Here is a 72,089-nt window from a genome sequence, read left to right as displayed (position 1 = left end):
ATATAGACTAGCATTTAATCCGCACAATGCGCAGGGAACATTTACACATTTAAAATACCATCAAATTGACATAACAATACAATAAAATACAACAATTAATATGTTTATTAAAGGCTTTGTTTTAATAATGCCAATCAATTCAAAAAACAAAAATTACAATTTTGCGATGTAGAATTAGGTTCAATAACAATGTCAGAAGTCCAAAATTCCCCATAGCAGAAAATAAAGTCTAAGAACTTATTAACCAAAAAAAAATCTAGTGAGCAAAGCCATATTCTAGCTAGCCCTAATGTACTATAAATGCCAGCTCTGTTTCACTTGGATGAATTGAGTCATCATCAGCCACCTGTAAAAACTATAGCACATATGTAGAACCCCCTCAAATGTAGTCCATCTTGAACATGCCAACTACAAAGGAATACACAATAGGAACAGAATGGATTCTTTGGTGTGCTAAATGGGTGATTGTTGTCCAACTGGAGGCAATAGCATAATGAAGACCTATTTAAATGTAACCTTTGAAATAATAGAAACTAATACAACCTTTTGAGCTCCATGTAAGGAGAACATATTCAATAATAATATAAGGTAAAATTCCAATGTATAAATACAAAGAAACAATATTTTAATTTCTATTGGTAGAAAGTAAGTGATTGACAAGAGAAAGTATAGCTGATATAAAAAAGAACTTTGATGTACTTATAAGTACGCATCGAGTAGTTTGGATATTTTCTGTTTTCTTAACTTTTTACATCAGACTATCAGAGAATAGAGGTAAAATTTCTTCTTTTCACCAAGTATAGATCCTTCACTTTAGATAAACCATTAATTCTACTTTAATTACTTATCAAAAAGAACTTCGAAAGAAAAACACTTCCATTTTTGCACAAACAACATTAAAAAAATATTTCTTAGGTGGTACAAACTACTTTCTATTCTTCTCAAATAGCACTTGAATTTACATATCCAAAAATTGGGTTTTTATTAAATAAGGACAATTTGAAGATCCTCTAGAAGCTCCCAACTACTAAAAATATCTTTCTGTGTTGGTTAATTGTGCATTATACCCCGGTTTTTTGCACTATTTTATTGTTGATGAACTGATAGAATTCATCCAAAAGCAAACTAAATTTCAGTTATTGAAAACAACTGAAATAAAAAATTTATTCCATTCGAAATGAATCTGTTTGACTACTAAATGTATATTGAACAATATATAAGAAAACCTTGAATAAAAAAGAATTACATTAACTCACATTTAAAAAAACAAAGGTTGTTACACCTTTGTGATATAAAAGACACAAAAATCAACATCTTGAGTTATTCTTGTTACAGTACAATGTTATGGGAAAACAACGCACTTCAAAACACTAAACAAAGTGGCATAATCTTTAATGGGAGGTTGTAGGCATCAAGACCTATTATAAAAATATGAAGAATGGAAGTATTTGCCTATTTTAAAAATACTAAACATTGATATATGAAACAGCAAATGAGTTCCAATAACCATTACATATATCATGAATTCCATCCAACACATGATAGACATTATTAATTTAGCCAACTTTGAAAGCAAAACAATATATATATATATATATATATGTATGTATATATGAATAAAAATTCTGCTTTGATTTTAGTTTAATTTTTTAGTTTTGTTTTAGACCTACTATCATATAGTATATCTTCAATTTTGTATGCCTTCCAAAAAGAAAAAGAAGAACAATATTATTACATCAAAACCAAAATAATCAGATTGGCTAAAGAAACAATATATTTTTTTAAAATCTTATAGTTGAAGATAATAATTCTTTACTACAAATTGGCAGGACTGATACATACAAATATTTATGCATGTGCACATTTATATACCTTGTTGCCCCTTTTTTTAACTAAGCCAAAATTCCAATGAGATAAATGTGATAAAGCTTTAATCATCTCAAAACAGAATAAAAGTACTTACAGAGCATGCTCTTAAAAAAATTCCAAGGCATAGGTAGGAGCTTTCACTGTGAAAATTGATGGGAAAAACCTAACTGAATTATACTATGGTTTTACAATTCAGTTCAGTCCAGTCCAAAACAAAAACTAATTGAATCCAAATACTTCTAAAGAGATGATCATGATCATCAACATGAAAATTCCCTTTAAGAATCAAAGATGCACAATAGGATCCTTTAGTTATATATTTTGATTGAGCCATGTGAGTTTAAGCGTAAAGAGCACTACAATATTTAGACATACAAAACCTAAGAAATCACCCTATACAAAGCCAGTCAAAAGCATTGAAGTAAGTATCTTAATTCTAGTAAGTTTACTCTAAAAAGTTATTTATGTAAACCTACTATTGGTACACTTTCCATGTTGTTTTCATTTATATTCTGGCCCTTAAAAGTATAAGGGGGTGGCTGTGGTCTGGAGGTATTCCTTTAGCCATATTTCAAACATATTACCAAGAAAAAAAGAAAAGAAAAAAGGATCAAAGATATAGTAAATGGCATCATACAGCTATGGGCTACCCTTTGCTTTCTCTTTTGTAGGCATCTATTTTATGAGTCAATAGTGCAATAATCTTAATGGTATTAAAAGTCAGAGGATTCGTTTTGCAGGTATATATTTTCTAAACAACATAATACTAAGGAAATAAAATGCAAGTCTATAAGACATGTTTTCAAACATGTATCATTCTAAAAAACTCAGTCAACAGTCATGCAACATTGTTAACACAGTTAAGATAAATCTATTGTATATTAATGAGAAGCCCAACTATTAAAAAAATCTAAATTTCATAGCCTTTGAATTATAAGTCTAGAGTACCCTAAAAAAACGAATCCAAATATTCCAAGCAAAACCAAATCATTTCAAAGGTTGCAGAATGAAGAAGTAATTGAATTAAAAATCAGAGGAGAAAAAATGAAATTTTTTTTGAAGATTTTGGTAATCTAACAATCAAATAAAATAAACAATCTTTCTCCAAAAAAAAAAGATAAACAGTATACATAAACCGTATCATTTGAGATCTCAATGCATGTCACTATTTGAAGGCCAAAGAGGTATTCTGTATTAAGTGTGATTCAATAACATATAATTATTAACCACCAGAAAACTAATCTTCATGATCATGTGCATGGCAGTACACACTAAAAAATGGGATAAAAAATATTTTAAAATAAGATCAATACGTAAAGGTATTTAACAGAAGTAATAGTAAGTCCTAAACACAAATATAAAAAAGTACAGTGTGTCTCATATAAGAAAGGTGAAGTCCTTAAAAAGTAATAAAACCTGTGTTAGTGACAGATTGCCTACCTACTTTCTGCTCTATTCACAGATAGAAAAACCAATGATAGATAAATTGGGAGAAAAAGAAGCATCATGTATTGGAGGAAAAAAGAACGGGTCAAGCATGGAAAAAGAGTAAGAAAGAAAAAAAATCTGAAGAATATTAATAGATAAAATCTAAGTGCTAAAGCCTCAGAATTGTCTTTTCCAATGACCATAATATTCATAACTAATGCCCATTCCCTTATCATTTCACAGTTGCCACATTACAATGGAAATTTCAATGTCATACATCTAAATTCAATGTATATGCCAATCCGGATGCCCACCAAAAGCCAAACACAAACAGATAAACCAAAATATTGAATCAGAAATTTCAATGTCATACATATAAATTCAATGTATATGCCAATCCGAATGCCCACCAAAAGCCAAACACAAACAGAGAAGCCTAAATATTGAATCAAAAATCTAATATTGATTCAATCTGCTCTCTATGATGATTGATTTAATCTATCCAATATTGATTCACATTTAGCAAAGTAAACTAACAAACGTAATTGAAATTTGAGAAAAAAAAAAAAAAAAAAAAAAAAAAAAAAAAAACAAACAAACAAAAAACAAAACAAAACAAAACTTTAGAACTGGCTGCAATTCCTTTTACTATTATACTTTCAGATTTCACAATTTAAACCCATTAACCCAACATTAAAAATAAAAAAATAAGACCTAAAAAGTCTCTTTAAAAAAAATATCAACTAAAATCTACAAAGTAATAAACTTAGTGTAAAGAAAGTTATACTATCAGATTTCAAAATCCCACAATTTCACTCCCCCTTGCAATAAAAACAGAACAGGTAAGAGGCCATTATAACTCAGGTAGGATTTTCATATTTTGAGGGGTTTTCCCTAATTTTAACGAATAGAGAGGAAAGGGTTATGAATCCAAATTCCTAAATTGACAGCAAACCATAATCGAAGAGAATATTAGGAAAATTAATTGAGACTTTTACTTTGATTAAATTAGAGACTCTAGATTGTAGAAAGATTCCACTTTATTGTTGCAGAGGGAAGAAATTGAATGATTTAAATCCAAAAGAGAAGAATTCAAACAAACCCATTACCGTAAATATTTAATAGAAATAGCCACAATCATAATTCCAATTTCCTTAACCCTAATTTCTGGAACCAAAATCTGACTGCAATTGTATAAGTGGAAAACATATAGCAAAACTAATTTAACTTTAAATTTGTGGGAAAAAAAAAGTTAGAGAAAAAATAGAAACCCGTCGAAGGCATTGTTAATCAAAAAGTCGTAGGGAACTCTTTTTAGTCGGCTTCATCTTCCTTCTTCTTCTGCTTCTTTTTCTAAAAAAATCAAAAAGCAAAAATGTCGTTTTAGCGTAACTGGAAACAAAGAGGTTTTGAAAGGAACTGGGAAACTATGGGAAATATGTAGTTTATGTCTGATTTCTCAGATTTTTCTGCACCTAATTGGCTCCAGTCTCTCTTTGTTTATCAGAGTCTCTGTCAGTCGGTCAGTCTCTTTCAATTTAATGGTTTTTTTGTGTTAAACCGTGTGCATAGTAAATGGATAGAATTTAAAGCCCTCGATTGGTGCAACGTACGGTATTTTGAAACTTTTAACTGCACACGTGTCAAAATTTTATGTGGTCTTTTTTCCTAACGTGGAAGCACCTCCTAAAGGCTTCTGCTATTATATATAGTATTAGATTAGATTAGATGTTATTTATGGTTAAAACTTAAAAATGTTGTGAAACGAATTGAAGTAAACCGGAAGTTAAAATCTCAAAAGGCATAATGTTTTGTGTTTTTAAATGTAGACGTGGCGCTAGTTGTGTAGCCACATGGCACAATGAGGTAAGGTCAACAAAAAATCAAACATTTCAATTATTAGTTATTACTAGTCGCTAACCCGTGTGATGCACAGGAAAAGTATTGAGTACAATATATAATTTAATCTTGGTTTATTTTACTGCAACACCAAAATTGAATTTGTAAAATATAATCATGTAGCTAAAACATTTGCTAACAGCTATACGTTTCAGATATTTATTATTATTATTATTATGATTATTATTATTATATCAACTTAACAGTATTTAAAAATATGATACCAATATGCTTCAAGAAAATGTCCAACACTGAAAACAACTTCGAAAACAAACTCAACTAAACAGTTTGATGAATAAATATATTACAATCTATAATATAAGCTAAGAAATAAACTTTGAAACCAATATGAACAAAATCCATGTCAAAGAAAACCATACACAAAGAGAGGGGAGAAGGTCTTAAAGAAACTTACAGTAGTATATATCCAAAAAAGCCTAATTCTTGAATATACAGTACAGGTTTTAAACCTCTTTAACTCATACTCATTTTCTAATGTGGGATTTACCCACTGTTTTTTTTTTTTTTTTTTTTTTAGAATACTAAATAGTTTTAACACACACACACAGGGAGAGGAGGTCTTAAAGAATACGACTCACTAAAGTCATGAAAAACACAGGATTCATTATAAAAAAGAAGCATCTTTAGTCTTTATAGATTTTGCATAAGTACCAAGACACGATGACACATACTGACACACAAACCATTAAAGAAAGAATCAAAGAACATACACAACATGTACATATGATATGAAAGTAAAAATAAGAAAAACAAAAGATACATAAACATGGACAATTAAAGAAAAAAAATATAGAAAAAAAAGCTAAGAATAGAAATATAAGATAAAGATGGGTTACCCTTAAAAATAATAATCCATGAATATTCATTGAAATCTTCTAGACAATTTCAGATAATGAAAAAAATAAACCCAAAAGTTAAGATGTTAAAACTTTAAAATGGCCAAAAAAAATCAAAAAAAAAAATCAGAAGCTTCAAAGCTTCAAAAGAATTAAAATAATATATATATATATATATATATATATATATATAATTACGCAATAGAAAAATACAATAGAAAGAAGGGTTACTCCCAAAAGATAATTATAGCTTTTCTACTATTGAAATTGGCCAGACAATTAAATGTATTGCAAAAAATAAACTGAAAAATTCATATGTAAATCAAACAATTAGAAGATTTTGAGCCTATAATTTATTGAAACAAAACAAAAATTATGTGACTACACAATGGAAAAATATAATAAAATGATGAGTTAGCCTTTAAAAATAAATTTGTCTATAGGTGTTGAATTTTGAAATCTACCAGACAGTTTTAGATATTGCAAAAACTGAACAAAAAATGTTAAAACTTCTGAAAGGAAAAAAGAAAAAAAATTTGAAGAATCAACAAAAAAAAAAAAATGTCTACACAACATAGAAACATTAGAGAAATATGAGTTACCTTTTAAATGTTAAAATTCAAAATATTAAAACTTTTAAAAGGTCAAAAAAATTGAAGATTTAATTAAAAGATTGAGGCCTACCAATTAAATAATCAAAACAAACAATTGACAAACTTATAAGAAAAAGCAATAAAAATCCTAACCTTGATGCATTGACCGAAGAAGGAGAGGAGAAGTCCAATACATAAGTGGAATATGTGAATTGTGAAGCATGAGCCACCCTCAAAAAAAGGAAAAAAAAATCTTGAAGAAAAAGAAGTTTTAAGGAGAAAATTGTGTTGCGGCAAAAGAAGATAATAGCAGATCTGATCATAGAGTACTTTATGCACACAAGCATGTGAGAATTAACAAAGTGAGACTTTGTGTTAAGGAAAAAAAAAAAAAAAACTAAAATTCATAGAAAGGATAAAGAGAAAAAGAAGCGTTATTATAAGTTTGGCAGTTTCATTGGACCAAAGCAATTGGATTTTCTGGATCTTCATTAGAGATAGAGATTGGAGTGAGAGAGAAGGAAGGAGGCAATTGAAGCTTAATTCACCGTGTGTTTCTTTAGGTTTTTTTTAGAAACTTGGAGTTGGGTCTTAAAACTAAATGATAAGGAGAGAGATTTATCAAAATAATAATAATAATAAGGAGAGAGAGAGAGAGAGAGAGAGAGAGAGAGAGAGAGAGAGAGAAGTGTCCGTTTGTTAATTGGTAACTACCACCAAACCCAAGAGACAAAATATTGTGAAAATATCACTGAAACGTTTCTTTTATTCCGCCAAATAAAAAGACAAAATGTTTTGGTGTTGGATATACAAACAGGTGCCTATTGACCGAAAAGGTGCATATTGGCAGAAAACGTGTCTATTGAATGAAAATGTGTCTATTGAATGAAAAAGTGTCTATTGATTGAAAAGCTATCTATTGAATGAAAATGTGTTTATTGAACAAAAAGGTGCCTATTGAAAAATGAAAAGTCACAACTATTTAGTGTATTTAAATGTATACATGGCATTAATTTATGTAGCCACATGGCACAATGAATTGCGGTCAACAAAAAGTCAAATGTTTCGGCTATTAGTTGCAATGACTTTGAAGTTTTCATTCGGAAGTGATGCGGCTTATTTCACCATTAGCGAGTAACACAATCATTCTGATTCCGAAATCTAGAATGTGAACAATTGAGGGAGAAATACATTGAAATCGGAACATTCAAAGTAGAGTACTAACATCACAAATAAACAAAAGCAATATATTCATCCAAAGAGCAAATGATAAACCCTAGATCCGACAAAAACAAAAAAAAATCAAAGTAGATCTAAGCGATCTGGAATCTGACAGATTCGAAATTGGTACTTGGTTGAACTTGAGGGCATGCAGATGAGAATGTCAAACTAAAAAGCGAAGAGAAAAACTTAATTAAAATACCAAAATCGAAAACAATCCAAACAAAAAATCAAAACCTAATCATAATTAATAAACAAACTTAAATCGAAAATAAAAACTCACCGGTGAAAGAAATTAACGGACAGTTAAATGAAGAAATCTGATAGGAAAGTGAGAGACATCTTTTCATTCTTGATTACAAACTATGGAAATATTTCAATGGGCTTCTGTTTTTTCTTTTTCATCGGCAGGGAAAATCTTTTCTTTTGGCCGTTTGTGTTAACAAATGGAAAGAATGGATGATTGTGTGTTTTGGGTTTCAATTTTTAGAGTGTTCAGTTTTTGATCTCTCAATCTCTCTCACCTTCTTCGTTTTCTGCCTCTCTATTTCTCTGTCTCTCTTTTCTCTCGGTATCTCTTTCTCCTTTTTTTTGTTTTTTCTTCGTGTAGCAATGTTTCTTTTTTCTGTCTTAAGCGGTTAGTTTCCTTTTATACCAGGGCTTCAAACAGTGTTTTAACGGAGTGAAAAATTATAATTTATCGCTCTTAAATGGTGTTGTAGCGTTACCAAACAATGTAATATATCGCTTTTTTAAGTTATACGTGTCTGAATTTTAGATAGGTAGTTATCCTATTTGTCAGCACCTCCTTAATTGCAGGAAAAGGTTTCTACCATTATATATAGTATATAATAGGGATAATTACAGTAAACCCACCTGAGGTTTGGCCCGATTATACTTTACCTACCCGTGGTTTAAAACTTATCACTTTGCCCACCTGTACATCAATCCGTTACCCCCCCCGTTACCCACCTCACCCTCAGACGTTAGAAAAACACCCTTTTATGTCAAATTAGAACATTACACGGATCAAACAACATGAACTCACTCTCTTTTCCCCACGAGCCCTACAAACGCGAAAAATCCATTCTGCATCTGAGGTTTTGATTTTTCTGAAAGTGCTTTCGTGTGAGGGTGAGGTTCTGACTTTGGGTTGTCTTGAGTCATTGAATATTCGAAGATAGATCATCACCAGGTACGACATTTCTGCTTTATGGTTCTGAGCTGGGGTTTCAAGTTTTGATGATAGCGTTGATTCACAGGGAGTTGATAATCGATGTCTTCTTCGAGTGGAAATTACTCAGGTTCATGTGGGCATTTGTGTACATATGAGACTTGCGTGCTGAGAACAAGTCTGACAGTGGATAATTTTGGGAGAAGGTTTCTGGGTTGTAGCCGATATAAGGTAAGTATACTTTTTACTTAATCTAGCTGATTCACATGAGATTGGAATGTGATGTGTTCAATTCAATTTATGAACAGATTGGTCCCAAGTGCCCTTTCTTTAGATGGATTGATAATCCCACTTGTGTGTGTGGGAATGAAGCTGCCCATTTGGTGCAACAAAAGCTGGATTTACTGCGAAGTGAGCTGCAACTTGCATGTGAAAGGGAAAGAGAAGCTACCCAGGCAGCAGCAGAAGCTACCCAGGCAGCAGCAGAAGCTACCCAAATGGAAGAAATTGCTCAAGACAGGGCAGCAAAAGCCATTGAGAGGGAGAGAAAGTTTCGAGCTTCCTCTGTTCAAGCCAAGGAGATAGCAGTGAGAGCTTTAAAGTAAGAGAGAAAGTGCAGAATTGCACTAATTCTGTCATGGTTTTTTTTTGTTTTGGTTATGTTGTTTTCATGTTTTGGCTCAAGTGAAAATGTTGGAATGATGAGATTGAGTCTGCCTGATGGGTTGTAATATAAGCTGGTCCTCAATTGTATTGTAATAGAACTATGAAAGAATTTTTTGAGAATGAGAACTATGTAATATAAGCTTGAAGCCACTTAATAATATAAGCCTTTTTAAGATAAAGTATTATTTATGTTAGATGCTGTTGGTATTTTTGTTTAAAGTGAATTGGCTACTTGTGAGTTGTGAGCTGTTGGTGTTGGTGTTTTGTTGGATGTTGTGAGCTGTGTTGGTTTGTGCATAAAGTGCATTGTGTGAAGACAATTGTGTTGAAAGTGAATTTAAAGTGCATTGTGTGAAGACAATTGTGTTGAAAGTGAATTTAAAGTGCATGATAATCTGTCAACTTGCAAGAAAAGACAACAAATTCAACATATACACCCTGCACACATAAACAAACTCATATAATAATAACGCATATGACAAACTGCAATAATCAGAACAATAATTATGAACACCTGTCATTAAGTTGGGAAATTGTATACATATTTGAAGGTGGCATTGAATAGTCTTTCATCAACCACCAGTAAATATAAGGCATTTGGTACAACAACCAAAACAGTTGCAGCTGCCCAATGTTTACAAAACTTACAAAAATACAAAAAGTGTTTGAACAGCTATATCAAAAAGTGACTTGCCATTGTCTGCCCTGCCTAACCCTAACACTACATAAAACCCTAACACTACATAACCCTAATACATAGCAACAAAAGTGACTTGCCATTGTCTGCCCTGCCTAACCCTAACACTACATAAAACCCTAACACTACATAAAACCCTAACACTACATAACCCTAATACATAGCAACAAAAGTGTCTTGACTTAGTCTTCATTTACTGCCCCTACCCCTGCCCCTGCCTCTCACACCATAGCTGGCCTTTCCACCTCTTGTTCTACATTTCTGAGCTCTAGCTGCATCACCCCTTCCTCTCAAAGCAGCTCCTCTAGTAGCAGGTGGTCTTGTAGGCTACAAAGTACAAGAATTCACATGTTAGCTACCAGCATCACAGTTTTGTGAATAAAATATCAAACCTAACACTATAGTACCTGTGATGATTGTGGTCTACTGTCCCATGTTTCTGCAGAAGTGTGTGGTGTTGGCTGGCTTGAAGAGAACCAAGGAGCTCCTCTAACTGTGTACCTAAAGTCTGAAGAGTACCATTGACTTGGGTTTTGTGACCATGGAGCTTATGGCTGTGGAGCTGGAGCTTGTGGCTGTGACCCTGCTGCCTGGTTGGATGAGGCCATAGTGTAAGGCTGATGTGTTGGTGGGGGCTGAGTTTAGGATTGGGTCTGTGATGAAGATGGGGCTTGGGATCCTTGCCTCTGTGTAGAAGGCCTTCCACTTCCCTACAACCAAATATGAGCATGTTTTTACAGTATCAGTTATTGGAATTTTGCATTTGAATATAAAATTTTTGTAAAAACATACAGATTTCCCTTTCTGCAATCTCTGCCTCCTCTCCCATGCTGTCTCACCAGTGACATTGGCCTTGCATCCCCTTGCATTGTGCCCTTCCTGTTGACACCTTCCACACCTCACTGGCCTGTTTCCTCTAGACACCTTATAAGGGTTCGGCTCATCAGCATCTCTCTTCCTCTTCATGGGTGGCCTGCCTGGTGGCTTATAGACAGTAGGTGCAACAGGCTTGGGTTGGCCATTTGACATCCACTCAGACTGGCCAGGCATGGGAGGTATGGGTGTTTTGTATGTCTCCACATAAGCATCCTTGTAGTAGCATGGATGGGTGTAGTCTTCTGGTTTCTCACGATTCACAAAAATGGCTGCAACTCCATGCTTGCAAGGGATTCCTGTCAAGTCCCATACTCTACAACTACATGTCCTATTTACCAAGTCCACCACATGCCTTTCCCTCCCATTGTCAACCTCATACACAAACCTCCCAGAAGGAACTGCACTGAAACTCTTACACTCTAATTTTAACTGCTCCAACTTCTTTTGTATGCTTGGACACAAATTGCCATCATACTTTTCTATGCCAGTCTTCTTTATATATAGCCTGCTCATAAGCCTAACTCTGATCCACTCCAGCATTGATAAGATGGGCTTGTCTCTAGCCTTCACAATCTTAGAGTTAAAACTCTCACTTAGATTGTTTACCATACAATCTGTCAAAGCTCTTAAAGAAAAGTGGGATCTGGTCCACTGTGCAGGCTCTATATCAGCCAGGTACTGCCAAGCTTCTTCATTCAAACTCTTAAGATGGTCCATCCCTCTCTCAAATTCCCTGGCTGATGTTGTGCCAGCACACCTCCACAGTACACTCTTCAACTCCATGCCCTTGTGGTTAACCTTGAAGTTGTTGTATATGTGCTTCACACAATACCTGTGCTCCACAGTTGGGAATAGAGTCTCCATTGCAGGTAAAAGGCCCTGCAATCAAGTAAGCATTCAATGTTAGCAAGTAAGCATGTAAAAAGGTAAGCATGTAATGAAGTCATGAACATGAGCTAGATGATAATACCTTCTTCCTATCACTGATGAATACCAGATTGAGCTCATCTGGCCTGCCAATGTCATCAGCAAACTGCTCCAAGAACCAGGTCCAGCTATCCTTGTTCTCTTGCTCAACCACAGCCATTGCCACTGGGAATATATTGTCATTTCCATCCTTGGCAGTGGCAGACAATAATTGCCCACCAAACCTACCCTTCAAGTGGCAGCCATCCAGCCCAACAAAGGGTCTACAACCACCTAGAAAGCCAACCTTCTGAGCATTGTACCTAATGTACATCCTTTTAAACTTGGGCTCTGCATTCTCATTTTCCATCTCTGTTTGCAGAATCACCCTACTTCCTACATCTGTCCTTAATATCATTTCTGCATAATCTCTAAGTAGGCCATACTGAGCCTCTTCATCCCCAGTAATCAGCTCCCTAGCTACCTTCCTTGATCTATACACCTGACTAAGACTTAAATCAACTGAAATCTTCTGCATCACATGGTGCTTAATACCTAAGGCCTTCTAATTAGGATTCTTACAAAAATCCTCCAAATACCTCTTTGCCTTATAGGCTGATGTAACTTGCCCATTTTTAAATGATAGGGGGCAGGTACACTCTGGATAAAGTGTCTTGATCTCAAATGTGCACTCTCCAGTCACCATTGAGGCATAACACCTCAATCCACAATTGTTCTTACAATGTACAGAAATCTTCTTCTTCTCATTCAACTTCCACTTGACATCAATGTGATTTTGAATTACATACTCCCTCAAAGCCTTCCTAAACACCTGGAAGTTTGGGAACTTCATCCCTTTTGCCAACCTAACATTTTCCATATCAGTCCTCTCATTGAACTCCAAATTGCCAGGCCCCTGCTCATCATCAGAACTATCCACACTTGCCATATCATCCTCTAAAGCTGGTTCAGCCCACTCTTCATCTAAATCTATGTTTGGAGGAGGAACATTGCTTGGGCCAGGTGCATCTGTGTTTGGCTGAGGTGTATCAGTGTTTGGATGAGGTGTATCAGTGGTTGGAACAGTGTTAGGCTCATCTGGCACTGTGTGAGGTGGAGAAGACTCACCAAAAATGTCATCAGCAAAGTCTTCTCCTTCCAGGCCTTCATTCAACCAACCAAACTCCTCCTCCACACCATCACCCCCTGTAGCAGCTCCTACACCACCCCCTACACCAGCCCCTGCACCCCCTATAGTAGCCCCTACACCAGCTCCTACACCAACCCCTGCACCAACTCCTACACCAACCCCTGCACCAACCCCTGCACCATCAGGAACTTCAATTGCAAGTGGAGCATTACCACTCTCCACATACAGTATGATGGTATCTCTTGGCCCTCCCTCACTAGGGTTCCACAAGGGTTCCACATCTTGATCATCTTCTATGAGCCTTAAGTCTTGCTCCAAGTTGCCCCCATGACCTAAATAATGAACCCTCCACGGTTCATCAATCCCCAATTCCTCACATATACCTTTTATTTCAAAATAACCAAGCAAATCAGCATCCCTATACACTATTTCAATTTTCCCACCAAAGTACTCTAAACTAGGGTTCCACACAAAAGCACCCCCATAATGTACCTCCAATTTCACTTCAACATCCATCTGTAATAACAAATTACAAGTTGACACGTATACAATCAACAATTAAAGAATTGTAAACAACAAAAGAGGCAAAAGAGTAAACAATTGCATGTTTCAGTTTTGCTTTTGGGATGCAACGCACACAGAGGGACCACATTTTCTGCTTTTCTTTTGATTTTGATTCTGTTTTACTAAATAGCACATGCAAACACTAAAAATTTCAACCCAATAGAAACTTGGGTCCACTGTGAGACACAACGACCATGACAGACAAAGTGCCCACAGACAAAAATGCCCATAAACAAACACAAATCCAAAGAACAGGTGGTCACAATTTTCATAAATATCAACAAACACAACCAATATTCTCATTCCATTACATGTAAAATTGACCATTCATTCATTACTCACAAAAAAATAAAACAATTGCAAGCCCAAAGTAAAAACCCAAAGAGTGACTGATTTCTTACCAGGATTTTAGTCACTCGAACAACCCGTTGCTCGTTTAGGTTTTACACTTGCAGCAGTATGTCAACCTCAAATGCAGGATGGATTTTTCGCGTTTGTAGGGCTCGTGGGGAAAAGAGAGTGAGTTCGTGTTGTTTGATCCGTGTAATGTTCTAATTTGGCATAAAAGGGTGTTTTTCTAACGTCTGAGGGTGAGGTGGGTAACGGGGGGGTAACGGATTGATGTACAGGTGGGCAAAGTGATAAGTTTTAAACCACGGGTAGGTAAAGTGTAATCGAGCCAAACATCAGGTGGGTTTACTGTAATTATCCCTATATAATATGATATATGATATGATATGATTATATAGAGATATAGATAGAGATAGAGATATAGATATAGATAAAAATATAGATATATAAGAGTAGTTACATCACTTTCCAATATTATTTATATGAAATCTCAACTTTAGATGACTCCGTTATCTATATATATATATTTATTATTATATATATAAAAACTCCACAATTTTCCACATCAGCATTTTTTTTTTAATTTTTAAATCTGATTTTTTTTCTTTTTATTAAATATATATACTCTCCGTGTATGAATATATATGCTCTCCTTTTCAAAAAAGTTTTTTTTTTTTTTTTAATCTGATTTTTTTATATTAAGAGGGCGTTTGGGCTGGGCGTTTTGTGCGTCCGCGTTTCTTCAGTTCACGTTTTCTCTTTTTTTTTTTTTTTGCCCGCATTTGTTGACTTTTGGGAGACAAATTTTACTGTTATGAATAGTAAATTCACTGTTCATGCACTGTGCTAACATTGTTCACGTATTAAAAAAAATAAAAATGGGTCCCACAGTACTATTTACACATTTAAAAATTATTTTGCTACAGTGTTTTCAGTTTTCAGTTTTCAGTTTTCAGTTTCAGCAACAATAAGCTCAATCCAAACGGACCCCAAATATAAATTACTCTCAGTCTATGAATATATATATATATATATATATATACACTTTCCTTCTCAAAATTTTTTTTTCATTATCTGGGGTGACGAAGAAGATGACGAGCCTTTGGAGGACACGGCTACTTTGTCAACGTTGAGGCCTTGACCATCGACAACACCAAAACGCTCAGATCACTGCAGTACCATTAATCTCTCACATCACCAAGACTTGAATTTCTTTATTTGCTTGATCCTAATTAGGGTTTCGATCGACTCAATACCTTTGCTGCTACTTTTGGTTAAAATATAATAAAGTACTAATTTTGATTATAGTTTGAGATCCTAATTAGGGTTTTGAATCTTTATCATTGATATTACTTTTTGTTTTGATGCTTATACAATGTGGTAATAGATATAATGTTCTATAGTTTTAATTCCTATTATTATGTTACTTGGAACATGAATGCAGAAACACACATGTATAATTGAGTCTAATAGATATGTTTTGTTCAGTTTTCAATTTTGGGTTTTGATATATTAGGGGGTTAATTTGATGTAGGTTATTGTGAATGATACCTTGTATACATCGGCAAGTACTTTCGAGGACTTGAATCTGTCAAAAGAACTACTTAAAGGTTTATATATTGAGATGAAATTCCAGAAGCCAAGTAAAATTCAAGCTATTAGTTTGCCCATGATTTTGACTCCTCCCCATAAGGATTTGATTGCCCAGGCGCATAATGGTTTTTCTGTCAATTTAGGGATTTCAATTCCTAACCCCTTTTCCTCTCTATTCATTTTTGTTGAAGTCAGGAAAACACTCATAAAAAATCAAATTCTACAGGTTTTGTAAGAAAGTGGAGATAGTATTGAAGAGCCTCTCAACTGTCAAAATCTAACAACAATCCTACAGGTTTTGCTTTACCTTCAAGTTTTGCTTTATTTTGCTATCTAGGTTTTTTAGTACATCTGATTTAGCTTAGCTTAATCATTTGTTTGATTAAATAATTATTTGGGCACCTAAAACGTTAGCCTTCTTTGTCTCCACTCAGTCCCCTGTTTTTTTTTTTTTTTTCCAAACCTTCTACCTTTTCTGTACAAGTTCATGTATTTTTCATTTTGGTCTGTCTCTGATTGTAAAATTTAGGAAGAAATTTTATCTTCTCAGTTGGGTTGTAGCTGTTGTTTTGTTTTATAGTAGAATTGTTGTGAAACTCCAGCAATTATTCTTTTTAAGCTATTCTAGCAGATGAAACACATAAAATCTTAATTAAAGAGATATGTGATAAGTGATTGCAAAGGGAACAAATTAGCACAACTTATTTGTCAACATTAGATTTGTTGTTTTGTATATTTTTCTGCTCTATTGTTGGTGACACAAATTGGAGACATATGGCCATTAATGATTGATTCATAATGTGATTGTTTTGTGCAGATTTATTTTTTTGTGATTGTTTTGTGCATATTCAATTTCTGAGAAGAACATTAATCTAGGATCTGGCTACTTTTGTCAAGCAATAGGTGTCTGTTGGGTATTTGGAGTGCAGTTTAATTGTGGAATAACAAGATGTCCATATTTTGGAGGGTTTAATTTGAGAGATTATATAAGTTTACCGCATTATGCATGTTTATTGTGCATGATTTAATATTAGTAGGTTGTGTACTTTCGGTTTCTAAGGTTTTGCTCTCAAAATATATTTATGAATTCAGAGTTATAATGTTATGATCTATTTTAAAGTAGTGAAACTATCGATTTTCATATAAATGTTTTGTGGTCTTTGGTGAGCTTCATTGGATTAGTGATGTGAAATTTAGTTAATTAATACCCATTTGGTGTCAAAAGCATATAAGAAAGTGATTATTGGTATATGGATGCATTTACAGTTTCTTATGGCATTATTCATGATAAATCAAAAGGCATATATTACACCTTTATACAAAGTTTTTTTTGTGTGCAGTTGACCTTATACTTAAAGCTTCAGGTTCTGTCTTGAAACCCTGTATTTTTAGAATTGTGATCTTGGATTTAGAACAATTAGATTTTCCCCAGGAGGATCTTCACTTCGAATCAGATTGAATTGCATATTTGAGATTTGAACTTGAAGTTACAAAATTACGTGAAAACGTGAAAGAAAATATACGTGCAATGTGTGTGTGTGTATATATATACACACACAAATGTAATATTTAGTATAGTTACTTATTTTTTTTTAACTTACATTACTTATAAATGAATTACATGAAGCTGATTAATTTTTTTGGCAAATTACCAATTATTTTTAGCTCTTTTTTTAGTGTTACATTTTGCTATAGGCTTTTGTTTCTTCGAATTCCAAACCAATTGAGAAGGGAAATTAAGGTATCAGTAGAGAAAAAGTTTTATTTTAGGAGAGAGTTGAAAATTGGTAGTTTCATCATTGTCATGTAATAAAAAGTTCCAAGCTCATGATGCAAATTGCGCTTAAGTTCTTGAATGGTAGAGTATAACATGGGTTCCGAAATAGGTGCCTAGGATCAACTTAAGGATAGTGTGTGATAGGTTGGATAATTGATTGATTGGTGTTATTATTGCTTTCATATGCCTCTTATATCTTCGACTGAATTCATAGACAGCTTACCTTCTTCCATTAAGAATTTTCCAATTTTGTTATTACAACTTGAGCTATGCATTTTTTGCTTGCTTATAAAAAAGGATATAAGTGCAATTTATGAAAGTTAGAATAACAATTTGTTGTCATTTTTCTTTATTAAATGAAGATAGAAAAAAAATTTGTTATATATTTTTTAGATTTTCATAGATATGTGTTAGTATGTGAGTTTGTTTAATTTTATATTTCTGTCTAATTTATTGGTCTCTGTGATGTTTCTAGCAAGATAGTTTTCCTTTTTTGGTGATTTTTATTGGCTTTACTTACACTAAGTGCTGTTTGTATGCCTGTTAATCAAATAGTTCGATGAAAGCGATACATATAAGTGCAATTTATGAAAGTTAGAATAACAATTTCTTATCATTTTTTTTTATTAAATGAAGATAGAAGAAAATTTGTTATATATTTTTGAGTTTTTCATAGATACATGTTTGGAAATGAGTTTATATAATTTTATATTTCTGTCTAATTTATTGGCCTTTGTGATGTTTCCAGCAAGATGGTTTTCCTTTTTTGGTGATTTTTATTGGCTTTACTTACACTAAGTGATATTTATATTTTTGTTAGTCAAATAGTTCGATGAAAGCAATAGACAATTTAAGTAGAATTTCATAGTGGGTTTGTGTGATTGTGTCTGAAATTGTAATTTTAAGATAGATTTACTTGATTTTGATTGCTCAAATATATTTGTCCTAAAGCAAATGTATCACAACAATACTTTTCGGGTTATTGATATTGTTGGGTTCCTTAGAATAATGGTTAGAACTCTAAGCCATATGGTCGTGGTTGTAAGAAAATGTTTGCTCTTCTCTCTGCCCTCTACAACACTCTAATATGTAACATTGGTTACACATTTTTGGATTGAATATTAGCTTTAGAATGTTGATTATAATGATAGAATTTTGTATAACCTTATACACATTCTTATGCAGTGACCACATGACACTTCTTAAAGCTTTTGAAGGATAGAAGGATGCAAACTGTAATGAAAAGAATCCTATTACCTTGCAAATGACAGAGGATATGAGAATGCAATTTGTAGATCTATTTAGCATTGGCTTTGTAAACAAATTGATGAGTGCTAATGTAAGTTCTTTAAGATTTTCAAATTTTAAAGCATTTGATTTGTTGAAATCTTATAATTACTAAAAACTTTCTCGTGCATCGCACGGATTAACGACTAGTTAATTATATAACCTAATACTTGATTTTTTTTTTTTTTTTTTTTTTTTTTTTTTTTTTTTTTTTTTTTTTTTTGTGAAACAAAACATACATACACACAAAGGAGAAGAAAATCAATTCTAACACAAATGCTTAATACTTGATCTTTATTTATTTAAATTTTAAGTTTTAAAATATGCTTAAGCTTTTTTTTTTTCCTATTTTATTTAAGCATAATTTATTAGCCAATATAGACAAGTTCTTTTTCTTAAAAAAAAGTTGAGTTCCAAAATGAATTTAAATATGGTTTTAAAATTAAAACGGACCACAAAATTGGAAAAAAGATTCCGTTTTCAGTTTTTACCAATTGAACCGGTTGGTTTGATCCAATTTTTAGAACATATTCTTAAAAAAAAAAAAAAAAAAAAAAAAAAAAAAAAAAAAAAAAAAAAATTGCCCATTAATCACTTTAACAAAAAAGAAAAAAAGCCCATAAATTACCTTCCGAGGAAAAGCCGATAAACCCCTATCTCTAACAAAACTTTTCCCTCACATTCCCCAACCGTACCTCACTCTTTTGAACTGGCTGTGAGGTTCTCCATTCCCTTTTGTTTGGTTGCTTGGAAATTGGGGAAGATTAGCCACGAAAATTCACAAACAAAATTCTTCTTCTAATCAACTGAATGAAACATAGAAACTCTAATTTCAATTCTAAAAGCCCATTGAAAGGCCCTGCTTGGTTTAAAGTTTAAATCTTTCTCTCTCCTTTTCTCGTATAATGTTTGAATTTGAAAGCCAATCTGAAGTGTCGAAATCTTTTAGTTTCATGTTTTTGTTAAGTTTAGACATTCTTGCTTTAGTATCTGTCTTCAGCTTTTCATTATTGTTAGAAGCCAAGTTATTGGTAGAGAATTCAATAGAGAAATTTCAATGCTGGGGATGAAATTTAAAGTCTAGCCCTTTAATTCTTGCTTTGGTCATCGTGTTTATAGGAGCATTTTTAATGGGTTTATGGTGGAATCAGAATTTGGTTTTGTTATAAGGTGGATGGTAAGAATTTTTGGCAAGATAATGTTGTTGTTATAGAAGTTTGTAGCTGTTAGTGTATAGCTTAGACTAGTTTAGCCCATTGGGCTTAGCCCAGTATACTGTACTTGTAGTTTACTCCTTTTACTTGTACTGCACACATATCTAGCCTATATAAGGCTCTCTATTGTATATTATTTTACACACATCAATATACAGACTATTCAGTCTTTCTCATACTTTATATTCTTAACATGGTATCAGAGCCAATCCTCTGACTTTCTGGTTCCTGTGGACATCTTCCGGCGTTCTTCCGCTGCCCTCGCCTTCATCCAGTAGCCACTGTCAGAAGCGAGTCACCGCCGTCACGCCCACAGTCCCAGCAACTCTCGGATCTTGTTGTTCTGCTCATCCAACTGTCAAAGCAAAGGCATTGAGTGACAGAACAGACAATCCCGAGCAAAACCCAACCAAGAACGGCCAGAAAACACTTCACACGCGCCTCCACGCGCCGTCACTCTCACTCACGCGCCCCACGCGCCGCCACGACGTCCTCCACGCGCCACACGCGCTTACACGCGCCCCACGCGCTTACACGCGCCCCACGCTTTCGTTTCGCGAACTGCCACGTCAGCCCTAGTGTGACGTCACCCTGCCACGTCAGCACACGTCAGCCGTTGACTGGACCGACCGGACCGTTGACTTTGACTTGACCGTTGACTTTGACCGTTGACCGTTGACCAAGTCAAAATTTTTCAACAAGACCTGTCTTGCTCAGTTTTTCGCGTAGATTCTGATTTTGGGCTCCGTTTCTGCATTTGAGGTATCTAAATCTCACTTTTTGGTCATTTTCTTCATTATGGCTCAACAAAGTGAACGAGATATCATACGTCCTATCACCATCATGTTGGATGGTCCTACTAGCTATCATGCATGGTCTCAGAATATGACCGTCTTTCTCAAGGGTCGTAAACTGTGGAGATATGTGACTGGTTCAATTCCTAAGCCAGTACCAAACCCTAAGTCCAAAGCCACAGCTGCTGAAGAGTCTTCCAAGACTGCTGTTACAACAGATGATTATGAAGAACGTCTAGAAGAATGGGAGAGTATTCAGAGTAAGATCTTATCTTGGTTTATCAATACCTCTATTCCCTCCATTCATAATCTTCTTCCTCGTCTTGAAACTGCTGAGGCTGCTTGGAAATTTTTGGCCGATCGTTATAACTGCACTAATGATTCAAGCTTGGAGTTTCACATTGAATCAAAGCTTTATCAAATGCGCCAAGAGACAGGTCAGTCTATTTCTGATTTTTATTCTCAGACTTCTACTATGTGGGAACAACTCTCTGCTGCAGATCCTCCACTGGTGTGTTCTAAGGACATTGAGCTCTTTGTCAAATATCGGGATCGCCGTAGATTTATGCACTTCATGATGGGTTTACGTGAGGATTTTGAGCCTACTAGAGCTTCTCTACTTAGCCGGTCTCCTACTCCTTCTCTTGATGCTGCAGTAAAGGAGCTCATTTCTGAGGAGAATCGTCGGCCCACTTATCACATGACATCATCTGATCATGTCTTGGCTACACCCTCACCACAGCCTCCCATTGTTGCATTCACTGCTCCTCCGCGAATAAACTCCGGGCGTCCCACCTCTCAGTCTTCCAAAGGTGCTCACTGCAAGTTTTGCCGTGCCAAAGGCCATGACATCTCTGTTTGTCGTAAGCTACAGAAATTTGTGCAAGAGCAGAATAAAGCTTCTCTTCCTCAGGCAGCTGCTGTATGTCCTTCAGATCCATCGGTTCCTACAGGTCCATCTTTGGCTTCCTCACTTACTACGGCTGATATTGAGGCAGTTGTTCAACAGGTTTTATCCCGCACTTCCACTGCCCTTTCTGTCACCTCAGGTAAACAACCTTGGTTTTTTGATACTGCATGTTGTAACCATATGACTCCTGATGAATCCCAATTTTCTGATAAGGCACCCTTAGAACATCCAATCACCATTTACACTGCTGATGGAACTCCTATGCCTGTTAGTCATAAAGGAACAATCTCTTCTCCTTGTTTATCCCTTAGTGACACTTTTCATATTCCAAAGTTATCCCTCAATTTGCTTTCTGTTGGTCAACTTTGCGAATTAGGCGTAGATCTTCTATTTACTAATCATGGTGTGGATGTGCAGGATCCCCGGACGGGTCAAGTGCTTGGGACAGGCCGTAAGGTTGGTCGCATGTTTGAGGTTCATGACTTGAAGATTCCTTCACAAGTTGTTTCTGCAGCTGCTACCACTGCCACCTCCTCACCTGATCTATGGCATGCTCGTCTTGGTCATCCATCCTTATCTCGTCTTCAATTGTTAGCTTCTCAAGGTCATTTAGGTTCAGTTCAGTTTTCAAAATTTGATTGTACTTCCTGTCATTTTGGCAAACAAACAAAATTGCCATTTAATAAAAGTGACTCCTTTTCTTCTGCCCCTTTTGATCTTATACATTCTGATATTTGGGGTCCTGCACCTGTTCCCACTGAAGGGGGATCTAAATATTTTGTCATATTTGTGGATGATTTTTCTCGGTATACTTGGATTTATCTGCTTCACCATAGGTCTGAACTTGTGTCTATTTACCAAACATTTCATAAAATGATTGAAACACAGTTCAATCGCACCGTTAAAGTCTTTCGATCAGATAATGCTCAAGAATATAATGATAAATCTTTCCTATCCTTTTTAGACAGACATGGTACTCTTCCTCAGCGGTCTTGTCCTTACACCTCTCAACAAAATGGTCGTGCAGAACGAAAACATCGTCACATTCTTGATGTTGTCCGCACCCTTCTCATTTCTGCCTCTCTTCCTGAGCGATTTTGGGGTGAGGCCGCACTCACTGCTGTGCACACTATTAATCGTATTCCTTCACCAACTACACACAACAAATCACCATTTGAGCTTCTCTATGGTCAAACTCCTGACTACTCCTCTCTTCGGGTTTTTGGTTGTGCTTGCTTTGTCTCTCTTCCTCCTCATGAACGAACAAAGCTCCAACCTCGTACTCGTCTCTGTTGTTTCCTTGGTTATGGTGTGTCTCAAAAAGGGTTTCGCTGCTATGATCCCATTTCTCATCGCCTTCGTGTCTCCCGTCATGTTGAGTTTTGGGAACATCGTCCTTTCACGAGTCTTCAGCAGTTTCCTACATCTTCTTCCTCAGAGTCTCCCATTTTTACTGATCTTTTCCTCCCTCTCTATCCTGAACTTGTGGAGGATTCTTCAGCATCGACTGCCTCTCCAGACGACTCATCTCCGGTTCTGTCTCCGGCATATGACCCGCCTGTCTTGGATCCTGTGGCACCACCCTCTCCTGAGTCTCCTATTGGTCCTGAACTTCGTCGTTCCACTCGGGTAAGCATTCCTCCCCCTTATCTCACTGATTATCATTGCTCTTTTGCTCTTGCCACTCTCTATGAACCTCACACCTATCGTGAGGCTCATACTGACCCTCTTTGGCAGCAAGCTATGAATGAAGAACTAGATGCCCTTCATAAGAATCACACGTGGGATATGGTTGATTTGCCTCCTGGTCAGTCTGTAGTAGGTTGTAGGTGGGTTTACAAGATCAAGACCAAGGCTGATGGATCTGTTGAACGATACAAGGCTCGCCTAGTTGCCAAGGGCTTTACTCAGGAGTATGGTATTGACTATGAGGAAACATTTGCTCCTGTTGCTCGTCTTACATCTGTTAGATGTCTCATTGCTGTGGCTGCTGTTCGCCGTTGGCCTCTTTATCAAATGGATGTGAAGAATGCTTTCCTCAATGGAGACCTCCATGAAGAAGTGTACATGCAACCACCCCCTGGCTATCCACACTCAGGCAATCAAGTTTGCCGCCTTCGCCGTGCTCTTTATGGCCTCAAGCAAGCTCCTCGAGCTTGGTTTGAAAAGTTTAGCTCAGTTGTTGCTCAGCAGGGTTTCACTTCGAGTCCTCATGACACTGCTCTCTTTGTTCGAAGATCCTCTGCTGGTATCACTCTTATTCTTCTTTATGTTGATGATATGATTATTACTGGAGATGATTCTGCAGGTATCCGCTCTCTTCAGAACTACCTTAGTCAGCATTTTGAGATGAAAGATCTGGGCACTCTCAGCTATTTTCTTGGGCTTGAGGTTACCTCATTCTCTGATGGATACTATCTTTCCCAGGCTAAATATGCTTCTGATCTTCTCTCCAAAGCCGGTGTCACTGATAACAAGACTGTTTCCACTCCTTTGGAATACAATGCAAAGCTCACACCCTTGGACGGTGAACCTATATCCGATGCTACTCGCTATCGTCAGTTGGTTGGCAGTTTGATCTATCTCATTGTTACTCGTCCAGATATTTCACATGCTGTGGGAATGGTTAGTAAGTTCATGGATGCACCTCGTTCTGTCCACTATGCTGCTGTTCTTCGGATTCTCCGATATGTCAAAGGCACACTTTATCATGGTCTGCATTACTCCTCTCGGTCTTCTCTCGAGCTTCATGCTTATTACGATGCTGACTGGGTAGGTGATCCGACTGATCGATGCTCTATCACAGGTTTTTGTTTCCTGTTAGGTACCTCTCTGGTCTCGTGGCGTAGCAAGAAGCAGGATGTGGTTTCCCGTTCTAGTACTGAGGCTGAGTATCGTGCCCTTGCCGACACCACTTGTGAGCTTGTTTGGCTTCGCTGGCTCTTGGCTGACATGGATGCTCCACAGCCCACTGCCACTCCTCTTTATTGTGACAATCGTAGTGCTATCTACATTGCTCATAATGATGTCTTCCATGAACGCACTAAGCATATTGAGATCGACTGCCACATCACTCGCCAGCATCTTAAGAAAGGAAATCTCCAGTTATTCTCCATCTCCTCTGCTGACCAACCTGCTGATATCTTTACCAAGACTCACCCGCCTGGTCGTCTTCGAGATCTTATATCCAAACTCCAGTTGGCTTCCTCCTTGCCACCTCGAGTTTGAGGGGGGATGTTAGTGTATAGCTTAGACTAGTTTAGCCCATTGGGCTTAGCCCAGTATACTGTACTTGTAGTTTACTCCTTTTACTTATACTGCACACATATCTAGCCTATATAAGGCTCTCTATTGTATATTATTTTACACACATCAATATATAGACTATTCAGTCTTTCTCACACTTTATATTCTTAACAGTAGCTTTATTTTTTGGGGGCTATTTAATTTTGTTCCAGTTTTAAGCATGATATTGTAGCATAGAGAAACTACATTTTTTTGACATTGATATTGCCAAAAAATGAAGCTAAGCTTCATACGTGGATGTTTTCCTTCTAATTTGTCTTTATTAAACCCTCTATAAGTACGAATCTTCTTCGACCCGTTTGCTTTTCTTCAATGTCATCCCCACCCACTTCTTTGAAGCCTCAAATTCCTCTCTTTCTAAGACCACCACTGCACTCAGCTTCTGTTTCTGACATCCGAAAATGGCATGATTGGGCCAAAAACCTTGCTTCTTCAGTTGGGACAACCTTTCTAGACTCCGACAATGGTCCAGACTCGGACCTATTGTGCAGGGAGATTAAGATTGTGCAGGGAGATTAAGTGGCTCATGGAAGACGCAATTGAGGATCACATTGTGTTTTCCCAAATGGGTATTGAAAACAATCAAACAAATGTAAGATTAAGGATGGGCATAAGAAGAGCTTTACAATCTGTGGAAGCAGAGGATTGAAGAGAGGAGGCCTTTTCAGTATCTAGTTGGGTGTGAGCATTGGAGGGACTTGGTGTTGAGTGTCCAAGATGGGGTTTTGATTCCGAGACCTGAGACCGAACTCATTGTTGAATTGGTGGCTGATGTCGTTTCAAATAATGAAGGATTAAAAGAGGGATTGTGGGCAGATTTAGGAACTGGAAGTTGGGCACTTGCTATTGAAATTGGGAGGATTTTCGGGAGTTGTGGGAGGGTCATTGCAACCGATTTAAGCCCTGTCGCACTGTCTGTGGCAGCTTTTAATGTGCAGAAGTATGGTCTGCAGGTTAGTGAATTTATCATTGTAATATAATGGTTCCAATTCTAATAATTTCACATGAAAACTCACTAACAAGGATAGTGTTCATCCCACAATCCATATATTGGACCATGTTACATGTTCAAATGAAATGCAGGAAGTTTTTAATTTGCTTCTAGTGAATCATTTATTCAACATAGAAAGTGAAAGATAGTCTCCAACTTTTTATTTTTATAGATAAGATAGTCTCCAATTTTAGATCATCTATTTATTCAACATACGAGTAGATCTTTTTATAATAGAATGGCTAAATTTTACTTTAGCCAGCAACTTACTGCAACTCTCCTTTTTCCAGGCTTGGGATCGGCTGTGATTAAAATACATGTGGCTGACTTTGACTAGTCTGTTGAGTTTATATAGCTGACCCCATAATTTTGGGCCTAAGGTCTGATTGTTGTTGTTATTCAACATACAGGTCCTCCATTTTTGCTTGTAACTGTACTGCTACTATAGCTAATGAAACTTACTGAAAGATTATGTTTAATAAAGTGGCCAAAGCCTTTACAGTAATCTTGATTCCCCTTCTAACCAAACCCTAACCACTTATATGCCTCCTATAATAAACCGTAGCCCCAATTATCATGGCTGTAGACTCTAGTAATTGTGTCCTGTGTTCTTGTGGTATTATAGGGTTCAATATCAGGAATGCAGGCGAAATCTTTGTTGGTTACTTAATAGGTTTTCTTTAAATTAAATTTACTAACGTGCACAACTCTCCTAATTATCTATAATCTTCAGTTGCATTAACAGGTCATCATCTAAGGATCCTAACACAAATGCACTTTAATGGCTAAACACAGTCATTGTCCTGGCAAGGAATTTCAAAAAAATCTTGTAGGTGCTCTGTAATAATTTTAATTACCAGACACCTTTTGGATAGTTTCTTTTAAGAGATCAATGTCAAATTATTCGGACTTTAAAAAAAAAAGGGGAATAATTTTCCTTTAGTAGTTATCAAATTCGCTTTTCTTTTTCTTCCTTTTCTCCATTTCTTAGAAGGCATTCAGATGTTATAAATGAAAGTTCAAAGAATACTAAATTATTTTTCATTGTGGGGGACGGGGTAAAGCTGTGATGCTTATTTTTAAATCAACACTATAAATAGTAAACTGGATATGCAATGAATGCTGAGATCAAAATGTCCTCTAATGTAGCTCAAAGTTCCAAATAACACCCTGCAGCTCTAAGTGCTCTAAAATTAAGAGGCACGAGAAGAAGAAAAGGCTGAAAAGAGCTTTGGTCACATTTTTCTTCTTCTTTGGGATTGGTGGCACATTGATGCAATAATTTGCTCTTGGTTTGACAGCAATTAGAATGATTGGGAGGCTTTTGGAAATTTAAGCAACATTAGGGGATTGATTGCTCAGTTTTAAACTTTAGTGGGACAATGCAACTCAGATGATATGGTAAATATTTGTAATTAACCTTTTATTTTACTATGAGAAATTGAAGCGTATTAATTTTTTAGGTTTCTTACTTTTCACTCTCATCTTTTTCCCCTCTTCCTTCCAGCAAAATAGAATATCTCTAATTTCTTTTCTTTTTTCTTCTGCCCTTTATTACAAACCACTCAGGATGTAATTGAATTAAGGTAAGGATCATGGTTCAAACCATTGAAGGATGTGGAGGGAAAACTTGCAGGTATTGTCAGTAATCAACCGTACATACCGAGTGACAATATCCCTAGGCCACAAGCTGAGGTTGGTAGACATGAACCAAGAGTTGCATTAGATGGTGGTAAAAATGGCATGGATGATCTTCTCCATCTTTGCAATGGGGCTGCTTTGATGTTAAGACCTGGTGGATTTTTCATTTTTGAGGTATGGATCTTTTAATACCTAGAAGCCAGAGTTCAAAATTTTAAATGATCATACTACCAATTTTATATTATTTTTCAACATTTTCTCAATGATAATGTTAAAGAAATATTTGAAATTGCAATATCTGCAAGGTTTTTTTATCGTCAACGTGTTAAAATAAAAAAACTTAAAATGGATTTTACTTTGAGATTAGATTTGTAAATTACAAAAGGTTGAGCCTTGGTGCGATGACAAGTGCCTTCCACCAAAAGCAACAGGTTGCGGGTTCGGGTCTAGGAATCAGCCCCTCCTAACAAATTTGGGGGTAAGGCTACCTTTCATGACCTCTTTTAGACCCCACAAAAGCGGGAGTTATGTGCATTGGGTACGACCTTTTTTTGGATTTGTAAATTATAAATGTTAAATTCTAGTGCATGGATTAGCCTCAGAAGGGATTTCAAGAATCCCCATGGAACCTGAGCACATCAATTCATATTATCAAAGTCCCAAGAATGGACTCCATCATTAACTGTTGCTGTAGAAATTGTACTTGTGAGAAAATGGGTGTTTTTACACACGGATTGTACATGCATTACTGTGGGTAAAGGAATGAGATGGGAGCCTGATGCAGCTATTGTTGAATGCATACCAACAAATAAGTTCAACAAAGAAATGAAGCACTTGGGTGATTTAGGAATGGTCAAATTTGATCCATAAGCATTGGAAGCTTTTCGAATGGGAAACCCCCTCCCAACCTTGGTTGTTGAGACTAAAACCCTATGATACATGTCAAGAATTGGCAGACCTGATTGTAGGCTGTCATGCTAGGTGGTCACCAAAGATGATAAGACAAAAAAGTACCTGGGTTAGGTACTAACTTGGTTCTCTGCAAATGATACTGTCAATGTATATATGACTTGTTGGTGAAAAGGCAAAGAACTTGACGGGAGACTAGGAAAGAAACAGAACTTGAGATGTTGATATGGGGATAATGAGAAGTTTAATGGGTCTGGAATCAGGATTGTTGGATGTGCTATTAGGATTCTTATATAGCTAATGTTGTTCTAAAAATACTATTAACAGTAGTGTTGTTTTAGTGACTTTAATATCTAGTTTGGATGAGTTCTGCTGTTCTGGAACCTGACACCTTTGCCTTGAACCCATCCCCAAACTTAATTAGGTTGTGTCTTTATAGATCATATTGGAGTCCTTAATTGGGTCAAAATGGTTCAGAAACCATGTTTATCTGGGTAATTGCTACCTGTTCACATACCTCAATCTACCTGCGTTTTGAGCTCATTAAACATAGTTTATTTTTTGCCCCTACTTTGGATTTCTTTCTTTGTTAAGTAATGTCAATTTAGTGAAAACAAAAGGCGAATACAGATAGTATACAATAAAAAATAAAAAATAAAAAAACACCAATGAAAAATGTACACAAAGAGGAGAGAAAGATACATGCAAGGATAGTCTTATCAAAACTAAATACCTCTGACTTGGGCTCTACTTGGTATGCCTCTACGAATCTTAGAACCAACAAAAGTGCTTTTTGTCAATTGTAGTTCCTTAATGACTTCCTCCATACTTATTCTTTCTATTGGGGACTCCAATGAACATAAGATTCCGATGTTAAGGATTGAGAGTAAGCACTTTTGCATATCAGCATCAATATGCCTAGAGTCCTCAATGTTTATAGTTTCTTCTACTTCAATCTCATTGTCATTGTCATCTTCTTCCTCCATTGTTGCATTTGCTGCTTCAATTTCTTCTGTCTCTCTTGTCAAAAGCATTAGATCAACAACTTGAAAGAGTTGTTTTGGTAATGCCATCTTCACAAAGTTATGGAGATTGAGACCATCTTTAAACATATCATCAATGGGCCTCCTTCCTGTGAACATTTCCAACACCAGGATTCCATAGCTATATACATCCCCCTTAGTTGATGCCTCACCACCAATGCCATACTCTACAACTCATGGAATGAAAGAAATTAACCAAATCTCTATCTATAATGAAAAACTGGATTTAAGGTCTACAGAATGCAAAGTCAAGAAAATTAAATGAATCTATAGTTAAAAATTACTAGTTTATAATCACTTGCATATGAACAAGTACAATAAAAAACAATCACAATCACACACACATATATTAGTAACGGATTGTACACATACATAGTATAATGTAAAACGCTAATAAATTTGAATTAAGTACTTATGTATTTTGAGATTTAGATGAATGGATTTGTTTGTAAGTGTAACGAGTACTAAATTAGACTATAATTAAATGGACACTCAACTTGAAATTGTAGTGCATTTAAAATCTAAAAAGACTTAGCATCAAATTATAATGCAACTAGAAGGACGTACACCTGGCATAATATTATAGGATAATTGAAAAGACGCTTCCTACAAAATTGGAGTTTTATCAGAATCTAATTTGGATTCTTGATAACTTTTTCTCTGCTTCTCCTTTAATATAATATGTATGATACGACATATGTTATTAATTTTGAAATGGAAGAACGGGGATCACAACTTTATCTAGAGAGGCCAAATTACATTTTTCCCCCTCTTGCTAATTCATTTTGATTAAGAAAATATGTGTACAAAAAAGATATGAATTCTAGCCAGTCAAAGGATTGCAAATTGAAAAGTCTATCAGGATATCAAATTTGGCATTTCACAAAGTATAAATCATATTTGAACATTATTTTTGCATTAAAATTTCTAATTCCATATTTTAAATTAAATTATGTGCTTGTTTGTGTCCACACGAATATGTGTTCTGCCTTCTAAAAGAAAAATAAATACTAAGCTAGAGTTACCCAGAAAAAAAAAAAAAAAAAAAAAAAAAAAAAAAAAAACCTCTAACCTAGAGTTTATGTCAATATGCTTATGTGTGTACTCACTCAAATATGTTGAAGATATGAAACAAGCACCATGGTCACGTGCAAACCTCAACAAATACAATTTAGGCTTAAAGTATTTATCTAAACTCCAAGACATTTCCGTAGGCATTGTATCTCCATTGTACGCAGTCATTGACAGAGTCGCCGGTAGTCTTGCAATAGTATCTCCGCACTTCTCAGTACCATGCAAGGCTGAGCTTGTTTTTTTTATCAAAGAGACACTTGTTTCTAGCATTCCATATGGACCAGGAAACCATAGCCCATACCTCTAGTTCCTTTGTCGAGAGCACAGCCATTAATTCTTACACCAGAATGTAGATGTCTTCCGCCTCTGAGCTATGCTTCTGTAGTTTGCCTGCCACCAGCGCCCACACATTCCTAGCCATAGGACAACTCTAGAGTGCATGGGCCACTGTCTCATTTTGTTTCTGACATATTTCACAAACTGGGTCCAATGGCACCTTTCTACGACAGAGATTTGTGCGGGTAGGGAGTATATCAGAGCATGCCCGCCAAACAAAGTTCCGTACCTTAAGGGGTATGTGCAGCTGCCATATACGATTCCACATCCTCCTAACATCCTGAGTTGATGAATGCTCCCCTTGTTCCTGTTGTTGTTGGCGGATTGTGACTTGGTACGCCGTTTTAACCGAGAAAATGCCTTTCTTATTTTCCTTCCAGAGTAGTTCATCCTTGGTGTGCGTGTCCCTAAGATCGATCCGTTGAATGTCCTCCACAGTAGATTGCATGAAATTCGTATGAAGGACATGTGTGTGCCACTGCTTCGTGCATAAGTCAAAGAGGTCACTCACCCTCAAACTCATATTTGCATTGGGTTGGAATTTAGGGGGGTGAGGTAGCCATCTGTGGTCCTCCAGTTTGATACTCTTCCCATCCCCCACCTTCCAAACCATGGTTGCTTTAATCAAATCCCTGGCTTCTAGCAAACTGCGCCATACATATGATGGGTTGGAGCCCAAACCAACTTCCACGAAGGAGCACGTAGGAAAATAGCGGGCCTTGTATACTTTGAAAAATAAGGAATGGCCTCCTTGGATCAAACGCCATGCTTGTTTGGCTAGCATAGCAAGATTGAAGGCATGAATATCTCTAAACCTCATCCAACCTCTATCTTTCGGGTTGCACAATTTACTCCATTTTATCCAATGAACTTTTTTCTCATCTCGAGTTTGGCCCCACCAATATTTTTCTAATATCGAGTTAATGTCATCACAAATCCTTTTAAGGATTTACCATAGAGTAAGTTGGGATAGCTTGTGCCACTGTCTTGATGAGGACCTCCCTATCGGCCTTGGAGATATTTATTTCCTTCCATCCCATCACTTTTTTTGTTACTCGCTCCTGCACCTCCCTGAAAGTGCTCACCTTGGACTTGCCTCTCACTATTGGTAAACCAAGATACTTCTCACAGCTTGTCATGATTTGAGCACCAAGCATGTTTCCAATAGCTAGCTTCACCGGTTGTTTTGTGTTCGGGCTGAAGAAGAGTGTTGTTTTTTGTCTATTGATAGCTTGACCTGATGCTCTCTCATACATTGCTAGTATGTTTAGCAGATTTCGGCATTCTTCAATTGTTGCCTCACAAAATAGGAGACTATCATCAGCAAACAGTAAATGTGAAATCCTTACTCCTCCATGGCATGACACCACTCCTTTCAAAATCTGGCTATCTACCGCTCGCCGTATGAAGGAGGAGAGCCCTTCTACACATAACAGGAATAGGTAAGGAGACAAAGGGTCCCCTTGCTTGATTCCATGGGTTGGTGTGAAAAAGCCTCTTGGTTCGCCATTAATGAGGGTTGAGTATGATGCGGTGCGCACTGTTTCCATGGCTAGGTTGACCCACTGATCAGGGAGGCCAATCTTTTGCATTATCCGTTGGAGGAACTCCCACTCCACCTTGTCATATGCCTTGCTGATGTCAAATTTCACTGCCATGTGGCCCTTTCTTCCTTTGGTCCTGTTTCTCATACAGTGGAGCATTTCAAAAGCAATTGTAGTATTATCTGTAATGATTCTACTAGGCACGAAAGCACTCTATGAGTCATAAATTACATTAGGTAATATTGGTTTTAGCCAGTTGGCCAGCACCTTAGATATAATTTGTGATACAATATTACCCAAGCTAATGGGTTGGAACTCTATAATGTATTCTGGCTCTTTTTTTTTTGGGATGAGTACAATATGTGTATAGTTCATTTTTTTTTAGATATCTCCCTAAGTGTAAAACAGATAATACTGTAGTAGTTACATCATGTCCTACAATATGCCAAAATTTTTGAAAAAAGAAGGGTGACATACCATCAAGTCTCGGTGCTTTGGATGGGTGCATCTGGAAGAGTGCAGTTTTTACCTCATCCGCTGTGTAAGGGCAAATCAAGTCTTGGTCCATGTCCTCTGTCACTACCCGGTCCACTGAATCAATCACCTCTCCCATATCTAGTGAATTGGAAGAAGTGAAGAGTTGTTTGTAATACTCCTCTGCTATGGTGGCTATCTTATCCTCATCTGTGTGCCACTCTCCTTCCCTGTCATACAGGCCATCAATATTGTTCTTCTTTCGTCTTTGGCTCACTCTTTGATGGAAAAATTTTGTATTTTTATCCCCTGCCGATAGCCATATAGACCTCGATCTTTGCCTCCAAAATACTTCTTCATGGTGTAGGAGTTCATTTATCTCCCTCTTCACTTCATATATTCTCTCTACATTCCCCCCATACCCAGCTTCCATCAAAGCATGCAATTCTCGTTATTTTGCCTCCAACCAGTTTCTAGTGTTCCCAAAGGTCCTTTTGCTCCATGCAATTAGGTCCATTCTACACCTTTTAATTTTTTCAAATAGGCAGAACATGGGGCTGCCTACTGGCCTTTGGTGCTAAATCACAATGAATAATTTGCTGCTCACAATAATTGTGAAGATAATTTAATGCAAAAGCCACATCAATTGTAATAATTAGTCTTTGAAGAATGCCCAAACTTTTTGATTGATTTTGCCTATCTATCATTAGATGTAACCACATATCTAAGCTCCCATTTGTCATGAATTCAAATACTAAAGCTTTGAATTCATCACCATTATAATTTATACTAGAGCAACATGTTAAGATCTTTATAAGATTTCGGTGCCGAACATTTCTTAAAACATTGCATTCCACCATAAAATTGTTATGACTTCCTTTTGTTTGAAGGTTAAAGACCTTTACAGCAACCAATCTTTCTTCTTGATAAAGAACTCCTTTATAAACTGATCCAAAACTACCAGATCCGATCAAATTGTTGAGAGAAAATCCGTTAGTTGCTTGATGAAGCATTTTGTATGAAATTGTTGGAAGGAGATCCATTTTTGAGATTGTAGAAGCAGGTTTCTTTTTTGATTTTTTCATCCAATAAAGAACAAGAAAGGATGAAACTAGAAGGATACATGTAACCACACATACAATTATGATTGTTAATCTAGAAGCAAGAGACTTACTTGATCTCATAGCTTTGAGACATGTTGGCAATCGCAACTTTGGAATACCTCCACAAAGCTTATTGTTTACAATCACTGATATTGCATTTACATTTCTAAAAACTCCTTCTGTTGGTAGCTCACCTTGAATATCATTAAACGAAAGGTTCAAATATTTTAGGAATGAAAGCTTCCCTAGACCTTTTGGAATCAACCCTAACAAGTTGTTTTATGAAACATCTAAATATTCAAGGCCTTTCAAAAAAGCCATGGATGATGGTATGGTCCCTTTAAAAGAATTCCCTCATAGGCGTAGGTCATTTAAGTTCAAGCAACTTCCAATTGTTGTAGGAATTTCACTAGATAAATTGTTTTTAGAGACATACAGTGAGTTTATATTTTTCAAATTGCCTACTTCAATAGGTAAGTTGCCACTAAATGAGTTGTGTCTAAATTGAGTAATAGTGTCAAGGAAACCAGATCAAAAACTTGTCGGGGTATGACTCCACTAAAGTTATTTCGTGAAACATCGAGTAGCAACAAGTTTTGGCAATTACCAATCTTTGAGGTAAGCTTCCTTCAAGATTGTTTTGAGATAAGTGCAATTCAACTAATTGAGTGAGGTTCCCGAAAGAGATTGGGATTTGCCCTGACAATTTGTTTCTTGAGAATTCAAACACTTGCATCTTTTGTAACTTCCCAAAAGAAGTAGGTATCATGCCGGTAAAAAGATTATTGTTAGAAATACTGAATAATTGTATTGTATTTCATAATAAAAGAATATATAAGAGTGCCTTTATATAGGAGGCATATGTGTGCAGTACAAGTAAGCCTACGTGTGCGGTACAAGTAAAGTGTAGTACAAGTGTGCTATACAAGTAAACTAGCTGGGCCTAAAGCCCTTAACATAATATACGTTAACAGCCCCCCTCAAAGTCAAGGTGGGTGTGAGACCAGTTTGAGGTTGTCAACCAAATCACGAGTGCGTCCCTTAGGAAGTGACTTGGTGAAGATATCTGCAAGTTGATCTTTGGAGGAAACGGAGAAAAGCTTGAGAGCACCATGGACAAGATGATAACGGATAAAATGACAATCAATCTCGATGTGTTTAGTCCGTTCATGGAAGACATCATTGTGAGCAATGTGAATGACACTTTGGTTGTCACAGTAAAAGGGAGTAGCAGAGGATGTGAATACACCCAAATCCTTAAGAAGCTATCGTAGCCAAAGGAGCTCAGATGTGGTATCAGTAAGGGCACGATATTCAGCTACAGTACTGGAGCGGGCCACAAAGGTTTGTATATTACTTCGCCAAGAAATCAAAGAAGAACCAAGGAGAAAGCAATAACCTGTAGTGGACCTGCGATCAGTGGGATCTCCTGCCCAATCAGCATCAGAGAATGCACGGAGTACAAGAAGATACTAAGCTGAGTAGAAAAAGCCATGGAAGAGAGTGCCCTTCAGGTATCGAAGAATGCGTAGAACATCAGCATAGTGAGTTGATCGTGGAGCTGACAGATACTGGCTCACCTGATGAACAGCATAGGAGATGTTTGGACGAGTAGCTGTGAGATAAACTAGGGATACATGAAAGTATAAAGTATAGAACACAATAACACACGAGGAATACGTGGTTCAGCCTAATGGCCTACATCCACGGAGAAAATCCTAAAGGGCTACATCAATAATATATTAGAGTGTAGTACAAATCGTGTATTACAATGAATCATAACACATGTATATATAGTAGACTAAACCTTAAACTAATAGACTTCTAGTACAAGTACGAGACTTGGCTTGCACACAAAGTAGAATTAGGCTTGAGCCTATGCTAATGGGCTAATATATCTTTAACACCCCCTCTCAAACTCAAGATGGAAGTTTGATGAAATCTTGAGATTTGATAACGTTGAAAAGATCCCTTGAATAATGGCTCTGTGACGGTAGTTTGAGGAAGGCAATGGTCTTGCAGTGTTGATGAGACTTCTAACGGTGACATGACTATACCAAAGAGTTTTGACGGCAGCAGTAGGAAGTCAAAGAAGATGTACGTAGCGAAAAAACACCAAGGAAGACAAAGATTGCTCTTAAATATACCGCAACGACAGAAAACCATGGCCTCAAGAAGGTGGCTCTGATACCATGTTAGAAATACTGAATAATTGTATTGTATTTCATAATAAAATAATATACAAGAGTGCCTTTATATAGGAGGCATATGTGTGCAGTACAAGTAAGCCTATGTGTGCGGTACAAGTAAAGTGTAGTACAAGTGTGCTATACAAGTAAACTAGCTAGGCCTAAAACCCTTAACATAATATACGTTAACAATTATCATTCATGCCCAAGTCAATTAAGTTGATTAGATTCTCCAACGCTGCAGGAATAAATCCCAATATTGGATTGCCTCCAAGATATAGTTGACTGAGTTGAATTGTCAAGCTGCCTATAGAATTAGGAAAGACACCTTCAAACTGGTTTCCATCAAAATCCAAAATTTTTAATTTGCTACAATTTCTTAGAGATGTTATGAATTCCATTTCCCTTCCTAGGTTATTCCAACCTAGATTTAGCCATTCAAGATCTAGTAGATTTCCAAGATTAGTGGGAACTGATCCCACAAAGTAGTTAGCACCTAGATCAAGTTTTTCAAGTTGAGATGCATTACATAAAGAACTAGGGAAGGAAGGTGTATGAAACTTTACCCAAGGGGCCAAATTACAATTGTTTTTGCGTGCTCAATTTGATTAAGGAAATATATGCGTAAAAATAAGATATGAAGCTTAGTCAAAGGATAAATGTCCATCACCAAATTAACTTTGGCATTTCTCAAAGTATAAATCTTATTTTTGCTATTAGTTATTTTATTTTAAATTTAATGTAAAATTAATTCCATGCTTGTATGTATTCACGTGAATATTTGTTTTGAGAGATAGAAATAGTAAGCAAGAGAGTGTGTTAGTATGTTTATATTGATTGCATGAATATTAAAAAACTTATATGCTACAAAATTCAAGGAGTTAAATCTTAACTTTTGATAAAGTGACAAATTGAAAAGCAAAATGCTTGCATCGTTAAGGATTTGAAACTAAATAGGAGAGGTAACACCTATAGCAACATAGCCAATAGATCCTTTTAACCCGATTGTGCGAGTATGCTTCTGGGAAGAATCACTGGTGGTTGTAAGGAGTCTTGCTAAACCGAAGTCGCTTACATGAGCAACCATGATCTCACTATCAAGAAGAATACTGTTTGGCTTTAAATCACAATGAATGATTTGTTGCTGACAATGATTGTGCAGATAATTTAACGTAGAAGGCACATCAATTGCAATAATTATTCTTTGAAGAAAGCTCAAATATTTTGATTGACTTTCGCAATATGTCATTGGATGTAGGCACATATCTAAGCTCCCATTTGTCATGAATTCAAATACTAGAGCTTTGAATTCATCGCCATTGTAATTGATACTAGAGCAACATGTTATGATCTTCACAAGATTTTGGTGCCAAACATTTCTTAAGACATTGCATTCCGCCACAAAACTCTTGGTAGCTCCTTTAGTTTGAAGGTTTAGGACCTTTACTGCAACTAACATTTTTTTCTTGATTAAGAAATCCTTTGTAAACTGATCCAAAACTACCAGATCCAATCAAATTGTTGAGAGAAAATCCATTAATTGCTCGTTGAAGCATTTTGTATGAAATTGTTGGAAGGAGATCCATCTTTGAGACTATAGAAGATGGCTTCTTTTTATATTTTTTCCTCCAACAAAGAACAAGAAAGGATGAGACTAGAAGGAGACATGCAACCGCACAAAAAGTTGTGATTATTGATCTAGAAGCAAGGGACTTTCTTGATTTTGTAACTTTGGGGCATGCAGGTAGTTTCAACTATGGAATACCCCCACAAAGCTTATTGTTTCCAATAATTGATATTGCATCTACATTTTTGAAAACTCCAACTGTTGGTAGTGCGCCCTCAATATCATTGAACAAAATGTTCAAATATTTTAAAAATAAAAGTTTCTCTAGACCCTTTAGAATAAATCTTGATAAGTTGTTTCGTGAAACATCCAAACGTTCAAGGCCTTTCAAAGAAGCCATGGATGAAGTTATGATTCCTTCAAAGGAATTCCCTTGTAGGTATAGGTTTTCTAAATTTAAGAAATTTTCAATTGTTGCGGGAATTTCACCGAACAAGTTGTTTTCAGAGACATCTAAAGAGTTAATATTTTTCAAACTGCCTAGTTCAACAGGTAATTTGCCACTAAATGAGTTGTACGATAAATTGAGTAATAGCGACAAAGAGAAAAGAGAAAAACCTTGCTGAGGTATAACTCCACTGAGATAATTTTGTGAAACAATCAATTGTTGCAAACTTCGGCAATTACCAATAGTTAGAGGTATGCTTCCTTCTAAATTGTTTTGAGAAAAGACCAATACAACCAATTGAGTGAGGTTGCCAGTGGAGCTTGGGATTTGCCTTGACAATTTGTTCTTCAATAAAAACAATCCTTGCAATTTCTGAAACTGCCCAAAATAAGTAGGTATCACACCTGTGAAAAGATTCTCATCCATTTCCAAGATAATTAGGTTGATAAGATTTTGCAATGCTTCAAGAATTAATCCAGATATTTGGTTGCCTCCTAAATAGAATACATTAAGTTGTGTTGACAAGTTGCCAATAGAATTGGGTAAAACACCTTCGAATTGGTTTGCATCAATTCCTAGCTCTTCCATTTTTGTACAGTTTCTTAAAGTTGTTAAGAAGTCCAAATCCCTTCCTAAGTTATTACTAGTTAGACGTAGGAGTTCAAGATCTAGTAGATATCCCAAATTAGTTGGAACTGATCCCACAAAGCTATTATTGCCTAGATCAAGTTTTTGAAGCTGAGATGCATTGCATAAAGAACTAGGGATTGAACCAAAGAATTTATTATTACCAAGTTCGAATAATTTGAGATTAGGGAGAGTGAGGCCTATGTTTGCTGGAAGAGTTCCAGTAAGTTGGTTTTGGGTAAATGAGAAGACACTAATAGATGATATATTGTAGAGAGAGGAAGGGATCATACCGTTCAATTTATTGTCTCCAACCCCAAAAAATGACAAAGTTTTCAAATGGCCTACTGAAAAATATATGGAATATTTCCCTCTAAATTATTATAGGCTACGTGCTAAAAAATATATGAGCAACGAAAGATTTCCCAAGGAAGGTGGGATTCCTCTAGTCAATGTGTTTGCTTGAACTAGAAGAGAAAATAGCTTAGTCATAGAGCCAAGCTCCGTGGGGATTTTCCCAATAAGTTTGTTCCATACTAAGACCATTACCCTGAGTCTGGTGCAATTGACCAAGCTGACTGGAATTTCCCAATAAGTTTGTTTCGTAGGTTGATGGCCCTAAGATATGTGAGGTTTCCAATGTAAGGTGTAATGATTCCACGCAATTTATGGCCTTTTAGTTTCAAGGCTGTGACTCCTTGATGGTGGCGGCCACATGTAATCCCATACTCTCAAAACTGAATAGAATTATTCCATGAGTTCAAGACTCCATTTGGGTCATTAGCAATGGATTCTTTGAGTTTGGCAAAAGAAGTAGCAGGATGCAAGCATAGTAAGGTTATGGTAAAGGGTAGAATCATATGAAGGTATGTAGAGCATAATGTAGGAAAACTGGGGTTGTGAAGCTTCATTGGTCTAGACAAGCAAGAACTTGTTGAAATTTTAGTGCGAGGCGGAGCTAGATACACAATTCTGTATTATATAGTGGTTAAATTGTACGCTTTAATTTAAAATGATGGCATATACAAACATTTTCCTGCCATGGTTAACGGTCAAGGAAGTGAAAGTTTGGCTGCTGCATTAATGCTATTTGACAAATGCATCAAAAAATGTAAAAATACGTGGCATCATCAATTGGTAAATTTTTCTAGGATTTAGTATTAATAAATTGATAATGTGCTCTTAAGAAAGTGAAAGAAGAATAATTATTCATAATGGAAATTAAGAAAACAAGCCTCAGTTGGGAGAAAGTATTTGTTGTTTCTGAAACTCCAACTCAGCATTCATGTGGTGTTTCTAAGTCCAATAATAAATTGACACATGTATTAAAATGGCAGGTGAGCATACTTAGGTCACTTAAAAGAAAAAGGCAAAAATGCCCCTAAAAACTTCAAAATCCCGCCACTAAACTCTTGATTTTTCCCTTTTGCAAAATCCAAAATTTCATCTCTCTGTTTCTCTATCACACCATCACAGCACACAAGCACCTCCATCTTCTCTCTCAACTCCAAACCTCAACAGCCACTGCCTAACATCACCACTGGAAATAAAGACACTACCGATCATCTCCAGTTCTGACGAGACCAACTTTTTTCTTGTCAGAAAACACCCAAAATCGTCTCTCCTTCTCGTTGTTTCCAACCACTGATGCCAGAAATTTTCTCGCTGCTTCTAACACCTGAATTTGCAAGAAAGTTTTCTTCTCTTTCTCTTTTGTTTTATTTTCTAAATCTTTCTGTTTACATGTGTTTTGTTTGTTTTTTTTTTTCCTTAAATTGACACATACATTCATATGTAAAAAGGAAACTTTTACTATTTGATAAAATGCTTAAGTGAAGAAGGATGCACTAACAATACAGTAAAAGGGTTTTTTTTTTTTTTTTTTTCCCAAATAAATGTTCTTTTGGATCAGATTAAAAGTGGTTAGTATGATGTAGTTTTATTGGTAGAATAAAGCTTCTTTCTCTGTTTATCAGTTGATTTAACATATTTGGTGGTTGTGCTTGATTTTCAGATATTATGTATTGGTTAGGCAAATTTGTTCTTTTTCAACTATGCATTTTGAATATGGTTTCTTTTAGAAGTGTTTAAGTTTGGAATATATGTTGGCTTACTTGGAATTTTCATAATTTGTTTCATTCCTTGTAATAATTTATTTCATGGTGCAAAGACAGATGTGATCGATGCTTTTGCTCTGTTGTTTTTGCTAAAAGGAATTGATTTTGAGAAATACTCTCTTCCTAAGAGTCTCCTCTAAGGTATTCAATCTATCATTTTCTTTTATTTTCCTAGTTTAAGGGTATGTTTGGATATAATTTATTTTGCTGAAACTGAAAACTGAAAATACTATAGCAAAATAATTTTTAAATGTGTGAATAGTGCCGTGGGACCCATTTTTAATGAAAAAGTTGCTGAAAAGTAAAGTTTGTGGGTCCCGTGCATTGTTCATGAGACCCACAAAACTGATAAAAGAGGGTTGAAAAGTCAATAAACGACGGCTACTGTTCATGAGCAGTAGCCGTTGTCTCCCAAAAATCGTGCGTAGCCGTAGGGAAAAAAAAAAAAAAGCGTCAAAACGTAAATGCAAGACGCGGACGTGAGATAAGTCCAATCCAAACCGCACCTAAGTCTTTGGTTGTGTTATTATGGAAAATTATGATATTTTGATAATTGGTGTGTAGCCCACTTGAGTGTGTGTTTATGGTTGAGGACCAGTGGGTGGCTGGCAGCAATTCTTTTTTTATGACTTTGTGGCTAACCTAATAAGCCATCATCAGCAGTCACTGCATCACCTATAACCGCCACCAGGGGTCACCATTAAAACACCTAAACCCACTGATTGAAGACAAATCAACCACTGTGTGACCTGTTCCACAAAAAGAAGGAAACCCAACTACACGAAGATAGTGACTATAAAAGTAATTTGCAGTTTAGGTTTCATATTTTGGGACTTTTGTTTTTTAGATTTTGTGTTTTTTAGTTTCAGATTTGCATTTCTAATTAATTGTTGTAGTGATGGTAATCTTTTCAGAAATTACTTTTAACTCTCTAATTGCAATGAAGGTGGAAAAAGAGACATTGATGAGCCTAAAAATCCAAACAAGATATAGAAGAACTATGATCATATAAAAGGTGTGGGAAATGCAAAAAGGTTGGGCACAATGTTAGGACATGTCCTGATGATGAGAGAAACAAAGGAATGAAAGAAAAAAGAAAAAGAAGCAGCAGGTTGTTTAAGCAAACAAGAAAATTCGTGGAAGATTTGAATTTGATAATTTTTTGTTTGAGGGACTAACATTTAAAAGTTTACATATGTAGATTTATTGAGGATATGAAGTATTGCTGGTTTGTTTGTAGTAAGGAAAGAAAGTTCCAAACTTCACACAAGGAAGATGACTGGGAGTTCTGAGTAGGGGAGGGCTTTTTTCGTTGGTGGCGAGCATGGCAATTTGGTCCATCCCAAAGGGAAGAGAAGGCCGCTAGAACATGGACTTAGTCAGCCTCTTTACAAGAAGACTTTTAGAAGCATGGCAGCCCCACCAATCACATAATGATCAAAGAAGCATGACATGGACAAACTTTATAGTCTTCAAACAAAACCAAGTGTATAATTTTTGTTTACCTTTTGCACAACCATTAATGAACAAGGATGTTAAACCTTAGATAATTTGGTAAATATATTGATGGTTACACCAAAACATTAGAGGTGATATTATGGAATGAAATTATGCAAGTTGTTTTTTTGTTTATGGAATTGTTATTATATTTGTGGAAGCTCACTTCCTAGAATAAGCATCTTTGCTATAGTTACATTGTAATTTGGCACAAAACTACCTGAAATTTTTTTCCAGTTATGAGTTTATTAGTTTATAGTAGACCTTGATAGCAATGTGTTGCATTAATGATATAATGGTTGTGTAGAAATCATGAATGATGACTAAGTACAGTGTCAAATATGTGGCTCAAGTTAATGGCTTTTCAATCACACAGATAAGCTTTAATCTTTGTAGGAGATCCTAATTGGAGCCAACTTTGCTTTTGCTACATCTAGTTATGATGAAAATGCTGTCATTGTCTCAGCAATTGGAATACTTGTATAAATCAATATTATAATTCCTCCAAAAAGTACAATGTGAGATTTTACAAACAAAGTGCCATGTTTATTTATTTATGTTAATCTTTCAAAACAGACAATCCATTAGATGGACGACAAAGTACATTACAAATCATAACAATAACATTAAAATGGCGATACATTTGATCCAAATTAGCTAAACTTTTGGCAAAATCTTTTTGTGCTCCACTCTAGCCCTATTGCACCAAATCATAGGAGTCACAATAATTACAAATGCGATCCACTATAACAACAATGCAATCCTCAACCTTTTCTCCTCATGCTGTACAACTAACTTATCTTGATCAACTTTATCATTATCAATCGTCTGCATGCATTCTTGTAGTTAGCATATTATTCTATTTAGACCAACAAAGAATGCCCTCCCTAATTCAGTCCCAACTCTCTTCCTGGTGAAGCTTGGAACTTTCTTTCCCTACAACCAACAAACTAACAGGTAACACATTATAATCAATAGAACTTAAAAAATTGAACTCAAATAACTATTTAATTATATAATTGATCATCAAGACCATCGCTCTAGTTTAAAAAGGATAAACAGATATTTCCGTGGTACCAAGAACTTACCAAAACTCAAAACCCAAGTAATGCCTAGGCAATACAAATTCTCATTCCTATAGCACATATTATTTATCTTATGGGACTCAAATAATAAGACACTGCATCACATCAATTCTCTTACTATCCAATGGGGTAGAATTAAAACTATCCAAGGAAACATAACAGCAGTTCTCTAACATGGTTCAAAGAAACATAAAAATATAATCTATAAGATATATACTAATCAAACATCGCCATCATATTAACAAAATTATACTGTATACTAAACATAACAGTAGCACCTACAGGTTGTGATATACTCTACAATAAAAAAGATATAGCCCAACATAGAATCAATTTATATCCGTAGCCAGCAATTTAAAATGCATAACAGTAAGTTTTTTACTCAACACAACTATTGGGGCAATTTATCAAGCATGTTATATGCATGATTTAATGAGAGCATGAACAAAAAAGCAAGGGAGGTTGGTCTTGGCCAACAAATTATACACAATCAAAGCATCGTAAAATGTACCAAATTCCTCCTTACTTATAGCTAAGGCAATATAGACTATATTCAAGTAACAACATACACTGCTAGCAATATATGATTTTACTTCAATTTGGCGACTAACACAAGTATCATTGTACATTAACTGCAAGGAACCATCAATATTAATCTAAGCAGCACAATCCCAGTTAAGTTTATAGATATTGATAATAAAATTGGATACAAACTAAAACAAGGAATGATAGCTAATAAACCCCAAACTCACAACATGAGTAGAATCATACATTAGCTGCAAATATTAATGGAACCATCAATATTAATCTAGGCAGCCCAATCCCATGTAAAGTTTATAGAAATTGATAATAAAATAGAGATGCAAACTGAAAGGGAAAAAACTGGCATGACGGACCTTCACCATAATGGGCTTGACGGATCTTAGCCCGTGGGCCGATAATGGGTAAGCCTAGGGCATAGCAGGAACCCTAACTTAAAATGCTTGTAACACACGCTTGAAATCTGGTAGAATCCCAAAGGAAATTGGAATCCTAGTGCAAGGAGAATCTGGGAAGATACACGCATTAATGAAAGACCCTTTCTATAAGGAAATGTCTTGTCCACCACATTTGGGATTACTCAAGAGGATTCCTATAAGGAAAAGACTTCTACATCAAGGAAGAAAGGTCAACCTTCTACTACTATAAAATCTCCAATACTCTCACAAATCAAGGTACGCATAATTCACCCTCTCTAGCACTCTAGAGTTGAAAGAAGTTCTAACTTAACCTTCGGAGGGTACTTGGCCGGCACCACACCGGTGCTCTCTGCAAGGTCTTCTCTTCTTGTGTTGTGTAGGTATTGTTTCGAGTACGTGGAATTGTGTAGCTCACTGGTGGTTCTTTCAGCATCATCACAAACTAAAGTATATGCCCGTCGACACAACTTGGGGAGTGTTGGATCCAACTCATATGCATCCGTCCTAATTCTTCATATTCGCCCAGTTATGATTTCACTTTTAACCGTTTGTTTTTGCAAGTAGACGGCGTCCACAAATTAGTGTCGAGGAGTTTAGTTTTCTCGAGAAGATTTTTCAAAAGACCAAGCCGGAGGAAAAGACTTGGGCGAAGTTGGTAAATCTAGATACCATCCACTGGTATTGTGACGGTCCTGAACCCACGCCGGAAGCCGTTAAATATAACGAAAAAATTCACAGACGTAAGTCCGTCAACCTTTATTTTGCATAAATGGCTTCAACCCAGTTAATAACTTTACCCGTCCTTCTTTGCAGAGATGGACGACGCTAAGAGGAGGGCTCTGATAAAATCACAGGTTGCCAAAAGAAAAGAGTCCGACGAGGTGGTTCCTAAGGGGACGGCTCCGTCGATAAAAAGAAAACCTCCGTCCAAATCTGACCGTCCACTTAAGCAGTCAAAAGTCTCTCTGGAACCCGTCGTTGGGTTGATGGCTACAGGCGTGAATACCGTCACCCCAGTAAAGCATGGGATAGGCAAGGGCTTAATGAAGGCCTCGTCCACTAGCCAAGAGAAGCCACCTCCCCTTCTTTATGACGACTCCAAATATGCCCTGGAGAAACTTTCATCTATCATCTCGTTGGAGGACTATGAGGATTTGGGCAATCACTTGACAGAGGCAATGGGGGAGACGGGTCTTTTTGCTATTGCACAGGTAATCTTTGTCCCTCGACTTACGCCCGTCCACTCTACCTAGTTTTTGTTTAACCCTTCAAACTTGTTTGTTTCAGTCCCTGGTTATGATGAAGGGCCTAATGGATCGGTGTCTTATCCGTGAGGCGGCTCTGGAACGTGTACGAGCAAAGGTGGAGCAGACGGAGGATGAGCTGGGTTAGCTCAACAAGTGGAAGTCCACTATGGAGAAGAAGTTTGACCTTTCTGAGCAGGTAAGGAAGGAACTTGAGCAAAAGATGGATGAGGCGGGGAAGGCCTTGGAGGTCAAAGAAAAGGAGATCCAAGACCTGAAGGAAAATCTCCGTCAGGCAGAGGAGGTAGCGGTCCGTCAATACCGTGATTCCGACGCTTTATTGGCCGAGCTGGGGGACTCATTCCTGCAAGGTTTTGATGACACCCTCCGTCAAGTTCAGAAAGCCTACCTTGAACTGGATGTGTCCATGATAGTTGTTGAAGATCAAGGCCAGACGTTTGCTTTGCCCGTCGCCTCAGAGAACACAGACGACCTATTTCCGGAGAAGGCGGCTCAAGGCGATGGAGAGTCAACTCAAGCAAAGAATGTCCAAGTTGTCGACCACAAAGAGTAGATAGTTTTTTTTTTTTTTTTGGAACAATCTGACCCTAATTTTGTGTATTAAACAATTACCCTCTGAGGGTTTTATCCGTCAATGTTGCTTTATTTCACAATTTTTATGCTTGCTTTATCAATCTTTATCATTTTAAAGTTGCATAAATATCCGTCCTCTTAAGTTGTTCACAATACAGAGAACTGGCCATCTTTTTTTGGACGAACCGTTCTTTCATTGAGGACTTGGAGATTTTCCCTTAATGGGGTGATTCGTGAAGTTGACAGGCTTGTATCCGTCCATGTAGAACTTGTTGTTTATCCATCCATTTTATGGGCTAGTCTCCACCCGTCTGGTGGATAAATACTACAATTACGGACTTAGGGGTTTCATTTGTCCGGGACTATCCGTCTAGTTGATGGGTTTTTTTTTTCTTTTTTTTCTTTTTTTTTTATCCATCCATTTTTATTGATTTTAAGGAGTTTTCTCCCGTCAGGGGAGATTCAAATACTTAGTGTACTTTATTTTTCATCCGTCTATTTATGGACTTTCACTGTCACCCGTCTAGGATGATCTGTCAATCTTGTGGATTTTACCATTTATAGACGGTCCGTCAACTTTTTTGGGGTCAATAATGAATTTAACCTTTTCGTGACCCGTCCACCTTGTGGATTTGAGGATTATATCCACCTTATGGGTGGTCCGTCTACTATGTGGACTAAATATTCTCACCCTATGGGTGATCCGTCCACTTTGTGGACTTTGTAAGTATTCTCACCCTATGGGTGATCCGTCTACTTTGTGGACTTTGTAAGTATTCTCACCCTATGGGTGATCCGTCCACTTTAGGGACTTTGTAAATATTCTCACCCTATGGGTGATCCGTCCCTTTTGTGGACTTTGTAAGTATCACCTTATGGGTGATCTGTCCACTTTGTGGGCTTTGTAAATATTCTCACCCTATGGGTGATCTGTCCATTTTGTGGACTTTGTAAATATCACCTTATGGGTGATCCGTCCACTTTGTGGACTTTTTAAGTATCTGCACCCATGGTTATCCATCCTCTTTTTGAGAATTTAAGTAGAAAAAACACGGTTGAGTTTGAATAATTCCTCTTTAAAAAGAAAATGCATTTGTAGGGAAAAGTACTTAGCCCCTTGGGCTTAAAAAGGTACAAAATATTGTAGCAAAAATTATTAAAGGAAAACTAATAATTGTAGTTAAAAATAAACTGGGAAATTGGGGATCGTCGCTGTTTTTCATATTATCTTTACTGGTAGTATTTCCGTAGATGCTCCGTGTTCCATGGGTGCTGCAGCTTTTGTCCGTCCATCGTCTCGAGGTGGTAGGTGCCTTTCCTCTGCCATGATGCGATCCTGTAGGGTCCTTCCCAATTGAGGCCGAGCTTTCCTTGCAAAAAGGATCTCTAGCGGCGCCCATTACCTTCCGTAGTACAAGATCACCGACCTGAAAGTCCCTATGCCTCACTTTGGTGTTGTAGTATTTTGCCATGAGATTTTGATAACGCGCCAACCTCTGCTCTGCTGCCGCTCTGACTTCGTCCACTAGGTCGAGCTGGAGGCGCATGGCCTCTTCGTTCTTATTCTCGTCGTAGCTTTCCACCCGGTAGCTTGTGAGCCCCACTTCTGCGGGAATGATAGCTTCACTTCCATACGCAAGTCGAAATGGTGTTTCTCTAGTGGGTGTTCTTGCCGTGGTCCAGTATGCCCATAGGATGCTTGGTAGATCGTTCGGCCAGATACCTTTTGCCCCCTTGAGCCGGGTCTTGATTATCTTGAGCAAGGACCGGTTCTTGACTTCGACTTGCTCATTTGCCTGCAGGTGTGCAGGCGATGAGTAGTGATTCTTGATCCTTAGCTCCAAGCAAAAGTCTCTGAACACGCTGTTGTCGAATTGCTTACCGTTGTCAGAGACCAGTACTCTCGGTATCCTGTACCTGCATATGATATTTCTCCAGATGAAACTTATGATGTTCTTCTCTGTGATGGTGGCTAAGACTTCTGCTTCTACCCACTTAGTGAAGTAGTCTATGCCAACTACCAGAAATTTTAGCTGCCTGATCGCCGTCGGGAATGGGCCCATGATATCTAGTCCCCATTGTGCAAACGGTTAGGGTGCTGTTATGGGGGTCAGTTCTTCAGACGGTTGTCTGATGAAATTGCTAAACCTCTGGCACTTGTTGCAGGACTTGACATAAGCTTGTGCGTTTTTCAGCATCGTAGGCCAGTAGTATCCTGCTCGAATCAACTTGTGCACTAATGATCGTGCCCCTGAGTGGTTTCCGCAGATACCCTCGTGGACTTCTCTCATTACGTAATCTACTTCCTCTTGGCATAGACACCTCGGTATGGCCGGGAGAATCCTCTCTTGTATAAAACATCTTTTATTAGCACAAATCGTGATGCTTGGACCTTTACCCTTCTGGCGGCGTCACTCCCATCAGGTAATACGCTAGTCTTCAGGTATGATATCAAGGGCGTGGTCTAGTTGCCTTCAGAATTTACATCCTGCACCCTTGTTTCGTCATCAATAAGTGAGGAGATTTGGACAAATGAAAATACCTGTTCGGGGACAAGCATAAATTCTGCCGAGCTAGTCGGTCGGTGCATTCATTTTCCTCCCTTGGGATTTGAACGAATTCGATGTTGAGGCTGCTGATTCGACTCTTTACCTCTTCTAGATACCTCTTCATTCTTTCATTCTTACACTCGTAGCCGCCATTAATCTGACTTGTCACTACCTGTGAGTCGCAGTGTACGACCATGTTTTCAGCACCAGCCGCCTTTGCGAGGTCCAGCCCTGCCACCAATGCTTCATATTCTGCCTCATTGTTGGTTGTGGGGAAATCTAGTCGAATCATGCATTCAATCCTATCCCCCTCTGGGGTTTGGATTACTACGCCCGCCCCTCCTACTCATTTATTTGAAGATTCGTCCATATAAATGTTCCATCGTCGTGAATCCTCTGCCTCCTACCCGTCTCCAAGAGTGAATTCAACTATAAAATCAGCCACCACTTGCCCTTTTACTGCTGCTCGTGGACGGTACTGTATGTCAAACTCGCTGAGCTCTACTGTCCACAAAGCCATTCTTCTGCCGTCTCGGGGCTACTCATGGCTCTTTTCAAGGGTTTATCCGTCAGGACAACGATAGTGTGTGCTTGAAAGTACGATTTGAGTTTTCTTGCAGCTGTTATCAATGCAAAGGCCAACTTCTCCATCTGAGGGTACCGCTCTTCTGCCCCCTGGAGCGCTCGGCTTGTGAAGTAGACTGGTCTCTGAGATCTGTCTTCTTCTCTTAACAAAGCCGCACTGACAGCTACTCGTGAAACAGCTAAATATAGGTAAAGTTTTTCTCCTGGTTTGGACGGACTGAGCAATGGTGGAGATGAGAGATATGTCTTTAAGTTGTCAAACGCCATCTAGCATTCATCCGTCTATTCAAACGATTTCCTCAGGGTGCGGAAGAAAGGTAGACATTTTTTCATTGATTTTGAGACGAACTTGTTCAGAGCTGCGATTTTTCCGTTCAAACTTTGCACTTCCTTGGTCGTCCTTGGCGGTCCAAATTCTATTATTGCTCGTACCTTCTCGGGATTAACCTCTATCCCTCTTTGGGATATCATGAAGCCTAAGAATTTCCTAGCCGTCACTCCGAATGCGCACTTTCCTGGGTTCAGCTTCATGTTATATAAACGGAGTGTGTTGAAGGTCTCACAGAGATCGCCTAGATAATCTTCTTCGTGCAGGCTTTTTACCAGCATGTCATCAACATAAACCTGTACGTTCCTCCCAATCTGGTGTATGAACATCTTGTTCATTAATCTTTGGTATGTCGCTCCAACATTTTTAAGTCCGAACAGCATCACTTTGTAGTAGAACAATCCCTGGCTGGTGACGAAGGCGGTTTTCTCTTGATCGGCTTCTTCCATTTTGATTTGGTTAAAGCCCGAGAAAGCATCCATGAAGCTCAAAAGCTGGTGTCTTGCAATTGAATCTACCAGAGTATCTATCCGAGGGAGTGGATAGTTGTCTTTAGGGCAGGCCTTATTGAGGTCTGTGAAGTCTAAGCACATTCTCCACTTTCCATTGGCCTTCTTGACCATGATGACGTTAGCCAACCAATCGAGGTAGTACACTTCTCGTATGAAATCTGCCTCTAGCAACTTTCACACTTCCTCAGCAATGGCCTTGTCTCGCTCCTGAGTGAATACTCCTTTTTTCTGTTGGATTGGGGAGAATGTGGGTGATACATTTAGTTTGTGAACAACATGGTTGTCAAAATCGCGATCTGGATCGTAAGATCGCACGATTTTACGATCTCACCTCACCAAAACGATTAAAATCGCACTAGGATCGTAAAAATGGTAGGATCGTACGTAGGATCGTGTAGGATCGTATAGGATCGTAGGATCGTATGGGATTCTACTGATCCTACCGATTCTACCAAAAACATAATTTTTTTGTTTTTTTTTTGATAAATTTTTTGTTTTGATGAAGTTTTAAGGATTTTTATTTTTTCATGTTGTGATGGTATGACTTTTTATTTTCTATTTTATAAAATTATGTCAACCTAAGCAAATGTTTTCTAGTTTCTAGTTCACTTGTAATCAAAATGAAAGAATGTTTCATCATTTCTAAATGAAGAATTTGACTTGGCTTTGCTGCATTTTAAGCTATAATATTATTAAATTTTTTTGATCAATATACTAATTTGTGTTCTAATATTACTAAAATATATATATATTTTTTATATATAATTTTATCAGTTATGCTTGTATTTGTATATAGATTGGTTGATTTTTTTGAGTATTCTCTTTAATTGTTGCTGAGTGGTATAACTTGAATAGTTAAGTGTGAAATTGTATCTTGATATTTTTTACAACTCTAGTATACAAATATATAATGTCTACATAAATGATGAAATGAATGATGATGATTAGGAATTTAGGACGGTGGTTATAAGAACCTTAGAATGGGAATAATTAAATATTCACTTTATCTTAATATTCATCTTACTTTTGGATTTCATATTGTAGTTAGCTAGTTTCCATTTGCTAACTTATTTTGGATTTCAAATTTGGAACTTAGAACTTAAAAATATTTTCCTTATGTTTTGATAAATATTTTGGTATTTGGTTGCTAATTAAATATTTATTGAACTTTTTAGATACATTAAGTCAAAACTTAAATATATTTGTTTTGTTAGTATAGACTTAGCGATGTATGACATGCAAATTACATCATATGATGCAAATCTAAGTTTTTTTATGGATGAATTTATAATTTACGTAATTATTCAACATACAAAGTCATTATCAATGTGTTTTTTGCTTTAAATCTGAAAATATGTAGGATCTTATGATTCACGATCCGATCCTACGATCTACGATCTCACCTACCTTCAACGATCCTACATAGGATCCCGATTTTGACAACCTTGGTGAACAATGATTGCGGAGTCGATCCCTGGCATATCCTCATGACTCCAAGCGAACACGTCTTGATTATCTCTTAAGAATGTCGTGAGTTCTTGGCTCACCGGCCAGCTCGCTAGTGTCCCCACTCTTGTCGTCCGTTCTGGCATTGAATCATCAAGGATTATTTCTTCTAATTCTTCAACTGGCTTGGCTATTGTCCGTCGTTCTTTTATGCACATTGTTTACTGTTGATTGTCCATCTCCAACATGGCAATATAGCATTCTCGCGCTGCCACCTGATTTCCCCATAGCTCCCCTACTCCATAATCTGTTGGGAACTTGATCATTAAATGGTAGGTCGAAGCTACTGCCTTCCATGAGTTGAGGGTGGGTCGTCCGAGAATGGCGTTGTAAGTGGACGAACAGTTCACCACCAGGAAAGTTACTTCCTTTGTGATTTGCTGGGGGTAATCTCCCACCATTACCGTTAATGTGACCGCTCCGATGGGGAACACCCTCATTCCTCCGAAACCAACTAGAGGGGCATTAACTGGGACCAACTGTTCTCTATCAATTCTCATCTGCTGAAAAGCTGGGTAATACAAGATGTCCGCCGAACTGCCGTTGTCGACCATAACCTAGTGCATGTTGTAGTTTCCTACCCTTAGGCTGACAACAAGCGCGTCGTCATGCGGGTGATGTAGCCTTCGGGTGTCTTCTTCTGAAAATCCGATGACGGGGTTGTTGATCTGTGCCATCTTTGGTACATTGCCCGTGAGCTGGACGTTCTGGACCATCCTTAGATAGGTTTTCCTGGCCTTTTTGGATGACCCAGCAGCTGTCGTGCCCCCTACGATCATTCTTATGTCTCCAATAGGCGGCCTTGGGCGTTCATTCTCCCATCGTGGGGTCTGTTCTTGAGGTGGATCCGTTCTCTCCCTTCTCACGAACTTGCAGTTTTCCCTGTCTTATAAGGGCCTCAATCTGCTGCTTTAGATCGTAACAGTCAACTGTGTCGTGCCCATGGTCTCGATGGAAGCGGCAGTACTTATCCCTTGATCTCTTGCTGGGATCTCCCTTCAACTTGCCTGGGAATGTCAGAGTTCCTTCGTCTTTGATTTGCATCAAGACTTGATCTATTGGGGTAGTTAACGGGGTGAAGTTTGTGAATCGCCCAGTGGGGGGTTTGGAGTGTCTATCATCCCGTCGTTCTCCGGTCCTAGCCACTTTACGCCCTCTGTCCTGTCTTGTGTCTTCCTGCCATTCCCTTTTTCTGGGCTTATCCTCGTGGGCCAGCAGTGCGTCTTCCGCGTTCATATACTTGGTAGCCCTGTAAAGCACTTCTGACATGGTCTTTGGATCGTTCTTATATAGAGAAAATAAGAACTTACCCTTTCGTAACCCATTAGTGAATGCTGCCACAAGTATCTTGTCGTCCGCCTCGTCAATCGAGAGGGCCTCCTTGTTGAAACGAGTTATGTAGGATCGTAGCGTCTTGTCTTCTCGCTGCTTAATATTCATTAGGCATGCAGTTGACTTCTTATGCCTGTGTCCTCCAATGAAGTGTGAAGTGAATTGAGCACTCAGCTCCTTGAAAGTACTGATGGAGCCAGACGTTATCCGACTAAACCAGATTCTCGCGGCACCCTTTAGCGTTGTAGGGAAGGCCCTACGCATGATCTCGTTTGCAACTCTTTAAAGGTGCATCAAGGTCTTGAAGGTCTCCAAGTGATCAAGAGGATCCTTGACTCCGTCGTAACTGTCTATATGCAGCATGCAGAATTTGTGCGGTAAGGGGAAACAATTGACGGAGGTAGTGAACGGTAAATCAGTTCGGTTGACTAGGTCGTCAAGGTCGCTGGATACTCGTCCCTTGAGGGCGTTCATCATAACTTCTATCTGCTCCTTCATTGCCTGCATCTCCGCGACAATAGGCGGAGCCATATCCATGAGGGTTGGGAGACTTATATTTTGTCATTCTGGTCTGCTTGGGGCGTTACTACCCTCCGATCTCTCCTGGTTCCTGTGATCAGCACTGGCACCTTCTTGATCTTCTTCTTGGTTTCTCGTCACTGCGTTCTTCTGCCGCAGCTGTTCTTCCAGGGTTTGGTTTTGTTTGGTGAGGCGCTCCACTGCAGCTGTAAGGGTTAGGATCTGTCTATCCAGGGCAGTAGGTTGTGGCTCGTCTTCTTGAACGTTGTTATTGGTCGCCATCGATCGTGTTAGTACCATGCAGCTCTTTGTCCGGATAGCGTTTGCTGTGACTTACAAACTTTTCCCACAGACGGCGCCAATTGATGATGCTGAAAGAGCCACCAGTGAGCTACACGATTCCACGTATTCAAAACAACACCTACACAACACAAGAAGAGAAGACCTTGCAGAGAGCACCAGTGTGGTGTCGGCCAAGTACCCTCCGAAGGTTAAGTTAGAACTTCTTTCAACTCTAGAGTGCTAGAGAGGGTGAATTATGCATACCTTGATTTGTGAGGGTATTGGAGCTTTTATAGTAGTAGAAGGTTGACCTCTCTTCCTTGATGTAGAAGTCTTTTCCTTATAGGAATCCTCTTGAGTAATCCCAAACGTGGTGGACAAGACATTTCCTTGTAGAGAGGGTCTTTCATTAATGCGTATCTTCCAGGATTCTCCTTGCACTAGGATTCCGATTTCCTTTGGGATTCTACTGGATTTCAAGGGTGTGTTACAAGCATTTTAAGTTAGGGTTCCTGCTATGCCCTGGGCTTACCCATTATCGGGCCACGGGCTAAGATCCGTCAAGCCCATTATGGTGAAGGTCTGTCGTGCCAGTTTTTTCCCTTTCATTATCGTTTAGTAGTTTCTTGCCCCTGTAATTCACAAAAAAAGTTCGTTAGCTCAAAATTTTATACATGGGTAATTGGAAAACAATAATAGGGAAGGTCATGGGTTTAAATAAGGCGAAAATTTCTGCTTAGCATTTTGATCATGAATAAGAAATGAAAATGTAATTGCACAATTTGTTAGGATAGTCTACTCAAAATTAATAAATAAGAAGTGTTATGGTCATATTTTCTATGTAATTGGCTTATCCATTGACAAAGCTCACTTTACTTGTAAATTAAGTAGGTCTAAGTTAGGTTTGATACATATCAAGTGGTTGTATTAAAGATATAAAGATTGATTCAAGAAACAAGTGAAAAAAAAATATTTTACTGAAGCTCGACAGAAACTTTTATCGAGAAATACTGGGCAGCTGGACACCAGCTCGACACTAGCTTGATCTATCAAGCTTTACGAATTTATAAATTCTATATTTGAATTTCAGCCCATGTTGATGTATTTATTTAGGATTTCTTCTCTCATAACCTTAGACATATATATATATATATATATATATATGGCTTATTTTAAGAGCTGTCACACATGAATACAAAGACCAAGAGTTTATTTTTCTCTGTGAGAAGCTATTGGGTTTGTACACCATAGGGTTTTATAACCAAGTGCTTCCTGACCTTCATTGTTGATGAAGTGAAGAACTTTTTAGCCAATAACAACCATTTCAGTTGCTGGAGTTAGTCACGTACTAGGATCTATGCAAAGGAGTTAGTCACAGATTTGAGATTTGTGCATCAAAGGAAAGAAGGTTACTACAAGATCAAGTCCAATTGGGTATAGGAGCAAAGTTGATATTTTAGGATAGGTCAGGGTAGTGGTAAGATTTCTCATATTTGTAACCGTTTGATTATTGATTAGTGGATTCTTAGGAGTACTGACCTTAAAATCACCCGGTGGGGTTTTTGCTTTGTAAGAGATTTTCCCCATTTATCAACAAATCACCGTATTAGTTTAATTTCCGCTGCATTTAGCTTATTTGGTGATTTGTTGGTGCCTCCGCAATTTGCATGTAATTTGACATAATTAATCAAGTTAGGTAATTGAATTAATTAACCGGGGTCAAGCTATCTTAACCCAAAAAGTGGTATCAAAACAAACACTTTCTGATTAGGTTTTAATATTTGCTTTATGATCCATTGACCCCTGTTGTTATGGATCGTGGACAATCTCTAATTATACCTCCTCTTTTTTATGGTACTAAGCATGCATACTGAAAAGCATGCATGAAAGCTTTTTTTGCAATCTTTGGATGAAAAGGTATGGCTCACTGTCGAGGTTGGATGGACCAAACCTACCAATTTGCCTACATCTTGGGATGATGACGTGATCAAAGCTACAAAATTCAACAATAGGGCGTTGAATACCTTGTTTAGTGCTATGACTAATGAGGAGTTTAAGAAAATATCATCTACGGAGAGTGCAAATGAAGCATGGACAATTCTTCAAAACACTTATGAAGGCATCAAAGTTATGAAAGATTCCAAACTTCAAAGGCTTACCACTAGCTTTGAAGAAATCAGATTGGATGAAGAGGAAGCTGTGAGTTTTTAGACCCTTGCAAATTAGATTGTTTAACCTAATTAATTAACCAAGTGAAAACTTAGGTTTATTATTCAGATCTAGGTTAAAACAAAAACAATCATATCATGTAAAGTAGCAGAAAAATAAAGAACACAATGATATGATGACCCAGGAAAACCAAACCGGTAAAAAACTTGGGGAGGATTTAACCTAGCTATCCTCAAGGTAAAACAACAAATCCACTATGAAAGAATTGAAGTTTGTACAATAGCGACTTAGACCACTAACATCCTATTGCTACCTCAAGTAGAAAACTTACTACCACAACCCAATGATAGCTCCGAGTCCACGGACTATTTATTTCTTTGGCCTTTGCAAAAACACAAACACCCACGTTTATGACTTTGAGATCACACTCAAAAGTTTAGCAACACAAACTCTCTTGTTTGTGACTCCATGACCACTCTTGAAGGTTTAGATCATTAGCACCTTTGATGATTAGAGAAGGCAGCAACTTCTACAATACCGGATCTTGAGATTCTTCAAGGAATAACACCGGTAGAAGACATGAGAGAGGTTTTAGGTACAAAACCCTAGATACGAAAAGAGGCACACTCTTTTCTCTCTAAAAAGCCTTATAAAAATGTGCTTAGGGTTTCCTTTATATACTAGGAGAAGTATATCTGAAACCCTAATCCTTAATGGGCTTGAACTGCTGTTTGGGTTTAATTAAAATTCTACAGATACGAATCTCGATCGATCGAGCCTGTCTCTCGATTGGTCGAACTAGGCAAATTCTGAGATCTTCTATCTGCACCGCACTTGTTCTTGAGTCTTGACTTGAATCACCTTGAGCATTGTCTAATAATACACATAGACTCTAAGATCTATATCTAGACAAATTTGTGTTTACGATTTGCCAATTGTTCTAAACATTTAGAACCTAACAATCTCCCCATTTGGCAATTCGTGACAAAACTTACATACAATATGAAATGCTCAAACACAAGAACAACCCAATACAATAAAATGCCCAATTACATCACAAATCCCAATCTAAGACTCCTAACCAAGAAGTTGCCAATAAAAGGTAGAAGGTCTTGATTAGAATGTGTCTTTCCTAAAACACTCACAAACACATAAACGCATGTGTGGAAAGAAAGACATATAAACAATATGAAACACAACTATAAAAACAAAAGTAAACTAACTCTCCTCCTAAGTTAGATACATCAAAAAGTTTTTATATTCCCCCTTTTCAAAAACAATTTCAACTCCTAAACAAAACAAATAAGATTCCCACATATTCTCACATTTCATCTAAATCTCCCCTTTTTTGTCACGTATTGACAAAGACAACTCATTGTTGCCCAAAGTAAAAAAAATATACGCAACAAAAGTCAGGAGAAAATAGAGAATTAAGGGAACACAAAACAATTCAACTCTATAGGAAATAGAGACAACTCCCCCTAAGAAGAACAAAGGTTAAAAACAAGCTTCTCCCCCTATAAAATTAGGAAAAATAAAACAAGTTTTGGGAAAAACAGTTTTGGGGAAAATTTTGGAGGTGGGGAAAATAAAGACACACAAACCAAACTTAAAAAACAAGTTGAGGATAAATGTGAAGAAAAATATTCTCTCTTTCACTAAATGCAAACTTGACACTATGTGACCCATAAACAGTTGCATGAGTAGAGAAAATATTTGCACATTGATTATCCATCATATCTCTTAAGAAAAAAAATTCCTGCAGTTCACACGTAAAAAATAGCATATACTAAAATGTACAAAGGAATCAAAAATTAATCAATAAATTTTTAAATCAAGTTAAGTACCCAATTTAGCAAAGTGTATGCATGGTATGTGTGAAAACAATGAGAGATATGATTGCAAAACTGTAAGATGGATACAAAAAATAATGCAATGTATGTGAATCCTAAACATAAATGATGCCAAAAAAAAAAAAAAAAAGATTGGTCAAATACTTAAAAATTGAAAAATTTTCAGTTTTGATCGGTCGAGCATCGATCGAATACCAATCGAGTCAGGCAGAAGCAAGACTTGAAAAATCTGGAATTTTTCGATTGATCGAAAATCACACTTGATCGATCAAAAATCTGGAAAACCCAAAATTTTGAAAAACAGAGCAATTTTATGCAGAAACTCCTCAAAGCATAGTATTTTATAAATAGAATGCATGGGTATGAGATGAAATGTTTTTCAAAAACACTTGTATTCAACCCAGATCTTCCAAAAACACATTTTTGAATCAATTTTTCCTCAACAACTCAAACATTAAATGTATTTTGCATTAAAATCAAGGAACATATAATCTTAGATGGCCACAACAAGATCACACACATTAACATGTATAAAATTTAGCAAAGAGTAACTTGTGTAGTGTGTGCAACTAGCAAAAGTTTGAGATACATGTGAGGTGATATGTGAATAGCAATTAATCACAATTTCTACAAAATTCATCACATAGAATTTGAAAGAGACTATCACCTAAAGAGTTACATCATATAACTCTCACATCTCCTAGAAAATAAGCTTGCAATCATGTAAGTTTCTTGATTTGCCTCATATCGTACACACCAATTTTTATTTGATCAGAAACTTATTAAAATAGCCGGGATAATATACACACCAATTTTATTTGTTTGATTTAACATTAAGTCCAATAATGTACACACCAATTTTAACATTTAAACTGAGGCTACACCTTATGTTCTTTTTGTGCAAGTGCTACACTTTCTCGGGCACAAAATCTTACGATATGCACTAAGGTGTTCATGATTGGCTAGTAAACAGTGGTGAGATGGTTATTTATGCCTTTCTCAAAAGGTTCAAGTCCGACAGTCAAAGACATGTGACTTCAAGATCAAGATAAAGTGATCAAAAACTATAAACATCTCCCACACAACATGCACTACAAAGCTCAAACTAGTAAAGTGCAATAAAAGAAGCTCATCCAAGCTAAACAAGGTACATAAACATGTTATGTAAAGATAATATGGCCAATCCTTGATTATAAATCCAAGGTGTGAAATACAAAGCACAAAAATCTTTTTGGTAAAAAAAATTATGACCAAAAACAAAAAGCACACATTATGCTAAATGAACAATGCAAATGCAAGGCATGATAGTGCTTAACTAAGTTATAGAGGGTACACAAACAAGAAATATCAATTTCTTAATTAACCCTTGAGTACATGTACAAATTAGTACATACTCACACAAAATCAGAAATAGCTTAGCACTTATATAACACATATTATTCAAGTTTCTCCACAAAGTCAAGCATGTTCTAAATCAAGAGAGAGATATTATAATTCATGTAATCCTCAAAAACAAATAAAGCAAGACCCAAAATAAAACATTTTTGTCTTTTTCAAAATTTTCAATGTTTTTGGACTTTCTTTTTAATAATAAACAACCTAAAAAAAAAAAAAAACCAAAAACAAAAACAAAAACAAAACATGTCCACAAACAATTGAAAGAATTAAATCAGGGACAAGTAAAACAACACTCACCTTAGAGAATCTTTTCTCACCCATATAGCACAAGTTTTTGGCTTTGTAGGTAAAAATCCATGAGAAGTAGAGTGTATTTGAGATATTACACCAATCTTCTGAGAGAGACTAAAATCCTGCAAATTCCTTTCACAAGCCAACAAGCTCAAATTTTTCAAAAGAATATGAAACAATTTATATGGACTTATGGCAGGAGAAATATCATCACATATCCTAGACTGAAACATAGAATGCTTAAATTTCAATTTATGACAATTAGGATGAACGTAACTAGAGACACCACAAAAGTGACAAACAGGAACAAATTTAGGAACATCAGTATTCCTAACAACAAATCTAGTCTCAGATTTTGGTTTTTGTCCCAACAAAGAACAATTTGGTCTAATATGACCAACAACACCACAAAGGTGACAAGTAGGCAAAAAAACAAATTTATTATGCTCTCTAACAGTAGGTTTAGACTTAGGTTTAAAAACTTCAGTGTCTACATCAGAACTTTTACCTTTGTCTATCCTAGCAAAATAAACATTTTCTTTATTATTCCTCTTAAAAGGAGGGATATAAACTTTCTCAGTTTTAGGCTAAAAAGAAATAGAAACACTTCTGTTATCAATAGCAGGCTTGGTACTAGTCAAATTTTCAATTTTAGCTTTAGATTCAACTAACTCTTGTTCCAAGCTTTTCATCTTCTCATCTTGAGAGGAAATTTGATTTCTCAAAAATTCATTCTTTTTATTAGATTCATCTAATCTAACAACCAATTCATCTTTTTCAAGATTAGCGAATTTTAACTCTTCATTGAATTTCTTAGCAATTTTCATAGATTTCAATAATTCATTACAAAGAGTTTCACAGGCATCAATAAAATCAACAGAAGCATGAGCAGAAACATGATCAGAAAGACACTTCAAATTATCCATGACAACAGGGGTCAAGGATCAGCTCTTAGATCAAAAGATCTAAAATAAAAGAGTTACTTGTTTTGATACCACTTGTGAGTTTTTAGACCCCTGTAAACTAGATTGTTTAACCCAATTAATTAACCAAGTGAATACTTAGGTTTATTATTTAGATCTAGGTTAACCAATAACAATCATATCATGTAAAGCAGCAGAAAAATAAAGAACACAATGATATGATGACCCAGGAAAATCAAATCGATAAAAAACTTGGAGAGGATTTAACCTAGCTATCCTCAAGGTAAAACAGCAAATCCACTATGAAAGAATTGAAGTTTGTACAATAGTGACTTATACTACTAACATTCTATTGCTACCTCGAGTAGAAAACTTACTACCACGACCCTATGATAGCACCAAGTCCATGGACTACTTATTTCTTTGGCCTTTGCAAAAGCACAAACACCCACGTTTGTGACTTTGAGATCACACTCAAAGGTTTAGCAACACAAACTCTCCTATTTGTGATTCCAAGATCACCCTTGAAAGTTTAGATCATCAGCACCTTTGATGATTAGAGAAGGCAACAACTTCTACAATATCGGATCTTGAGATTCTTCAAGGAATAACACCGGTAGAAGACATGAGAGAGCTTTTAGGTACACAACCCTAGATACAAAAAGAGGCACACTATTTTCTCTCTAAAAAGCCTTATAAAAATGTGCTTAGGGTTTCCTTTATATACTGGAAGAAGTAGATCTGAAACCCTAATCCTTAATGGGCTTGAACTGATGTTTGGGTTTAATTAAAATTCTACAAATACGAATCTCGATTGATCGAGCTTGTCTCTCGGTTGGTCGAACCAGACAAATTCTAAAATCTTCTTTCTGTAGCACACTTGTTCTTGAATCTTGACTTGAATCACCTTGAGCATTGTCTAATAATACCTATAGACTCTAAAATCTATATTTAGACAAGTTTGTGTTTACGATTTGTCAATGGTTTTAAACATTTAGAACCTAACAGAAGCGTTCTATGAATTCTAAGCTAAGCTCAAGGACATAGTGAATTCTTCTTTCAATTTAGGTGAAAAGATTCTAGAGCCTAAAATTGTGAGGAAAATCCTCAGATCTCTCCCAGAGTGATTTCATGTTAAGATCACCGCCATTAAAGAGTCAAAGGACATTGACACTATTCCTTTGATGGAGTTGATTGGGAATTTGCAAACTTATTTAGGTTTAGTTAGGATTGGCAAAGGGAGCAAGAACAAGAATATAGCTCTCAAAGCCAAGAATGATGAAGAAGATGAGTCGTCTGAAGATGAGAACTCAAGGCTCAAATTTTACATTACCAGACAATTCAAGAAGTTCATCAAGAATACGAATGTCAAAGCAAATGACAAGGATCGCAAGCAGCCTAGATTCTTTCAATCTAAAACTTGAGAGAAATTCAAAAGAGAATCCTAAGAAGATGGACAAAGTAGCAACATTCCAACTAGTCCAAAATGCTATGGGTGTCAAGGGTATGGACACATGAATCCAGAATGTCCTACCTATCTCAAGTCAATTGGCAAGAGCAAAGCCCTAACTACCACCTTGAGTAATACCGAACCAGATGTAGACTCAGAGGATAGTGATTAAGAAGGGATAGTCAACGCCTTCACAACCACTGTTGATTTGTCCAAAGAGTTTGAAGAACTGGTTGATAAGGAAGAGGAATTGATGGAGTCCAAATTTGAAGAGATGGATGAAAAAGATGATATCCATACTGCCTAGTCAAAGTTTTACAAGATTTCCAAGAAGGATGAAAAGATTTATAGGCTAGCTACAAGGAAGCTGAGTGAAGTGGAATTGGAATGAGAAGAACTCTCCACTAAAGTTGATGAAGCAAATCAAATCATTAGACCATTGCGGTTTGAAAACAACTTCCTAGTTGAAAAGACCAAGAAACTGAATGCTGGGCTATTTCAAGTGAGAGCTCAATTGGAAAGGACTTCAAGTGCTAAGCTAGATGAAATGCTGAATTTCCAAAAGGTTGCATCCGATAAAACTGGTCTCAGGTATGATCACTCTCTCTCTTCTTGTAGTACTTCCTCTAGTGCTTTGAATAATGTTGTGTTTGTTTCTCCTGCTTCTAATGTTGAACTTGAGATAATTGGACCCAAAACTGAAAATGTTAGTGAGGTTAAAAATGATAAGGGAAAATCCATTCTAGGAGAGCCCCCTAAGGTTGTTAAAGAAGTTAAGCAGAACAATCATCACTTCACCAATAAGAAGTCTCAACCAAAGAAACCACACTTTCATCATCATTATCGAGCTTCAAGACACACTCGTCCAAATTGTTATTAATGGTTTGCAACACAACAAAGCAACAATGTGTTATCTTTTGGAGGCTAAATTATCTTCAAAACTCTTTAGCTCATTTTGGGGAACTCTTAGAGGTTGTGATGTTCTTAACGAATTTCAATGGGTTTAATCCTCCTTCTTATTCACCTATGCAGAGGTCTCAGAACAGGAAAACTTCATCTTCCTCCAAGTCTCCCGTTTGGAAGGAAAAAGACTCCTTCAATTGATTCCATCCCTTTCTTGCATTTCATGTTTGTTTGTTTGTTTTTGAGTCAGTCTAGTTTTTATTGTTTTTTAATATATATTTTTTTTTCTTGTTTTGTTTATTGCTTTCAATAAATAAATAAAAAAGGGGGAGAAATTTTTTGAAAAATACAAAAACAATGTGTGTTTGTGTACACTAGATTTGTGTAAATTTGTAATGGATCAAAACTACAAGATATGGATCCATCACGTTGAAGAGTGGTATGAGTCGTCACCTAGATTAGGTTTAGCTAGGGTTTTGATTGGAGACATAAGATGGGTATTTATAAGTTAAAATTAGGGTTTTTGGGGCTTTCTAATTGTCTTTGGACGTTAAAAGGGTTTATGGGCTGGCCCACATCAAAACATGATGTTTTGGGCCATTAAAAAGAAGTTTTAAAACCCAGAAAATCGGACTGTCCAGTTGGCCCAATTTAAAATGGTCTTAACTTACTCAATATAAGCCCAAATTATGCAAAATTTATATTCAAATTGAAACCCAGGATGTATATTTTTCAATAAAATAAACTGCACTCAAAAGTTCTTTGTGGATCAAAAGTTATGGTCAAAACAATGAGCAATGGTCATTTTTCAATATTGACTTCAAAGCGATTTGAACACTTTTGGGTTGTGATTACTTCCAAACTATTTTGAACTCTTTAATTACCCTTGGTTGACATATGTCAAGCTCATCATTGAGGTCGGGGACCAAAATTTATTAACAAGTACAAAATGCGGTGTCTACACTATTGAAATTACTTTTTTACCTCACCAATAACAGCTTGTAATAAACTACCACTTAAGTTTATTGGTGGCTAGTTATTATTAGTTTTTTAAGTGTTTTGAAAATATTATAGACATAGGATTTCTCTTTGTTTTTTTTTAGCATTTATGAGCTCTTTGTATATTGTAGTATTTTTTTACACAATTCTATTTTTTGGGGTTTAAGTTACTAGTTTAATGCTTTTCTCTCTCTATTGCTTGCACGTATACATGGTAACCTTAGTTAACACGGTTCAATATATTCTTTTGTGCCACATTCGCACATTCTCTCTTTGTCTTAAGAATGAGTGCTACAAGCCTACAAGAGTTAATCATCTATGCATATATACATGTCTATTAGATTCAAAATCTGTCTGCCAACTTGTCAAATAGCTAATGGATACTTCTTTTTTAATTAAAATTTCGTTTAGAGTATTATTGTTGATGCTCTAAATTGGGTTAGATCGCCTTGGGAAAACAATCTTCCTATGGCTTGACCACTGACACCTAGTTGGAACACTTTTGCTTAAATTTGGAAATATATAGGATTATATATGATGCAACAATCTATGAGGCTTTGGTGGATTCAGTCTTAAAAAATAGAACTTGGTTTAGTCATACTCCAAAGCCAATAAGTCTTGTAGATCCAAGGTAAAGGATAAGGCTACATGGACCAAAACTAAGTCAGGTTGCTTCTCTTGTGTAGCCACATATACAGAGCTTTATATGCTTAAGGGAGGTCCTAGACTGTTCGCTGTGTGCCATATCTAATTCATCAAATATTGGGCAGTGATGGGTGATTGGTCTTCTATTGGTTTAAAGTCTTATATAATAAATTGAAACTTAGATTAATTGTTTTATTCTCAACAGCCACAAGCTACTATAATCTAAAACTTTGAGCTTAAATAGAAATTAAACGAAACATCCATTTTTATTTGTATACTAAAATAATGTTGCATAAAGCAACTAAATTTCTAAACTAACATGGCATCTTTGATACATTCCTTCCTATAAAGACTTTTAGGAATTGGATTGATTATTAGTACAAACTCGTAATCACATAGAAGAGAAAGAAAATCATGATTCCTACACTAGAAGAGAAAGAAAATAATCCATTGATCATTTCAACAAGGGATATTAAACTAGCTAGAAATCAAGATCATGACTCATAATCCCTTGCATAATCTAAGCATTATTAAAGACATTTAATCTCTTCTAGTTGTTCCAGGCCTTTGCAATTCACAAAAAAAGTTCATTAGCTTACCATTTTATACCTTGATAATATAAAAAACAATAACCATTACAAGGTTTCAAGGTCATGGGTATTAATAAGATGACAATTTCTGTTTAGCAATTTGACCACGAGTGAGAAATGAAAATATAATTTTAAAATCAGCTATGACAACCTACTCAAGATTAATAAAAAGGTAAACATAAAGTTTCCCTGCTCTTTGAAAAGAAGTATTTGGGAACTGAATGAAATCAACGTAAATGACTAGGACACACTACTTAGAGTAGTCTTATAATAATTAAAATGAAATGCCTCTTACTTGAGCTCTACTTGGTCTACCTCTACGAATCCCCAAACCAACAAAAGTACTTTTTATCAATTGTAGTTCCTTAATGACTTCCTCCATATTGATTCTCTCTTTTGGAGATTCCAGTGAACATAAGATTCCAATATTAAGGATTGAGAGTAAGTACTTTTGCATATCCACATCAATATGCCTAAAGTCCTCAGTATTATTAGCTTCTTCTACAATTTCATTGTCATTGTCATCTTCTTTTGTTGCCATCATTGTTGCAGTTGCTACTTCCATTTCTTCAACTTCTCTTGGCAAAAGCATTGGGTCGACAACTTGAATGAGCCTTTTTGGTAAGGACATCTGAACAAATTTATGGAGATTGAGACCATCTTTAAACATATCATCAGTGGGTCTCCTTCCTGTGAACATTTCCAACACAAGGACTCCATAACTATATACATCCCCCTCAGTTGATGCTTCACCGCCCATGCCATACTCTACAACTCATGGAATGGAGGGAAATTAAGCAATATTCTATCTATTACAAAAATATGGATTTATGGTTTACAGAATGCGAAGTCAAGAAATAAAAACAAATCTATAGTAAAAAAAATAATGACATATGCTATTACTTTTGAAATTAAAGGAAACAGTAATAACTTTATCCCAAGGGTCCAAATCACTTTTTGCCCCTCTTGTTGATTTATTTTGATTAAGAAAATATACCTGTTCAAAGAAGGTACAAATTTTAGTCAAAGAATATCAAATTTAACATTTCTCAAAGTTTGAATCATATTTGAATGTTATTTTTCAATTAAAATTTGTAGTTTTATAAAATAAAATAAAATTAATTACGTGCTTGCATGGTACAAACGTGAACGTGTTTTAACTTCTAAGAGAAAAACAAATACTAAGCGAGAGTTACTTAGCAAATAAATAAATAAAAATTACTAAGTGAGAGTTTATGTTAATATGCTAATTATGTGTACACCCATGCGAATATGTTGATGATACGAAAATTAAAAAGTATATATGACAAGAAAATCAAGGAGTTAAAATCCTTTCATTTGATAAAGTGACAAAAAGAAAATAAATACATTAGAATAGTTAAGGATTTAAAACAAAAGAAGAAAGATAATACCTGGAGCAGCATAACCGATAGATCCCTTTAATCCAATTGTGCTGGCACACTTTTGGGAAGAACCATTCAAAGTTGTGAGGAGCCTTGATAAGCCAAAATCACTTACATGAGCAATCATATCACTATCAAGAAGAATATTGCTTGGCTTTAAATCACAATGAATGATTTTTTGCTCACAATGATTGTGAAGATAGTTTAAAGCAAAAGCCACATCAATTGCAATAATTAGTCTTTGAAGAAGGCTCAAATTTTTTGATTGATTGTCACTATCTTTCATCGGATGCAACCACATTTCCAAGCTCCCATTTGTCATGAATTCAAAAACTAGAGCTTTGAAATCATCACCAATATAATTTATACTGGAGCAACATGTTAAGATCTTTATAAGATTTCGGTGCCGAACATTTCTTAATACATTGCATTCTGCCATAAAACTCTTCGAAGCATCTTTGTTTTGAAGGTTAAGAACCTTTATAGCCACTAATCTTTCATCTTGCTCAAGAACTCCTTTATAAACTACTCCAAAACTACCGGATCCAATTAAATTGTTGAGGGAAAATCCATTAGTCGCTTGATGGAGCATTTTGTACGAAATTGTTGGAAGGAGATCAATATTTGGGACTATAGACGATGGTTTCTTTTTTGATTTTTTCCTCCAATAAAGAACGAGAAAGGTTGAAACTAGAAGAATACTTGTAATGACACAAACAATTATGATTGTCAATCTAGAAGCAAGGGACTTTCTTGATTTCATAACTTTGTGGCATGTTGGTAATTGCAACTGTGGAATACCCCCACAAAGCTTATTGTTTCCAATAACAGATATCATATTTACATTTTTGAAAATTCCTTCTGTTGGAACCTCACCCTCAATATTGTTGAACGAAATGTTCAAATATTTAAAAAATGAAAGCTTCTCTAGACCTTTTGGAATTAATCCTGATAAGTTGTTTCGTGAAACATCTAAATGTTCAAGGCTTTTCAATGAAGCCATTGATGAAGGTATGGTCCCGTTAAAGGAATTCCCTTGCAAGCCTAGATACACTAAGTTCAAGCAATTTCCAATTGTTGTAGGAATTTCACCAGAAAAATTGTTTTTAGAAACATCGAGTGAATTAATATTCTTCAAACTGTCTACCTCAACAGGTAATTTGCCACTAAATGAGTTATGGGATAAATTGAGTAAAAGTGACAAAGAAAAAATTTGAAAAACCTGTTGGGGAATGACTCCACTAAGGTAATTTTGTGAAACATCCAACTTTTGTAAACTTTGACAAGTACCAATACTTGGAGGAATGCTTCCTTCAAAATTGTTTTCAGACAAAAACAATTCAGCCAATTGAGTAAGGTTGCCAATAGAACTTGGGATTTTCCCTGACAATTTGTTTCCATTTAAATACAATCCTTGCATCTTTTGAAACTTCCCAAAACAGGTAGGTATCATACCTGTGAAAAGATTCTCATCCATGCCCAAGACAATTAAATTGATGAGATTCTGCAATGCTACATGAATAGTTCCAGATATTTTGTTGCGTCCCAAATATAATCCTGTGAGTTGTGTTGACAAGTTGGCTATAGAACTGGGCAAAACACCTTCAAATCGGTTTTCTACAAATGATAGCATGTTCATTTTGCTACAGTTTCTTAAAGATGTTAAAAAGTTCAAATCCCTTCCTAATTTATTCTCACCTAGATGCAGGATTTCAAGATCTTGTAGATAGCCCAAATTAGTTGGAACTGATCCCACAAAGCTATTATAGTTAATGACAAGTTTTTGAAGTTTAGATGCATTGCACAAAGAACTAGGGATTGACCCAAAGAATTTGTTATCACCTATTGTAAACCATTGGAGATTAGGGAGAGTATGGCCTATATTTTCTGGAAGGGTACCACTAAGTTGGTTTTGTGTTAATACCAAGAATGTAATAGATGATATATTGTAGAGAGAGGAGGGGACCATACCGTTCAATTTATTGGCTCCAACTAAGAAAATTGACATGCTTTTCAAACGGCCTATGCTTTCTGGAATATTTCCCTCTAAGTCATTAAAGGATGCCGAAAAAAATACAAGTAATGAAAGATTTCCCAAGAAACTTGGGATTCCTCCAATGAAATTGTTCTTGGCAACCCGAAGAAAAGTAAGCTTGGTCAAAGAGCCAAGCTCCATGGGAATTTTCCCAATAAGTTTGTTGTTCCAGACACTTATCAGCCTAAGTTCAGAGCAGTTGGACAAGTTGGTTGGAATTTCTCCTCCCAACGTGTTATTTATAAGAATGAGTTCTCGCAATCGGAACAACTGACCAACTTCTTTTGGAATTTCACCATAGAAGCTATTATTTCCAAGGTCGATGGCCCTAAGAAAGGTGAGGTTGCCAATGTAAGGGGGAATGGTGCCACGCAAGTTATGACCTTGTAGTTCTAAGGTTGTGACTCTTTGATGACGGCGGCCGCATGTAATTCCATGCCAGTTGCAGAAGTGGAAAGAATCATTCCATGAGCTCAAGATTCTATATGGATCATAATCAATGGATTCCTTGAATTTGAGCAAAGCCAAACGGTCAGTCTCATTTGTTGGAGTGACAGAAGAGGTGGCAGGTTTCAAGCACAGAAGGGTTAAAGTAAAAAGTAGAATGATATGAAGGAATGTAGAGCATAATAATGCAGAAAAATTGGGGTTGTGAAGCTTCATTGGTTTGGACAAGCAGGAAACTGGTGAAATTTTAGTGTGCGGTAGAGGAAGATAGACAAGTTTGTATTATATATAGGCTGTCTCAGTTAGTTATGACGTAAAAAATCATTTGCGTACCTTGTAGTGCGTTAATGCTATTTGTCAAATACGTCCAAAAATATAAAATCCGTGGGATCTTTAATTGATCAAAATTTCTCTGATTTAGTATTAATATAAAAGCAGTCCTGTCTTTAAAAAAAAAAAAAAAAAAAAAAGTGAAAGCCAACAAATAAAGGAATTACTTTGTTAAATTGCATAGGCCGTTGAGCAGACGCCACCGACAACAAAGAAATCATTTGATTTGGGTCATTGACTTCATTGTCCTGCTTTTCTGATTAATACGAGGACACAACTTTTTGTTATGATTTGTGGAAGTGGTTGTTAGAGAGTTATAGCCAATTACTTATACGTGAATTTGCCACCATTTTTTATTTCCATATCACAAAACCATTCATTTTAGTGCAGCGTGAAAAGAATTGTGGAAAAATCGGTTTAATTAATTATTTAACTTAAAATGAATTAGATCCATAGGTAACCAATCACACTTAGGGTGCGTTTGTTTTGGGGGAAAATGATTTCCTTAGGGTGTGTTTGTTTTGGGGGAAAATGATTTCCTGAAATCATTTTCCCCCAAACCTGCGTGATAGGCAGCAACGGAAAATGAAATTTTCCGGAAAATCATTTCCTGTTGACCAAAATTTACTCCTTTAACCCGGAAATGATTTTACACACATTTTCACTTCAAATCATTTCCAGAAAAAGGAAAAAGAGAGAGAGAGAGAGAGAGAGAGAGAGAGAGAGAGAGAGAGAGGAAGAAGAGACTTCGCCGGCGACCATAGACCGAGCTCTAGTCGGATGATCGCACTGTGCCAATCGTCGATCGCAGCATCGAGCCGCTCGTCGATCGCAGCACCGAGCCGCTCGTCGATCGCAGCACCGCACCGCTCGTCGATCGCGCCGCTCATAGATCGTAGCACTGCGCTTCTCGATCTCGCCTCCGATCTCGCCTCCACCGTGCGATCTCATCTTCCCCTTTGCCGTGCGATCTCAATTTGACCGAATTTGATGAATTTTTTTGCTGGGTTTTGTTTCTTTTGTGAATGAGTGTGGAATTGATTCATTATCCGCATGTTTACAGCTGAGGAAGTGTATGGAAAATTGGATGGCTTGGCTATGTAAAGCATTTTCTGTAAAAATGTTTGAACGAACCAAATACCGGAATTGATTTTCCATAAAACGAATTTTGTGGCAGCCAAACAGCTTGAATACATTTTTCTTTCCTGAAAATAGCATTTCTGAAAAATAAATATTTTCTGGAAAATATTTTACGGGAACCAAACACAGCCTTAATACAAAACTAATGGTTGGTAGCAACTCTTAAAATAAAAATAAAAATAAAAAGTGAAAGGGAACAAACAAAGAAATTACTTTGTTAATGTGTGAAAGTTCAAATATGTGTATAAATACCCTTGAATGTTTAGACCCCTAATTAACAAATTAACCAATTCAAACTTTATGTCAAACAACTAGTGTGAGAAAAATGAACATAAGCTATAATATAGAATTGGAAAAACTATCTAAGCCAAAATAAAATCACAACCCACAACAGATAATAAAAGGCAAAGATAAAAGAGAAGGAAGATGCAAACACAAAGACAACACGCGATGTGTTATCAAAGAGGAAACCGAAGCCCTCGGCGTAAAACCTCTCTGCCGCCCTCCAAGCGGTAAACAATCCACTAGAAAATGTAGTTGGGATACATGGACAGCAATAGACCCTCCAAGCCTAATCTACCCAGTGCACCTAAGCCCTCCAAGCTTCTTGCTCCAACGAGGTTGCGCCAAACCTTTTTCTTTTCTAGCTTCCCGGATTCCGCTACTAGACCGTAGCATCAACCAATGTAGATTGGTTCCTTCCTAATTGCTTCCCAGAACACCAAACAACCCTCTCACAGTGATGAATATGGTGAGAACAAGGTTTTGGTAAAATGCCTCTCAAGGGTTTTACAATGGAGAGGAAGAGAGTTGAGGAATTTGAAGAAACTCTAATGTATAGATTGTAGGTGAATCAATCTTGTTTTACTCTAGGGTTTCTCTCTCAAAATTCTCTCTGGAAGCTTTCTTTCAATTGTGGGTATAAGGGGTATTTATACTGGAGTGAGAGAGGAATGTGAAATGTCAGGTTTTACAAAACAGGGGTGGCTCACGGCTTAGCCTCGCAACTTGACTAAGTCGCGAGATAACCGTATGACCAGTTGTTCTGTTTTGTCCTGTAGTGCTCCAACTAACATGACTGTTCACCTTCTGGCACGCTTGGCACGTGTGCTGCATCTGGTGGCTTGCAGCTGCGAGCCACCCGCGAGATCAAGCTGCGAGTCTCTGTTTTCTTGCACACTTTTGAGCAATCAACACTCTATCTCACTGACTACCCTTACAGTAAACCCATCTAAATACAGGGTTACTAAATGCTGAAATACAAGCAAATTTGGCACGGAATAAAGCTAATAAGATGATTGATAAAATTCAACCATACAATCTCCC

At 36.6% G+C, this 72,089-nt stretch overlaps 4 protein-coding genes, 1 long non-coding RNA gene and 1 pseudogene across 5 annotated transcripts; 2 read left to right on the top strand and 4 right to left on the bottom strand.

Annotated features, from left to right (window-relative positions):
• Nucleotides 1-1,784: 1,784 nt before the first annotated feature.
• Nucleotides 1,785-4,840, bottom strand: LOC115983406. The gene is made up of 2 exons (XR_004090045.1): nucleotides 4,773-4,840; nucleotides 1,785-4,650 (listed from the first exon to the last, which is right to left on the bottom strand). It is a non-coding gene; the product is annotated as an uncharacterized LOC115983406 (long non-coding RNA).
• Nucleotides 4,841-12,751: 7,911 nt separating this feature from the next.
• On the bottom strand, nucleotides 12,752-13,617 carry LOC115986114. Its single transcript, XM_031108973.1, has 2 exons — nucleotides 13,563-13,617; nucleotides 12,752-13,509 (listed from the first exon to the last, which is right to left on the bottom strand). The coding sequence occupies exons 1-2, from the start codon at nucleotides 13,615-13,617 to the stop codon at nucleotides 12,752-12,754; spliced, it is 813 nt and encodes a 270-aa protein (XP_030964833.1).
• A 7,233-nt stretch (nucleotides 13,618-20,850) lies between these two features.
• LOC115987810 lies at nucleotides 20,851-22,383 on the top strand. Its single transcript, XM_031111421.1, has 2 exons — nucleotides 20,851-21,965; nucleotides 22,244-22,383. Exons 1-2 carry the CDS (start codon nucleotides 20,921-20,923, stop codon nucleotides 22,279-22,281), a joined length of 1,083 nt encoding a protein of 360 aa, XP_030967281.1. The 5' UTR covers nucleotides 20,851-20,920; the 3' UTR covers nucleotides 22,282-22,383.
• Nucleotides 22,384-25,276: 2,893 nt separating this feature from the next.
• Nucleotides 25,277-42,888, top strand: LOC115983154 (annotated as a pseudogene).
• A 9,976-nt stretch (nucleotides 42,889-52,864) lies between these two features.
• LOC115986113 lies at nucleotides 52,865-53,650 on the bottom strand. The gene has a single exon (XM_031108971.1). The coding sequence runs from the start codon at nucleotides 53,648-53,650 to the stop codon at nucleotides 52,865-52,867; it is 786 nt and encodes a 261-aa protein (XP_030964831.1).
• Nucleotides 53,651-65,239: 11,589 nt separating this feature from the next.
• LOC115986112 (probable LRR receptor-like serine/threonine-protein kinase At3g47570) lies at nucleotides 65,240-69,509 on the bottom strand. The gene is made up of 5 exons (XM_031108970.1): nucleotides 68,954-69,509; nucleotides 68,554-68,740; nucleotides 66,821-67,473; nucleotides 65,704-66,176; nucleotides 65,240-65,385 (listed from the first exon to the last, which is right to left on the bottom strand). The coding sequence occupies exons 1-5, from the start codon at nucleotides 69,507-69,509 to the stop codon at nucleotides 65,359-65,361; spliced, it is 1,896 nt and encodes a 631-aa protein (XP_030964830.1). The 3' UTR covers nucleotides 65,240-65,358.
• Nucleotides 69,510-72,089: the final 2,580 nt, after the last annotated feature.

This window comes from Quercus lobata, chromosome 4, assembly GCF_001633185.2.
Source record: "Quercus lobata isolate SW786 chromosome 4, ValleyOak3.0 Primary Assembly, whole genome shotgun sequence".
NCBI classification, from domain to species: domain Eukaryota; kingdom Viridiplantae; phylum Streptophyta; class Magnoliopsida; order Fagales; family Fagaceae; genus Quercus; species Quercus lobata.
Note: the sequence above shows the minus strand (reverse complement) of the source record. Positions and strands in the feature narration are given on the sequence as shown.

Bases quoted from the DNA above. Each gene is read 5' to 3' on its own strand.
- LOC115986114 (XM_031108973.1), bottom strand. From the start codon at position 13,617: ATGTGGAACCCTTGTGGAACCCTAGTGAGGGAGGGCCAAGAGATACCA. The intron at 13,510-13,562 runs GTATGTGGAGAG...CTGATGGTGCAG, and splicing joins CCAAGAGATACCATCATACT to GGGTTGGTGCAGGGGTTGGT.
- LOC115987810 (XM_031111421.1), top strand. From the start codon at position 20,921: ATGGCTCAACAAAGTGAACGAGATATCATACGTCCTATCACCATCATG. The intron at 21,966-22,243 runs GTAAACAACCTT...GTGGATGTGCAG, and splicing joins TGCCCTTTCTGTCACCTCAG to GATCCCCGGACGGGTCAAGT.
- LOC115986113 (XM_031108971.1), bottom strand. From the start codon at position 53,650: ATGCGTAGGGCCTTCCCTACAACGCTAAAGGGTGCCGCGAGAATCTGG.
- LOC115986112 (XM_031108970.1), bottom strand. From the start codon at position 69,509: ATGAAGCTTCACAACCCCAATTTTTCTGCATTATTATGCTCTACATTC. The intron at 67,474-68,553 runs AACTAATTTGGG...TCTTTATTGGAG, and splicing joins AGCTTTGTGGGATCAGTTCC to GAAAAAATCAAAAAAGAAAC. The intron at 66,177-66,820 runs GTATTATCTTTC...CATGAGTTGTAG, and splicing joins TATCGGTTATGCTGCTCCAG to AGTATGGCATGGGCGGTGAA.